This window comes from Pipistrellus kuhlii, unplaced genomic scaffold, assembly GCF_014108245.1.
Source record: "Pipistrellus kuhlii isolate mPipKuh1 unplaced genomic scaffold, mPipKuh1.p scaffold_m20_p_16, whole genome shotgun sequence".
Lineage (NCBI taxonomy): Eukaryota > Metazoa > Chordata > Mammalia > Chiroptera > Vespertilionidae > Pipistrellus > Pipistrellus kuhlii.
This window is the reverse complement of record NW_023425471.1, coordinates 3,408,618-3,480,706: the sequence shown is the minus strand read 5'-3', so window position 1 is coordinate 3,480,706 and position 72,089 is coordinate 3,408,618. Positions and strand designations below refer to the sequence as shown.

Below are 72,089 nucleotides of genomic sequence, written 5' to 3'. Positions count from 1 at the left end.
TGGAGGGAGCACGGAGGATGCCTCACACGCAGAGCTTCCTCTCCAATTAGGATTCAACATATTTTTACATTTTCCTACTTTTGTTGAACATAAAAGCCTGGCTTACAATTTAATTTCCTGCATGTGTTACTCTTGTAATTAAATAAAGATTCATGAACCCTTTTTCCATCTTTCCTTATGAATATTTTTCTTTTTAAAAATCTCTTCAGCTTTCATTTCTTTCAGAACATCTTTTGCAACTTGATTCCTTTGTTGAACTGAAAATCAATTTATGCTTCTGGAGCCCAAAGAGAATTGAGTATTTTTACATCTAATATTATCATTTTATGATTGAGAAAACTGAGGCCGAGAAAAGCTAAGTGAACTGCCCAATATCACACAGCTGGTGGCAGAGCTGTGATTGGAGTCCGTGTTTCCTCATTCCAGATTGAAATACCTTTATACTTGAATCAACCAATTAACAAGATATTACTCAATACCTTTATTTTGTATCTTATCAATTTTGGGGTAGGACTTTTTGTGGAGTTATAAGATATAATAAAGGAGCCCTAACCGATTTGGCTCAGTGGATAGAGCATCAGTCTGTGGACTGAAGGGTCCGGGGTTTGATTCCAGTCAAGGGCATGTACCTTGGTTGTGGGCACATCCCCAGTAGGGATTGTGCAGGAGGCAGCTAATTGATGTTTCTCTCTCATTGATGTTTCTAACTCTCTAGCCCTCTCCCTTTCTCTCTGTAAAAATCAATAAAATATATTTTAAAAAAGATATAATAAAGGAAATTATATATATTTTTAACCAAAAGTTCTATGATAAGCCCCCCAATCCATGGGACTGAGATCTCACAGAAACATCTCCCACTGTGGTAGTTATGGGTATTCAGTATTCAAATGTGCAAAGTTCTATTATGGTTCTTCAATCAGATTTAAATATATCTTCTTACTAGTTAAGCTTGCTTCTAGCCCATCCTCTTTTCAGGACAGCCCAGTCTCCCCACTCCCAAATATACCATGCCTTATCCCCTTTGCATCTTTGTTCATGCTGTTCTCTCCTCTTCTCTCCACCTGCCAGAGTCATCTGTGGTACATCTCAGGAATGTCTTTCCCTTGGGGCATTTACCTTTGCTTGGCGTGCTCATAGCAGGCAGAGTGTTCTTTTATCCTTGCCTTATACTGCTCTCTAATGGTATATGAATAAAACCCAGTATCTAACTGGATAAGAGGCTCTTTAAGGGCAACAATGATGGTAATAGCTTCTTTTGTGACTCTCACACCTTCTGGCACAGAAAACTGAATTTGGTAATAATTAGAATGGAAGGAGACTTGACTTGGGGTGGTGAACACACAATACAACATACAAATGATGTATTATAGAATTGTACACCTGAAACCTATATAATTTTATTAACCAGTGTCACTGTGATAAATTTATTTATTTATTTTAAAAATATATTTTATTGATTTTTTAGAGAGGAAGGGAGAGAGATAGTTAGAAACATCAATGAGAGTCATCCATCAGCTGCTTCTTGCACGGCCCCTACTGGGGATGTGCCCTGCAACCAAGGTACATGCCCTTGGCCAGAATTGAACCTGGGACCTTTGAGTCCTCAGGCTGACACTCTATCCACTGAGCCAAACTGGTTTCGGCATAAATTTATTTTAAAAAAAGAAAGATTCCTGTAAGAGCAGCACTACAGCAGAAATTACAGAGTGAACTTGCCCAGTGGTAAAAGACAGACTAACTAAGAAATTAGCCCAGCCGGCGTGGCTCAGTGGTTGAGCATCGACCTATGAACCAGGAGGTCACAATTTGATTCCTGGTCAGGGCACATGCCCAGGTATTGGGCTCGATCCCCAGTGTGTGGCAGGCAGGAAGCAGCTGATCAATGATTCTCTCTCATCATTGATGTTGCTATCTCTCTCCCTCCCCCTTCCTCTCTGAAATCAATAAAATATATTTTAAAAATGTGGTGGAACATATATGCAATATAATATTTACTCAGCCATAAAAAGACTGAAGTCATACTATTTGTGATAGCATGGATGTACCTGGAGAGTATTAGGGTCAGCGAAATAAATCAGTCAGAGAAAGACAAATAACCATATTATTTTTACTTATATGTAGAATCTTAAGAACAAAATAAACAAAACAGAAACAGATATATAGATAAAGAGAACAGACTGATGGTTGCCAGAGGGAAGAAGGCTGGAGGACTGAATGAAAAAGGTAAAAGGATTAAGAAGTACAAATTGGTAATTACAAAATAGTCACAAGGATATAAAGTACAGTGTGGAGGATATCCTATCTAATAAAGATGGAATATGCTAATTGACCATCTTGCCCTCACAAAGATGGCAGCCCCCACAGCCAATAAAGAGGAAATATGCTAATTCACTGCCATGCCCTCAAAGATGGCGGCACCCACAGCCACAAGATGGTGGATCCCAGTCCCTTCAGCCCTGCCGGAGTGGCAGGTGCAGCACAGCCAGGCCTACCCCCAGGCAGGTCCAGCTTCTCTGCATGCCTGCCTCTGGAGTTCCCCAGTCCTCTCAGCCCCCCAGCCCCCCAGGGCTGTCCTGAGGTGCAGGCAAGCCACATATGGCAGCTACCCAACTGCTCAGAGAAGACCCAAGGCACAGGAAAGCCTCAGATGTCAGCTGCTCAGCTGCCCAGGGCAGGTCTGAGGCTCAGATAACCAGGGCCAGCTGAGGCTGGCGCTGCCGGCAGTGGCAGTAGCAGAGGTGTGATGAGGGTGTCACCTCCCCCTGATTGCCAGGTCACCTCCCACCCCTGAGGGCTCCCGGACTGTGAGAGGGGGCAGGCCGGGCTGAGGAACCCCCTTCCAGTGCAGGAATTTTCATGCACCGGGCCTCTAGTAGTCAATAATAGTATAATAATTATGTATGGTGCCAAGTGGGTACTGGAAATATCAAGGGAACACTTTGTAAAGTATGTGATTGTCTAACCACTCTGCTATAAACCTGAAACTAATGCAAAATAATATTGAATATAAACTGTAATTCTGAAAAAATTGAATGAAGTTTTTGCTCCTATTTGGACATAACACAGTAGAAACTATTTCTTAAATTGTGAAGCACTGCCAAAGCTGGTTTGGCTCAGTTGATAGAGCATCAGCCTGTGGACTGAAGGGTCCTGGGTTCGATTCCGGTCAAGGGCATGTACCTTGGTTGCGGGCACATCCCCAGGAGGGGGTGTGCAAGAGGCAGCTGGTCGATGATTCTCTCTCATCAGTGTTTCTAACTCTCTATCCCTCTCTCTTCCTCTCTGTAAAAAATCAATAAAATATATTTTAATAAATAAATAAATTGTGTGAAGCACTGATTATAAAAGAAGAGCATTCTGCCTCAGGCCACACTAAGGAAACACACACACACATACACACGCACACACACCATGACACATGTAAACCTGGATGATCATTAAATCATGCCACTGCAAACCAGACTTTCTGGCCAGGATGCTTGAGTATGTTACCATTTTCTTGTAGATTTGGCATCTCAGTATTATGGTTACAGCTCATAAGCACAGTTTATAATATAATTTTCTCCAAATTTAAGTTGGTGAAACCAAATGACCAGAAATATATGATTTAATTTGGGGGGGCTATAATCTGATATTGGAATGTTAATGGCATTTAAGAGCTTCTAATCCTTCCAAATGAAGTCATGACATATCAAACCTAATAGGCCATCTTGAAAAGATCCCAAGAACCAGACAGCAACCATTCAGGGTATTTTCTGTCTCAACTTAGGAAACAAATTAAAATTTTCTGTTTTGGAAAAAAAAAAAAAAAGATAACACAGCATTCTGAAGGTTATTTATTTTTAAGGGGCTAATTCTTATTTTAGTTCTCAAATGTCTATTACTAGAGGCCCGGTGCACAAAATTCGTGCATGGGTAGGGTTCTAGGGACAATCTGTGGGGTGACTGGTGGGGCAATCAGGGGGTCCCCCACTGGCACCTGCCTTGGCTGGCCTGAAGCCTGTGGGCTGGGGGCAGCTCCTGTGTTGAGCTTCTGCCCCCTGGTGGTCAGTGTGCGTCATAGTGACCAGTCATTCCACCATTTGGTCGATTTATATATTAGACTTTTATTATGTAGGATAATCTTTGCTGTTTTGTTTTTTTTTAATATTGAAGTATAACATACATTCAATAAAGTACACTATTCATAAGTATACAACTTGATGACTTTTTCTAACTCAGGTCAAATTATAGAACATTTCCAGCACCATGATGGCTGCCTTGTGCCCCTTCCTAATCAATACACTTTCCCCAGAGATAACCAGTGTTCTGACCAGCTATCATTGCATGAGTTTTGCCTGTGCATGAAACTCATATAAAGGAAATTATGTAGTATGTACTATTTTGTGTCTGGTGTCTTCCACTTGTCATTAAGTCTATGACAGCCATCAGTGTCACTACATGTTGTTGTAGTTCATTCTCTTTTTATTGTCTTGTAGTATTCTATTATATGAATATATCACAATTTATTTATCTTTATCTTTTGGAGAAGTATTCGAGTTCTATTTTTCAGTTTGGACTTTGTGAATTAGGCTACTATGAACAAGTTTTCACATGTCTTTGGAGCACATGCACTCAGTTTTCTTGGTTCTATACCTAGGAGTTGACTTACTGGATCACATAGTAGATGCATGCTTAGCTTAGATAATGTCAGTGTGTAAAAGTGGTTTTAACAATTTGCACTGCCACCAATAATGCATATGAAAGTTCAATTACTCCACCTCCTTGCCAGCACTTGGTATTATCAATATTATTAATTTTGGCTATTCTATTTAGTATATATTTTAGTACTATCTCATTGTGGTTTAAGTTTGCCTTTTCCTGAAGATTAAAGCAATTGTGCACCTTTTCATGTATAATGGGCCATTACAATATTCTCTTTGTAAGATGCTTGTTTAAATTTTTTGCCCATTTAAAAATTTAGTCAATTGTATATTTCATATTGACTTGCAGGAGTCTTTTATATACTCTGAACATGAGTCATTTTTTTCTATGCATACTTTTTTTCTCTCTGTGCCTTTCCCTTTCAGTGTCTTAAAGGTGTCTTTTGAAAAGCAAATGTTCTTAATTTTACTGAAGTCCAATATATCAATCTTTTTTGTGTGGTTACTGTTTTATAAACTATTAAAAATGCATCTTTTCTATTTCACTCACAAAATATAAGCATTGAAAAATATAAAAGTATAAGCAATATAATATGGAATCTAATGAATAAAATAAGCTAACAAACAAAATAGAAACAGACTCATAGATATAGAGAACAGACTGACAGCTGTCAGAGGGGAGAGGCTTTGGGGGCTGTTTGAAAAAGATGAAGGGATTAAACACAAAAAAAAACAAACAAACAAAAAACTAATTGACACAGATAACAGTATGGTGATTGCCAGAGGGAGAAGGGGTGGAGAGGTAAAAGAGGGAAAAGGGGGAATAAATGGTGAGAGAAGGAGACTTGACTTCGGGTGGTGAACACACAATACAATATTCAGATGATGTGTTATGGAACTGTACACCCGAAAACTATGTAATTTTATTAACCAATGTCACCCAATACATTCAATAAAAACTTTAAAAAAGAACTGAATTCAACATTCTTATTGATGTGGACAATGAGAAAACTTTAAAGTACTAGGAACCCTGCTAAAAGATGACTAAAAATTAAAAAGACGAAACATAAAATGTTGGTGAGGATGTGGAGCAGCCAGGAGTCTCATTGCTAGTGGGAGTATAAACAGTACACTCATTTTGGAAATCCATTTGTCAGTTTCTTATAAAGTTAAACACTCTCCCACTCTATGACCACAAATTTCTACCTCTGGTTTACTTAAGAGAAATGAAAACATGTCCGCAAAAAGCCTTGTTTAAAAATGTTTATAACAACTTTACCTATAATAGCTCTAAGTTAGAAATATCTCAATATTGGTCAATAGACCAGATAAACAAATTAAGTTAAATTCATACAATCTACCCAGCAATAAAAATATAATAAACTACTGATACAAACAATAAAATAAATGGGCCTCACAAGCATTTTGGTAAGTGAAAGAGATCAGACACAAATAACACATATTACATTGCAAAATTTCATTTATATGAAGCCATAGAAGTTGCAAATTAATATAAGGCACTAGAAATCAGAACCAGTTGTCAACTTTCAGTTCTGACAGATATTTTTCATGCAGGGAAAACACTATAGTGCAGGGAGAAAAATTGTATTGTCTGGAACATAAACCCAAATTCTATCAGCAGACAGCTTCAGTTTCTATTTGAGACTATCAAGATGGCAACTCTTATTAGTATCATCCCAGAAAACATAAATCATGTATGTCTGTATCAGATGCTTTAATTTCTAGCACAGAAAGGCATTTGGAAACTTATGGCTCATAGGACACAGTCTGTGTGGCATCTGAGAGTAAAAGGGTCTGAGCAAGGGGTGACAGTCAAGATAAAAAGGCTGAAGAGGAGGCTGAGGCCAAGGTAAAAGGAAGGTTGAAGGTCCCCTCTACTATGCAATGGAGAGGCAAGTTATAAAGGGCCTCCAAAGCCAGATGTGTATTCTGAGACCCATCCTAAGCAGTCTTCTGCATTTTCCAATACCACACTTAGCTACCATCGCTGCTATGACACAGATTCGTCTGCACCCCCCTTACTGATCATTGTCAATATGAGCCATTGGGTGAACTTTGACCTGTTGCATTTTATTTTATTTTTATTTATTTAAAATATTTTATTGACTTTTTACAGAGAGGAAGGGAGAGGAATAGAGAGTTAGAAACATCGATGAGAGAGAATCATCAATCGAGCTGCCTCTTGCACACACCCTACTGGGGATGTGCCCGCAATCAAGGTATGTGCCCTTGACCAGAATCGAACCCGGGACCCTTCAGTCCACAGGCTGATGCTATATCCACTGAGCCAAACCAGTTTTGGCTGACCTTTTGCATTTTAGGTTTCAGCTTACATTGATGTGAGTTTTGATTAATTAATCTCTTTTCATTAGACCATAGGCCTGGGCACATCACCTTTTGGGTTGTTCCAGGTACAGTACAGGTGGAATTATTTCCATGTTATGAGGACATGGAGAACTAAGGAAAGGAAAACATTGTATCTGTGTTTTCCACTGCAATGTAGAAAGATCTTTGGAAGGCCTAAGCCCACTGTTAGCATCTTTGAGATATTTTGTCTTTCCCTATGAGGTCTACATGCAGGAGAGGTGTGTATGGGGACTTTTTCGACTTATTCATCCAAGAGGTGAAACTAAAAAATATTGGATTAAGGGAAAGAAAACTACAAAACCCCTAATGGCCAGAAGTTGGCTTAGAAATAACTATCAGCTAATTCTTGGTGCTTCTAGGAGCGAGCCTGGTACTCACAGTGGGTCCACTGTGCTCTCCTGTTGAACATAAGCAATCTCACAAAACCCCAACACCAGACAAGCCCACTCTGAGATCCTCATGCACCAAGAAAAAACCAAGACCATCTTGTAATCATGTCGGAACACAGATAAAAACATGAACATTGTTCAAACCACAAAAATGCCCAAATGTGTCCTTATCCTGGTAATATAAGTGACTGCTGCTGCTTTGTCAATTACAGCTTTGGCATCATGCTAGTCTTCCCTCCTCTAGATAAAATTTATTAAGATACCAAGTCATAGAATTATCCCCATTTACTGACAGCTTCTAATCCTGAATAAATTCCTACTTCCCGAGCTTTCCCCTAAATCACCTAAGATAAGTCCAAATACTATAAGTCATTTCTAACACTCCATTATTGAGATGCCCTATGGTTCTCCTTCATGTACATTCAGTCCCATTGTAATAAGTCAATAAATCCAACTTTGACTATAATTGTATTTCTGGTGATCATTAGCTGGAGGCATTAAGAGAAGTATAAAGAAATTGAGTGAAATTGCTATGAATACCAAGAAAAATTACACCTAGAGTATAATTTGCATATAGGTCATTACCAAAAATCAATTCTGTGCCACTTAATGAGACTTCTTGTATCTCAATCATTTTTTAGCCTGATCTCTTTGCTACTAGAAGCAAAAGCAAACAAACCAAACTTGTCTATCCCACATAGAAACCTTGTGCAGACTGTGTGTCTGTTTTAGATAAAGATGCCCAGTGGAGAAGGGTGAGGTGCCAATTTTCAGTGGGTCTGAGAGCATAGACCTCTTTGTAAGAAGCTGGAGGACAACTAAAGCACCCCTGTGGTGATCACCATAATGGAAGAAAGTGTACCAGACAGCCAGAATGAGATTGAGTCCTGGAACCCATCCTGATTGTTGACACAAGAAGGAAATGTCATCTGTGCCTGAACCCTTGCCCAGACATACAAAGTCAGTTTTCTACAGACTCTTGGTGAACAGCAATGTTCCCAATGCTCTAAGTCAGTGGTTCTTAACCTTCCTAATGCTGCGACCCTTTAATATAATTCCTCCTGTTGTGGTGACCCCCAACCATAAAATTATTTTGGTTGCTACTTCATTACTGTAATTTTGCTACTGTTATGAATTGTAATGTAAATATCTGTGTTTTCCAATGATCTTAGGCTCTACAGCAGGGGTTCTCAAGGTTATTATGATTCATAACAGTAGCAAAATTACAGTTATGAAGTAGCAACAAAAATAATTTTATGGTTGGGGGTCACCACAACATGAGGAACTGTATTAAAGGGTCCCGGCATTAAAAAGGTTGAGAACCACTGCTCTAAATAGTTTTGCTAAGACATTGTCCTTTTGACAGGACATTTATAGTTAAAACAGCTATGTGATAGTTAAAAATCAGGTTGTGGAGTCAGAAACACCTAGTTTTAAATCCTAGTTCCATCACTTACAAGTTGATATTGGGAAAGTTCCTTAATATTTTGTGCTTTAGTTTCTACATCTGAGTAACTGAGACAATATAACTGTACCTTCTTTATAAGGTTTTGTATTAAAAGGGTTTGCATTGTGCTTGGTACATGGTAAGCTTTCAATGAATGGTAGTCATTGTTTATATTATTAGTCTATATTTGGAAACACAATGCTGTTACCTATTCTTAGTATTTGAATTTTTTGGGGGGGAGAGTTTTATATAGATGTCATATATACTTATATAGTTACATGTGTACATACTATCGCAAATGCATATGTGTCCATATCTAGCCATAGATAAACACTGGCCTGCATGGGAGTTTTCATGGATACTATACTTAGCTGGGTAAATGCTATTAAATTACAGGGCCCAGGTTAGCTCAGGGATGAATAGAAACCTGTGAATTTCTAAAAGTGACTTTGTAAATTTCCAAATTTAGTGATGATAAATTTTATTTGGATTTTCCCAAGATTTTTCTTAAGTTTAGGTAGTTGCTTCCTTAAAGGATTTGACAGCCTCTCTTGTTATTTTGCATTTCCCACTATTTCCTGGATCAGAAGTAATCATGGCTGCCAATACCAGCCCTCCCCAACAGTGCCCTGGCCATAGGGACACCAAAGAGCCATAATGAATAGTTATTTAACTATTGTTAATTATTGCCTCTTTAAGAGGGGCTATTTTAAAGAAATCCCAATAGACCATAACTTGGAAGTCCAAAAAGTAATAATGTTTTTCACTGAAAATCGCTTAGATGCCCTAGCTAGTGTTACTGTAAGCATTTGTCTCTCAGCGTAACCATTATGGCTTGTCTCAGTTTCGGTTCTTACAAGGATATTTCTTGGATCACATGATCTCACACATTTAAATGAGCATTGTCCTGTCGACCAAAAGGTCGCCAATTCAATTCTCAGTCAGGGCACAAGCTGAGGTTGCAGGTTCAATCCCCAAGGGGCAACCAATCTATATTTCTCTCCCTCTCCCTTCCTCTCTTTCTAAAATCAATTTTAAAAATAGCTTAGACCTTCGTTAGATTATCATGCTTTTTCAAAGGGAAAAAGCCAAGGGAAAAGTGTGATGGATGATGTCAGAGTCCAAAAAGACAGTGACTTTAAACAATTGTGGTTAAAATAAATTGCACGTGTGAATTTGACAAAAGTATATGACTATATGAATCATTGCTAGGGGCCCTTCCAGGGCCTTGGAAGGAACCATTGCAAGAATGGGACCCAAAAGCTTAAGCTTCTTTTGTCATGCCATCTCTGACCGCCAATTCCTAAGCATGAGAGAGTTTCAGTTGTTGTCAATTGTTGATCCAAAGGAATGATTCTCTAGTGACACAGGTTGGGGAGAGAACACTGTTAGGATACCTTTGCTAGGTCTTAGACATGGTCAATGTCTGTCTTATTAGCACTGAATCCCCAGGGCCAGCATGATGCTTTTCACAGAAGAGGTGCTCCGTAAACTTGTGTGGCAATAAGGAAGGAAACTATGAATTCCACTTCCAGGAAGACAAGGATGGTTAATTACAACGACTTATTGACTAAGGAATAAATGATACTGGAAATGGGCATAGCACTAACATTAACAAAGACCTTTTTGTATATAACAGGTTTGCAAACCACAGCATGTGGGGAGGTGGGTCAAATCTAGCTTGCCACTTAATTTTTCTATTGTAAATGAAGTTTTATTGGGATACAGCCATGCTCAATTCTTTACCTATTGTCTAGATTAGACTGTTTTCTTGCTACAACAGCAGAAGTGAATAGTTATAATAAAGACCATGGTCCAACCTGGCTGGTATGACTCAGTGATTGAGCATCAACCTATGAACCAGGAGGTCATGGGTTCGATTCCCGATAAGGGCACATGCCTAGGTTGTGGGCTCGATCCCCAGAGTGGGGTGTGCAAGAGGCAGGTGATCAACAATTCTCTCATCACTGATGTTTCTATCTCTCTCTGCCTCTCCCTTCCCCTCTGAAACCAATTAAAAAAAGATCCTGGCCCATAAAACTTAAGGTGTCTACCATCTGACCTTTTATAAGAAAAGTTTGAGTAGTGACATATATTTTGATTTTAAGATTCCTTTAATTGCTGTGAGGGAAGTCAACTCAGGTATCATTATTTGCACTTGACAGATGAAAGAAAATCCGAGATTTGGCAAGCTTAAATATCATTGTCTGGTTGGTGTATATTATAGCAAGTAAAGCTGAACCTAATTTTTTTTTAATTTTATTGATAATGGTATCACATAATTGTCTTCATACCCCCATTCCCATCCCAAACCCCTCCCCACGTATGCCCCCACCCCCCTGTTGACCATGGCCACTGGCTAGGCCCATATGCATGCACACAAGTCCTTTGGTTGATCTCTCCCCCTTACCCCCACCCTCCCCTACTTTCCCTCTGAGGTTTGAGAGTCTGATTACTGCTTCTCTTTCTCTGGGTCTGTTTTTGTTCATCAGTTTATGTTGTTCATTATTTCCTCTAGATGTGTGAGATCATGTGATCCAAGAAATATCCTTGTAAGAACCTAAACTGAGACAAGCCATAATGGTTACGCTGAGAGGCAAATGAATCAGTCTGTAGTGAGTTCCTTTTTGGGCCAACTGAACCTAATTGTTGGTACCAATTCAGGCACACCACAGATAAAGGCTGCTACACTACTTGTAAACAAGGCCTTGTTATGAAACTTTAGACATGGAAAGTTTCTCTCAGATAAGCTCAGTAAATGGAACAAGCCTCAATGTCTCCACTAAGACTGCGGGGCAGGTGGCGTAGTAGCTCCATACATCCCTTAGGCCTTACTACTTAATCTACTCAGCTAACTTCCAACTGCCAGGATCTCCACTTGAAGGGTGTTGTCACTCTGCTTACATTTAGTACAGGCTGGGATTTCCAGGAAAGAATACCTGCCAGGGGCAGCCAATGATTGATTGATAAGAGTTAGTGTGTAAATACTCCAGCTCCCCTGACCCTTTGTTTAAATAGCATGAGGTATGAGTTTTATACCGATTCTTAGAGTCATCCTGTTGTCATATGCTCTAGTTGCCCACAATGGAAGCTGGCTTGATAATCCACCTTGGCTGCCTTCTCTTCCTTTTCACATTTCCCTACTCTTACCAGCATTATCTATATTTCCCAAATAAACTACCACTTGCTCTTCTATCTTCCTCTAAGATTCTGCTTCTGGGGAAACCCAAGCAGAAACAGGTTTGGTTAAATGGGAGCAAATATTTGGTCTCATACAGATATCTGACTGTGCTGTTTCAAAGGGAGAAGATCAGGCATTAGGATGGGTTTAATCTCTTGTGGTTCATTCTGTTAACTCAACCCCTAGTTTACTGATGTAGGGCTCACTTTCCTTGAAGTCACTGGGCCTGGTATAACCCCACCTGCCAAGTGGGGAGGGATGTGTGCGTCAGCCAACACATACACGGCTGCTGTTGAAGTGGAAAATAGCGTAATATCATCAATCAATGTCTCACACATGCTCTCAGCCGAAGGGCAATTAGTGTTACTCAGGATAAAAACTAATATAAGGCTGCGGATGAATGGGTTATTGAAGAGACTATCAAATCAGCCTGGCTGCAAGAAGTGACCAGAGGCAGTGGGAGTGCCCAGCAACAGCTAGTGTAGGGCAGTCTTAGGCTTGGAAGGGGTCATCCCACAGTTGGGAAGATTAGTCACTTTTACTACTTCCTGTTTTCTGGATTATCTCCCCAACAGACTCAGGAAATAAGGTTGTGACCATGTTCTCTTTTAAAAGCAAGAAAATTGAATCCTTTCAATGTAATCATAATATTTTTAGCAAGCTTGTTCCTTTTATGTCTGCCTTTGTCTCTCTCACACTGTCCATGTTTCTCTCTTCTTCCTTTTATGGACTCTTTCTCCCCTAAACCCTGCATCCCTATTTCTGCTTCTATCTCTCATACTTTCCTCACCTTCCTCCCTTCCCATGCCTATCTCTCTACCTTGGTTTTCTATCTGCTTCTCTCCTAGATTCATAATTATTCTTTCTCCCTCTCCCTCTCCCTCTCCCTCTCCTCACTCTCCCTCTCCCTCTCCCTCTCCCTCTCCCTCTCCCTCTCCCTCTACCTCTCCCTCTCCCTCTCCCTCTTCCTCTCCCTCTTCCTCTCCCTCTCCGTTCTTCCTCCCTCTCCCTCTTCCTCTCCCTTCTTTCTCTCCCTCTCCCTCTCCCTTTTTCTCTCTCTTTCTCCCTCTCCCTCCCCCCCCTCTCCCTCTCCTTTTTCCTCATTCCTCTCTTCCTCCCCCTCTTTTTCCCCCTCCCTCCCCCCCCTCTCTCCCTCTCCCTCTCTCTCTTCCTGTTTAAAAGCCTGACACCTGAAGTTCCCCATCTGGATAAATGGTCTAATTCTCTGTCTTTATCAAAGTTCCGGTGTACATGCTAAACATTACTCAGGCAATGGGGTAGCACAAAGTTCAGCCATCTTTTTGAAATAGGTGCCTAGAGAGGCAGGAATAAAAATAGCAAAGGGTGAAAGCAGCTGTCAAAAGCTGCTGTTCACTGCCACCTGGGGCTGTGGTTTATTGGCTGTGGTTCATAGGTGGGTCTGGTCTGTGTGGAGAGAGAGGACATAGCCATCACACCAGAAGGGAGCCAAGAAGTACACAGGATGGATCTCTGATATCATCACAAGACTGAGACTCAGAAACTCCAAATAACCCCATTCCGTATCATCAGCCGGAAAAGAGAAGTACTAAAAACCTGTTGAAAAGCAGGATGAGGAGAAAAAGAGAATTCCCTTTTATAGTCTCCAAATAATCTTGCAAACTAAAATCCCAAAGAAAGTGAATAAATTGTGCGCTAAGAAAGACAGTTGACAAAAATAATCAATCAAAACAGGAGCTCACTCAAGATGAAATTGAGTTAATAGAACAGCTTAAAAAAGACTTGGTCATAAGTATGCCTAAGATAATAGGTTAAAAAATACATTTTCATAAAGTGAACAGGAAATTATCAAACAAAACAGACTTAAAAAGAATAAGAGTAGGTAGATATAAAAGGAACCAAATAGAAAACTTAGAATGAAAAATATAGTTACTGGAATTAAAGGTAAGATCCTCCATAGATAGCATAAAATGAAATCTAGGCACATTTGAATAGAGAATTTGTGAATTAGAAAACAGTCTTGAATAATTCATCCAGAATATAGCACATAGATACTGATACCAACTACAAAAGAACAGTTGTCATGGAGAAAGATTGAGAAATATATAGACATAATGAAAGTCCCATGAGAGAAAAAAAGAGGGTGAAGCTGAAAAAAGCAATATTTAAGGAAATATTGATTTAAAAAACTTCCATAACTGGAGAAAATTCACTTTGAGGCTGAGAAGAATAAATAAAATTATACCCACCTTAAGATACATTGTTGGAATGAATAACAGCAAGAATAACCAAATATAATGTAACAATTAGAAAGAGAAAACTTCTCATTAACAAAAACAGTTGCAAGCTTACAATGGGATAATATATTCCAGCTCAAAACACATGTGCATATAAATTCTCATTCAAGAATGAGGAAAAAATAAAAATATTTTCAGATTTATAGAGGCTGAATTTATGATTCCCAGACCCTTGCTGAAAGAAATATTAAAGCATATACTTTGGCAAGAAGAGACATGAACACAGAGGGTATGCTTAAGATATGTGAAGTAACAATGAACAAATAAATTGATAAAATATGTCAGTAAATCCAATTAATGACTGAAAAAAGTAATCATTTTTTATAAACAATAATGAAACTAAATCTCAAAGCAACAGTAAAATAATGGGGACTGTTCAATGCATAAAGCATGTAAAAATCTTTACCTTAGGGAGGATAATAAGTAAAATGGAATAACTTTGGCTTAGAAAATGTTATACTTAAATTTATAAAAGTTGATGGGTGACATATAGAGTATATTAAAGGATAAGTCCAAATAAAAAATAATATAAATAAATTTGAATGAGTTAAATTCACCCAGTAAAAGACATAGACTATTAGGTTGATTTAAAAACAAAAACCAAATCTGCTATTTTTAATTTATAAGAAAATCTCCTAAAACAAAACTACACTTAAAGGCATGAAATAAACTCGAAAATACATCAGATTAAGGTTAATCACTAAAGAATTGAGTAGTAATAGCAATATGTAAAGTAAAACTTAATGTTAAAGCATTGCTAAAAATAGAAACATTATACTAATGGTAAAAATCTACCAGAAATAATAGAAGGGAAAGATAAAGAAACTCCTTACTCTGATAAATAAAGATCTATTAAAAAATCTACAAAAACATCACATCTATTAACTTTTATTATTGTAAATGTGATTAATAAGATTGTGTATAAAATACACATATGAATTAAAAATATGTGCAAATCAAAGAATAGACTTTTTAAAAAATATGTTTTTATTGATTTCAGAGAGGAAGGAAGAGATAGATGAGAGAGAATCATTGATTGGCTGCCTCCTGCATGGCCCCTGCTTGAGGATTGAGTCCACAACTCAGGCATGTGCCCTGTCCAGGAATCAAGCCATGACCTCCTGGTTCATAGGTCGTTGCTCAACCATTGAGCCACACCAGCCAGGCAGTATCATGTATATTTTAAGTGCCTTGATTTTGTTTCATTGAGAAAAGGAACTCAGAGGCACAAGAAAGAAGTTCATTTAGGAGACAAACTTGAAATTCAGAGTATATTACTGAAATCAAGATAAATAAGAGGTTAGCATAAAATAAATAGCATTAATAGACATAGGCCTTTGTTAGAAAGTAATGAATTATTTCACACATGGAGAAGCAGCGTTTCCTTCAGGACTGATAGGAGTTATCAAATTGATCAGATACTTATTCTCTGCAAAGTGGTTAATACTCAAAATACCTTTATTAAATCTTATTTTAGGTTTCACAGACTTTGTAAGGTATTTAGGTTTTTAACTTATTTTTTTCTTTGTATTAATAGGTAGTTCCCCATTCTCTGGAATCCATTGGTATAAACTGAGTGACCAGATTATTATGATCGCTCAACATATAATAATCTGGCCACTCAGTGTATATCCTATATAATAAAAGGCTAATATGCTAATTTCCCCCTCTACCAGGAATTTGACCAGCAGGCAGGCTGGCCAACCGCCCATGTCCCCTCCCCCAGGCCAGGCTGGCCGGACCCCACTCATGCACGAATTCATGCACTGGGCCTCTAATACACACACACACACACACACACACACACACACACTGAGTGGCCAGATTATTATGTGTTCAGAGATCATAATAATCTGGCCACTCAGTGTATATGTTCCATGGGGGTCAGGGTTTTTTGTTTTGTTTTGATTTGAATGTTTTGTTTTCTAATGTTTCCCCATTATCTAAAATAGAAATCAATAATATTTTTCTCAAAAAGTCCTAAAGTATTATCTTTAATATATCTTCTGACTGTTTATTGTTTATTTATATGAGAGGTATTATTTTCTGTATATTGATTTTATAAGTGTGTTAAAATTCCCTATTATTTGCCAAAACCGGTTTGGCTCAGTGGTAGAGCGTCGGTCTGCAGACTGAAAGGTCCCAGGTTCGATTCTGGTCAGTGGCATGTGCGTTGGTTGCGGGCACATCCCCGGTGGGGGATATTTATCTCTCATCGATGTTTCTAGCTCTCTATCTCTCTCCCTTCCTTTCTGTAAAAATCAATAAAATATATTTTTTTAAAAATTACCTATTATTTGTAAGTTTTTTAGTCATTCTGTTGGATTTTCTTTTTTCTTTTAATTGGGGTGACATTGGTTCTATTGCGTTTTCTAGGAAAAATATCATTTTATCTATGAGTAATAACTTTGCCTCCTCCTTCCCAATCTTTATGCCTTTTGATTTATTTCTCTAGTTTAATTATTTTTGTTTAAAAAAATAAAAAATATGAATATAATAAAGCTATCCTTGTCTTGTCCTTGTTTTAATGGGAATGCTTCTAGCATTTTCTCATAAATCATAACACTGACTTTTTTGTTATGTCCTATCATGATAAGGAAACAAATCAATCAATTCCTATTTTATTAACAGCTCATTTAAAATCACGATTAGATGTTGGGTTTACCAAATACCTTCCCTGATTTTATAGAAAGCATTATCTGTCCTTTGATTTTGTTAAACGTCCAATTTCCAGCTTGCTTGGTCTTCCAAATAAGTTTTACAGTTCCATACTTATAAGGTGGAATCAGCCATAGTCTTTAAGGAATTAGCTTCCAGACCCACTGTTGTGATAATCATAGTTTTAGCAAACCCCTAAACATGCTGCCCATGGCCTCTTGTATCGATATTTCCCGTAATTCCTTTTCCTGTGTGCTTCCAGGTTGGGGTTAGCCACAAGAGAAAGTTGCATGAAATTAAAAGTTTAGAACTTAAGCAGCAGCTCTGTTTAGCAGCCGTATGCGCAACTCAGTTATTGGAGTTCCAGGAAGGCTGTCCCTGACCCTCTGGCTCACCTTGTCAGCAGAGGGCAGTACCTGGACACAAAGCTCCTTCAATTGCTGACAGGTTCTCTCCTTAGAGTTCTGTGGCACCAGCGCCAGTGCAGTGCCATGGCAAAGCCAGCTTTTCCTGAAGATTACCCTTGGCATTGAGGCTGGAATATGAGACATGTGCAGGCTCTGGCGTGTGTTTGCTTTCATCATATGCCCAGCTCACCTCCAATTGCCTTAACGCTCAATATAGAATTAGTGACTTTTCCACTTTTATGGGGAACAAAAAGGACTGAAAATTGGGACATTTTCCCTTATACCTAACTAAGTTGCACTGTGTGCATGTCCCCAAAGACAGTGTATGTGTACAGCAATGAATAAAATGTGTACTACTTAAATACTAGTATTTCTGTGAAAAGTTTCTCTTAGCCCAGAGGCGGTGCCAGCTTGCTGTAGTGATTTCACTTTTACATTAGAGAGGCATCTACCAATTAGACTCTCTCCTCACAGCAATAGCATTGCATTTGGTTCATTTTGCAGCCCATATTTTCTGCCACCTATACTCCCTGAGGAATTCCTCCTCTCATGGTTAAAACCTTCTGGGTTCAGTTCCCAGCATGTCTTAAACTTCAGCACTATGCACACTTGGGGCCAATAATTCCTTGTTATGGGGAACTGTTTGGTAGCATCGAGTAGATCCCGCTAGCACTCCCCATCCTGAGTTGTGACAATGAAAACATTGCCAAATGTACCCTGGAAGGCGGGGGGGGGGGGGGGGGGGGGGGGGCATCAGCCTTGGTTGAGAACCACTGAGCATTGTGATTCAGACACACTTGGATATGGGTTTGGGGGAGAAGAAATATCACAAGTGGAGACTGTAAGTTACGGTGGGAACAATCTGAATACTATTGATAATTAACATTATTTGGGAAAGAGAATAAAGCAGCAATAAGGATTCCTTAGGGGCCCCTATGCCAAGTCATTGCTACTGAGAAAGGCAAAGATGGATTGGGGTGCCATCTTTTCTTAAGTACTAAATACATATGATTCTCTCTGTTTCTTTGTTTTGGCTTCCTCAGGGGAACAAATAAATTGAGGCTGAGGGTTACTAATTATGTTCACTGACTACATGATAGACTTTACAATAGAAAAGTAACCAGTTTCAAAGTAATTATGCAAAACCAATATTGCTTTTGGACTTTGGTTTCCAGAAATAGGACAAAGATTCCAGATTGACCCTCCTGTTGCAAACAACCTATGGAAAAGCCATCAATCTCAGTAAACAGGGAAATATAAACTACAACCCCAACGAGACATCACTACACATCAAATGAACTGGACAAAAATTAAAAAGCGGAAAAGTACCAAATGTTGGTGAAAGACATAGATCAACATTCTCTCACTGGGATGAAGATTAGTACCACCACTTGGGAAAGAATTAGATATCACCCAGTAAAGTTGAACATAGGGCCGAAACCGGTTTGACTCAGTGGATAAAGCGTTGGTCTGCGGACTGAAAGGTCCCGGGTTCAATTCCGGTTAAGGGCATGTACATTGGTTGCGGGCACATCCCCGGTGGCGGGTGTGCAAGCAGCAGCTGGTCGATGTTTCTCTCTCATCGACATTTCTAGCTCTCTATCCCTCTCCCTTCCTCACTGTAAAAAATAAAAAAAATATATTTTTTAAAAAAGTTGAACATAGGGCCCACTTTTGGGCTCCTGCTTATACATTAAAAGCTTCCTGGGAAATGTTATATTATTGCAAACTCAAGAAGTTTTCCTGCTGCACATCTTGCAGATAGGATTGCTGTCCCAGGAATGATGCCAGATGGGGAAGCTATAGTTCAAGGCAAGAGAAAAAGTTAACTCATCTCTTCCTTCTCTTCACCAACCAGGTGTAGCCTCGTACATAACTTTGGTTCTAACAGATTGATTTTTTCTACAGGACAGAGATGGAGACCACGATTTTGTGAGTTCCTCTCTTTTCAGGTGATCTGACATTGCACATGTAGGTGACAAGTATTGTCATCAAATATTTTTCTCTGTCTTCCTTTATACCACCATTTATTTTGATATTTTCACTGTTCTGGCTGTGTATTCCAAACAAATAGTTGGTGCAGAGCCCTCTTTTTATTGCCTGAGAAACATCCCAAGTAGTAAAAGGGCATATGAATTATGACACAGTGTCTGCGTCAGGCTGGGGTAGCGTGGGCTCTAAATGCGTACAGACCACAGCTTTAGTACTGGCTCTGCCACTCACCAGCCACGTGAACTCAGGCACATTAGCAGAGTCCATGACCTTAAGGTTCTTCATGGGTGAAGCAAGTTTGCTAGGTCCTGACTTTGAGGACTTGCGGGTGTGTGGAATGCATGTTGCAAATAGCACAGAGTCTGGCAGATATTGAGATTAAGAAAAAAAAAAAAAAGGTAGTTATTACCACCATTATTTTGACATCAGAAGATACCAGGTACCACACTGGAATTTTCTTTTTCTAATTGAGGGTGGGCCAGAGAACATGCAATGTTCTAAGACTAACCCCCCCCCCCCCCAATCAGCTGCTTAGTAAATAAAACTAATTAATATTCTCCATTATGATCAGCCATTTGATGTGGGCATGAGGTAGACTTCCCCAGTTAAATGCACTGTGAAGCTGCTAAAGGTATGCAAAGGACCAACCACCTTCTTCCCCCACAGCTGCCCCCCCCCTTTTTTAACGCATTTCCATTTTCATTCATTCCACCACCACCACCAAAGATCTAGACCTCGCTTAGAGTTTGCCATATCTCATAGAAGAGTGTCATACTTGGGTTCCCTTTTAATGGAATGGTCTAGGTCCCCCTCCCTCCCACCCCTTAAATCCAGGCCCGGACAAAATGGGCCAACCCAGTGACTGCTGAATATCACCCTTATTTTCAGAAACTCTGGACACAAAGTACACAAAACACACAGCGCACTGTGTCCATCTGCACGGGGAACAGAGCACAGGAGTCCTAATCCTGCCCTGAGTGAGTGAGGATTTCTCTTGGGTTCACCACGTCCCTGAAGAACCGTGAAGACCAGTTTTCTAGTACAGGCATCGTTTCTCCACTCAGACCCACCATCTGAGAGAACTGAGAGCATGGCCCTTCTCACCATTTTAACCATCTCATCTAACCTCTGCAGCCAAAGCTAAAATTCCCCCCATGGAGGACTGGCAGTTTTCTACCTTCCCAGCCTGCCTTGTATTGGGGCGTTGATGCTGGACTGCTCTTGTCTGGAGCCTCCTCCCTCCTCATCCCTTCTGCTCATTGTCCTTCAGGGCTGAGTGTGGATCACATCATGCTCCTTACATGGCAGCTCCCCCTGGGCTCTCCAATGTTATTGGCAGGGACTAAGCCTTCTTTGTCCACACATCCCCAGAACTAGCATGGTGCCTTCCAAAGAGCAGACACTCCATAAACGTTTGGGGAACAAAAGAGACAGTGCCCAAGATTTCTCATTTATGATGTTTTAATTTCTCCCACACTCTTGACTAAATTAAACAGTACAGGTATATGTCTCTTTTAATTTCACCAGAAGAATAAAAGAAATGAGGACAATGAATTAAACACCTTTTACTTCTATGTTTCACTATATCATGACCCCAGCTATGTAACGGCGGGGTTCTTTCACATTTTAAAGAAAATGCCTATCCAATGCTCAGTGTTCTGGTACTGGATCACAATAAAAGATGCCAGGATTTTTCAAAATACAAAACTATTACTCTCAAACAGCAATACATGTGTGAGCCATGTGATTCTAACCTTAGGTTAGGAATGCTCAATTAATATTTGACAAAGGAGGCACGAATATACAATGGAGTCAAGACAGTTTCTTCAATAAATGGTGTTGGGAAAATTGGACAGACACATGCAAAAGAATGAAACTAGATCACCAACTTACACCATTCACAAAAATAAACTCAAAATGGATACAGGAATCTAAATAAGCCCTTTTAAAGGGAACGCATTGGAAAAACAAGGGAAGGTAAATCCGTACGTTACTGAAGAAAACAGAACACAAAGGCCACACTGTGCTCTCTCGAGCTTTTCCTTTCCCCCGCTACTTAGGAGATTGACAGCCCTTTTCAACTTCAAGGTGAAGACTCTGCCTCGGACTTCATTAGCGCTGCTGGCAAGAGCCGCTGGGGGTGGCTCTGGAGTGGGCCTTCGCTGCTGCTTTGACTCGGACTCTCTCTTCATCTTCTCTCAAAGCCTCCTTATACTGGGCCTGGAAGGTGCTGGGGGTTGTATTATTGATTTTAGCCCAAAACTCTAAGACTTTCATCTTGCTGGTTTCTGCGTAGGCTTTGGAGCCCCACAGGAATTCGTAGCGTGGAGGATCACTGTGGGGCACCTGACGGTACTCCAGGAACTTCTGCTGCACCAAATCTACGGTGATGAGCTTCCAGGGCTCTCCGAAGATGAAGTGCCTCTTCCCAGCGTAGACCCCCATCGTATTCAGGAATTCCCACATCTCTTCTTCGGTGGCGCGATTGCCATTCAGGAAGATCACGCTCAGGAGAGGCATCAGGAGGCCATTCTTGGGGAGGCTCCTGCCACCATCACTCGGATTCTTGTCGTTGTGAAGATCCATTTGGCTGACGAGAATATAACGGTGACGGCTGGGGTCAACTTCTTTCAGGTCGAGGCCAAAGGTCAGCTCCATGCGCTCAGAGGCTCTCTGGAGGATCTCGGGAAAGTGAGCCTTATACTTCTTGTTGATGACCTTCAGCATTTCCTCCTTTGTGATGGGCTCTTTCACTTCATACTTGTACAGCAGCGCCTTCACTAACATGCCTACTTTACAGGCCATAAGATCTTCCCAATCACTCCCTGAGGAGGGCGGGGCCTGGGAGGAACTTGACCTTTCCTTCCTTTGGCTCTTGGCACCTTCACCGGAACTGGCACAGGAAACGGTTGCAGCCGGAGAATTGGAGGCCGGGGTGCTCTGAGACTGCTCAGGAGTGCCTGCAGCAGGGGAGCTGGGAGGACTATCCTCCGCCATAAGCGAGGGGGATGAGGGAGACTCTTCTTCCCCTGCTGCGGTGGTGTGAGCAATCCCAGCACCCTGGTCTTCACCCTGGGCCTGGCGGTGGCGTTTCTCACGGGCCCGATGCTTACTCTTCTTACCACGAGGCATGGCTGTGGTTAGGGACAGAAGGCAGGAGCGTGACAGAAAGATACGTCACACAGTCACCTGGAGGAGGAGGATAAGAGGGTGTGAGCACCTTCCACAGGGAGAAGCCCCGGTGGCTTTACGAATGCCCCTCTGGAATAGTCTGTGGAAAGGTGTGGTAAGGAACGGAAAGCTCTCTCTAGCGGGAACATAGTGAGTGAGGCAGAAAGTGCAGGAAGAGAAATGAGGCTGGAGGGGGGGTCACTGGGGACCAAACCAGGAGGGATTCTGGGTAAGTTCTATTAAAGAATTTTGAGTTTGCTCTAAGCGCTAAGGATACTTGAGAACCAGAAGAAATTGTGAGCAGGACATCCTATAAAGATTGGAGAATTAGGGAAATGAATCAGGTGACTGTCATTACAAACCTGGCAATGGACAGTTTTGTTTTTTTTTTTTTAACAATTACGTATTTTTTTATATATATTTTATTGATTTTTTACAGAGAGGAAGGGAGAGAGATAGAAAGTTAGAAACATCGATGAGAAAGAAACATTGATCAGCTGCCTCTTGCACACCCCCTACCGGGGATGTGCCCACAACCAAGGTACAAGCCCTTGACCGGAATCGAACCTGGGACCTTTCAGTCTGCAGGCCGACGCTCTATCCACTAAGCCAAACCCGTTTTGGCCAATGGACAGTTTTTGATCAGCAAAGTGGAGTGTCAGTGGCATTTCTCCTGGGAGGTAGGACTTTGAGATCATTAGGGGGAGGGGGAAACCCATTCACAATGACATTTGGGAAAACTGAGCAAATGATAGCATCATCTAAGAATTGAAAAGAGCAACAGAGAATTACCTAGGTGATGTGTATAATTTACAGAAAATTATGAAAACAGCAAAAGACCACTAATAATAATAATAATAATAATAATAATAATAATAATGGCCCTAGCTGGTTAGGCTTGGTGGATAGAGTGTTGGGCCTGTGGACTGAAGGGTTCTGGGTTGATTCTGGTCAAGGGCACAGGCCTGGTTGCAGGCTGATCCCCAGGAGGGGGTGTGCAGGAGTCAGCCAATCAATGATTCTCTTATTATTGATGTTTCTAACTCTCTCTGCTTCTCCCTTCCTCTCTGAAATCAATAAAAAATATATTTTTTTAAAAAAAGGAAGAATGTAAGGGGCAGACTTGTATGCATGCATATAAGCATAACCAATGGACAGAGACAGCAGGGGGGTGAGGGCATGTACGGGAGTGGGGTTAGAGGCATTGGGGGGATAGAGGCACATATGTAATACCTTAATCAATAAAAAAAAACGGGGGGGAGGGCATGTATGGGAATGGGGGGCAATGGAAAAATATGTACACATATAATACCTTAATTAAAAAAATAAAATTAAATTAAAAAACAAAAAAAGCAAAAAGAAAGAAAATGAACGTTGCAGGGGGCGGGGGCGAGTTAGGAGTCAATGGGGAAAAGGGAAAATCTATAACCCTTTCAACAATAAAGATACATTTTTAAAAGTTAAAAAAAAAGGAAGAATGTCCCCCTGTAGGTGTCCTGCTTGTCACTGTTGTAGGACCTCACAGGGTCCTGTTCTCCTGGCCAGCCTGTCTCCCGAGGACCACGGACGTGTCAGAGTGCACCTCAGGCTGGGAACTTACAGGCAGAAGTGGGATTTCTCAGAGCTGGAAAGAGGGGAGCCCTGGGTGGTTATGTGTCAGCCCGTATTCAGAGTCTCCCCCTTCATACTTGACTAGTCCTAGAGGTCCACCGTCAACGGACTGGATTTGGGCCCCACAGACCAAGATCGTCAAGTTCTGGGTGAGTCAGATCCTGGCCAAGACGGCCCAGGCCCTCCAATGGCTGCCTGCCGAGGCTGGATAGGATCTGAGGTTCTAGCAGCAGTGGCGGGACTGTTTGCATCCCCACTGACATGTATCAGAGCGTGGGACTCCTCCTTCTATTGGTCTGGGTTCGTCAGCCTCAAACCGAAACTCGTTTCTTTTAGGCACTCGAGAAGAAATACGGAAACACTACAGTCGGCCATCCCTGCCTGCTCCTCAACCCTGGCCACCCCTTCTTCTGGTGACCTTAACACTCATGGTCTCCTCACCTGGAGTCCAGGTTTCCTCCTTCAACGGAGCTACAGCCGCCCCCGTCTGACTAAAGGCCTCCCCTCCCCTCCATGATGCCGTCCCCTCGGAAGTAAGCGAAATACTCGTGTTGGGGCCTCCCACCGGTAATGGCCGGGCAGGGTTTGGGGGCGCTCACTTGGTGACGGGCAGGATGGTCACTAAGTTCACATTCAGGGTCCTTATCTTGATACTGACCAGTCCTTGAATACCACGCTCCACCAACCAGGGGTTACGTCTGTCAGAGAGAGCTCCCGGGCTTCGGGAAATTTCCAAGGCGGAAGTCAGCGAGCCACATCCGGGTCAAGGTTGCGAGGTGTCTCGAGGGGCGTCAGCGGGGGTCATTCTACGGAATCTCAAACGTACCAATCCAAGCCTGGGAGTCCTCTCTCCACTGACCAGAGTACACTGATCTCACACCCTCTCTCAGTCCCTAGAAGGGAAAGATAGGGCTCATCGTATCTGACTATTCCTCCATCAGCCTCCCATGCCTGATAGCAAACTCATTAATCAACAGAGCGGCAAATCGCGGCTCGCGAGCCGCATTTTGCCGACCACTGCAGCCGAGAGGTCTTCTCTTTAGTATTATCCGAGTCCTCACCTGAAAGCCAATTAGGGTTTGAACTCCTCCCTCTGCATAACTGGGTTGGTCTCTTTCTACTTAGACCCTCGACAACTAAGACCCTGCAGGCAGAAATGAGGGGCCCCTGAGCTGAGTACTCTGTCTGCCTTAGGCTAATCACAGAGCGCAGGGAATGTGTGAACCTCTCTGCTGGTGGAGTTCCTTCATGTCACTGGTTCTCCTCACTCTGAAGAATTGGGGCCCACATCCACTAGACCAAGGCTTTCCTCTCCCTGAAACCCTACTGGTGGAAATGAGGGGGCTTCTCAACCTGACAATTGTGCCGTGACCTCCCAGATCAAGAGGAGGGGGCAGAACTTTGTGGCGCCTGCTCTGTTTGATTATTGGTAATTTCTTCATTCTTCCCTAAAAATTCATCACCTTTTCACCTGACTGGTACCAGGATTCCACTCTCAGAGGACCTGAGGCTAAACTCTTCAGATCAATGACCTCACCCCCTGGGACTACAAAATGAAAAGTCTGTGTGAGCCGCATAGAGCCACAACTGTTCCATACATCCCTTGGTGGACAGCCCAGGCAGGACGTTATAGGACCCCATTGTTCTGGCTGGTTCCTTCCCCCATTCTTTTTTTTTCTTTTTTTTTTTTCTAAAACATATTTTGTTTTCTCACAATTCTGGAGACTAGAAGTCCAAGATCAGGGTGCCACTCTGGTTCTGTTCTGGTGAGAGCCTTCTCTGATGTCTCTCCCCCTTCTTACCTTTCTTATAAGGGCACTAATCCCATCATGAGGGCCCCACCCTCCTGATTTCATTATCTAAATCTAATCACCTCCCAAAATGCTCCATCCAGCTCCACTGGGATTAGGGTTTAGGGAAAAACATTCATTCCAGAACACCATTTAAACAGGTTATGATCTGGATGACATTTCTCCCTCTTGACCTTAAGGCTGTGAGAGTCTTCATTAAGGTTAACTTTGGTTCTAATAGATTGATTTTCTACCGGGTAAGAGTGGAGACCCATGATTTTTTGAGTCCCTATATTTTTAGGTGATTTGACATTGCATATGTAGGTGATCACATGGTTTCCAAATATTACTATTTTTCTTTATTCATACTCCTGATTTATATTGATATTCATGTTGCTCTATGTATTCCAATCTAGTAATTAATATCCAGTTTTTCTTCTTACTGCTTGAGATACATTTTAGAATATGGAGAAGAAAAATGAATTAAGAGATACAAGGCTGGGATGAGTGGGATAGGGTAAGAGTAAACCATTTTGGGAACTGTGCATGAGGAAGTTTACTTTGTGCCTGCATGTCTATTTTTTTTTTAAAACAAAACCTTTATTGTTGAGATTATTACAAATGTGTCTCTCTCCGCCCCCTCCCCCCCCCCCAATTGCCTTCTTCCACCTGGTTTCCACCCTTCACCACCCTATTGTCTGTGTCCTTAGGTAATGCATATATGCATATAAGATTTTTGTTTAATCTCTTCCCACCCCCCTACCCCGTTCTTTCTGAGAATTGTCAGTCTGTTTCATTTCCATGCCTCTGATTCTATTTTATTCACCAGTTTATTCTGTTCATTAGACTTCTTATTCATTTATTTTGATTTTTAGATCCAATTGTTCATGAGTATGTATTTGTTGCCATTCTGTTGTTCATAATTTTTTTCTTTATCTTTTCCTTCTTCCTCTTCTTAAAGAATACCCTTCATACATATGTAATACTAGTTTGGTGGTTATGAACTCCTTTAGCTTTTTCTTATCTGTGAAACTCTTTATCTGACCTTCAATTCTAAATGATAGCTTTTCTGGGTAGAGTAATCTTGGTTGTAGGCCTTTGATATTCATCACTTTGGATATTTCTTGCCACTCCCTTCTGACTTGTATAGTTTCTGTTGAGAAATCAGCTGACAGTCATATGGGCATTCTCTTATAAGTAATTAACTGCTTTTCTCTTGCTGCTTTTAAGATTCTTTCTTTGTCTTTTTCCCATGATGTGTCTTGGTATGGTCTTCTTTGGGTTCCTCTTGTTTGGGACTCTGTGCTTCCTAGACTTGTAAGTCTATTTCTTTCACCAGGTAGGGGAAGTTTTCTTTGCTATTTCTTCAAATAGGTTTTTAATATCTTGCTCTCTCTCTTCTGGTACCCCCCTAAAGGAATGTTGGTATGCTTAAAGTTTTCCTGGCTCCTTACATTATCTTTATATTTTTGGATTCTTTTTTTCTTTTTTCTTTTCCTGTTGAGTGTTTTTTGCTTTCTCATATTTCAAATCTTTGATTTGATTCTCACAATCCTCTGCTCTACTGTTGAATCCCTGTATATTATTCTTTATTTCAGTCAGTGTATGCTTAATTTCTGATGGTTCCTTTTACATGTGTTTGGCATTCTCACTAAGATCCTTGAAAATCTCACTAAATCCCTTGGAGGGTTCTAGAAGATTCTTGAGTATCCTTATAACTGTGTTTCGAACTCTATATCCAGTAGTTTGCTTTCTTTCATTCCTTTCATTTGTAACATGTTTTTTTTTCTCTCTCTCTCTGCATTTTGGTTGCTTCCTTGTGTTTGTTTATATGTATTGGGTAGAGCTACTATGTCTCTTTGAGTTGATAGAGTGGCCTTGTGTAGTAGGTGTCCTATAGGGCCCTGTGGCTCAGCCTTCCCAGTCACCTGATCTGGGAACTTTAGGTGCACCGCTTTGTGGGCTGTGAGCACAGTTTTGTTGTAGTTGGGACTTGATTGCTGTTGGTGTCACTGGGAGGAATTGACCTTCAGGCCAATTGGCTATGAGGATCAGCCGTGACTACTGTGGGAGACTTGCTATGCAAGAGACACCCCTATGGAGCAAGACTTGCTTCAGTGATACTTTAGTGCTCACTGATTCTGTCACTTGAGTGTGTCACTTATGGATGTGTAGAGTTGTAATCTGGTATGGTCTGACACTTACCATTGGGTACACTGGTTCTTGGGTTTCCAGGGAGGTGCAAAGTCAGCCACTACCTGGAGCCACCCAGCAGGAGCTACAGAGAGATTTGAAGATTCCTCCTCTTTGTGTTGGGTTTGGAAGTGCCCAGATGAGGCCCAGCTGTGAAGCAAGGCAGGCTGGTGCTAGGTCTTGGGCCTTTTATTGATAGGTTTTGGGCTTCCTGACCCAGCTGCAGCTTGTTTGAGATTTTTAAGGACAGGCCATTCATATGCAAAATCCACTGCAGGCAGCCTGGTTGGGGTTGCAAATTGGATGAGGCAAGGTCTCTGGAAATCACCAGGGCAGAGCAGACAGAAATGGCTGCCGATCATCCCTGCAACCAGGGAGGACTCAGCAAGAAACAATGATCACTGGGAGATATCTACATCTGAGAGAAAGCTGTCTCCAAGTTTCTGCCCTGATGCCAGACAAATGTGTCCTCAAGAGCCTCGACCTTGTGCTGGAGCTTAGAGGAAGCAGGACCTTGTAAGTTCAGTTTGTGTGCTGGCCTTTTAAGAGGAACAGCTGGGTCTCCAGCAGCCTCTGTTTCCCTGAGCTCCTATCTGCACTCATTTTTACAGCCCATAGATACAGAAACTTCTTTTCTAAGCTCTGAAACCCTGGGCTGGAGTCTAGTATGGGGCTAGGACCCCTTCTTCCTCTGGGTAGCCCCCACAGAGATGATCTCCCTCCTGATTAAAAAAGCAGCACATGCGGGTGCCAGACCAGCCTGTTCCATGCCTCTGCATCTCCTGCCAATCTCTGCATGCTTTCTTCTTTACTTCTCTAGTTGTAGGACTTCATTCAGCCAGCTTTCTAGCAGTTCTGGATGGTGGTTGTTCTGTATTTTAGTTGTAATTTTGATGTGGTTGTTGGAGGCGATGAGTATAGGCCAGTGGTCAGCAAATTCATTAGTCAGCAGAGCGGTTTGCCGACCACTGGTATAGGCTTTTACCTATACCACCATCTTCCATGCCTGCATGTCTTTTAAAAAATGTTTTTATTAATTTTTAGAGAGATAAGAACAATGATGAGAAAGATACATAATTGATCCACTGCCTTCTGCATGCCCACCACTGAAGATCAACCCCAAAACCTGGGCATGTGCCCCAACCAGGAATCAAACTATGGTTTCTGGGTCAATGCTCAACCACTGAGCCATACTGGCTGGGCTCTGCATGTCATTTGCCAGCATATTCCCTAATTAAAACGAATCCTTATGCCACAGACTGAATGTTTGTCCTCTCCCTCCCTTATTCATATGTTGAAATCCTAGCTCCCAAGGTGATGGTATTAGGTGGTGGGGCTTTTGGGAGATAATTAGTTCATGAGGGTGGGAGTCCTCATGAATGGGATTAATGTCCTTATAAAAACAGCCCCAAAAAGCTTCCTTGCCCTTTCTACTCTGTGAGACAGAGTGAGAAGGTGCCATCTCTGAACCAGGAAGTGGTCTCTTACCAGATACCAAATCTGCCTGTATCTTTTTTTTCTTTAAATAAATTTCTTTATTGATTAAGGTGTTACATATGTGTCCTTATTCCCCCATTCCCTCCCTATCCCCCCACTCATGCCCTCACACCCCCGCCCTCCATTGTCTGTGTCCATTCATTAGGCCCATATGCATGCATACAAGTCATTTGATTGATCTCTCCCCTTTACCCCCACCCTCCCCTACCTTTCCACCGAGGTTTGATGGTCTGATTGTCTATATCTTAATCTTGGACTTATCAGCATCCAGAAATGTGAGAAATATTTTTGTTTATAAACTACCCAGTTGATGATATTTATGTTTTACTAGCCTCAACAGACTAAGACACCTTACATGAAGTTTGATCACCCACAGTAATGGATGTACATTAAGGAGGTCTCAGAAGGCCTGTGATTATAGGTCAGGAAGCCATGTCTTTCATTCATGTCTGGAGGAGACATACTTTTAAAATAATGGTAAAATATGTAAACATTAGCCGGTGCTGCTAGTCAGGGTGAGAAAGCAGTTTGGGTTTGCAAATTGGACAGCTGCCTCTTACAGAAACTCACCTCTATTCAGATGCTTGCACCTTATAAACCTTCCCAAGATGCTCACCATCCCACATCATTGTAGAAGGGAATGCATTTCCAGTTGGAAAATTAATGCTGGCACAGAATGCATTTTCATTGTTGGTGAGTGACCCTGTGTACTACAAATAGAAATTGTTTGACAATTCTATTCAGAATGACAAGTACAGTAAATATTAATAGATGCCTAAAAGGCAGAATTGATAACTTGTCACTGAATACCTTTCTATGATTTCAGTTTTGAACCATGAGAATGGCTTACTTATTCAAAAGTTAAATACATATTTTTAAAGTTTAATTAAACAAAACCAGTGTTCTAAGGAATCACCCGAGGTGCTTGTTTTAAAATGCAGATTTTTAGGCCACACCCTCCAGATGTTCCAAGCCAATAAGAATTGGGAAATCTGCATTTTTTAAATAAGCAGCCTGTGTGATTCTGATGTAAATGGTTCCAGAACCAAGGAACTGTAGGGCAAATGACCACAGACTACATTTATGCAACAGATATATCTTTATTGAACACTGAATTCATGCATCTGTCCATTTCATAAATTATGTTTTATTATATTAAAATATAAAACACGTTTCTCATCTTCTGTGACTTGAATATTCAGCTTACTACACTGGATTTGACTTAATGTCGACCAACCATGTACAATGTGATAGAAACATTGGAAACATTTCTTGAAAACTAAGCATACAATTTGTGAGCACACTTCACAGATAGAATTTTAGATGGCCACAGAGTTAAGTTTGCACATTTAAAAGGATCTGAATCATTCATATTAATATTTTGAATTTCTTATAAATTATTCATTAGTGTAAGTTGTCTAGGCAAAGCCAAGCCATGACATTATTTATACTAAGTACCACACCTGGAACTTGTTCTGAGTTATTTAACACAGAGCACATTTTTAATGCAATAAATATTTATAGTTAGTAGTAACAAGTACAATGATAATTTACAAAATATGAGTCTAATATTTAAAACAGAACATGACATTAAACAACTTTGTACCACATATTTTTTACAACTCAATGAACTGATAATTTCAACAAATTTTATTACCTATAACCCTGCTGACTTGGGTGCAAGAAAGGTCATGCTTGAAATCAGTTAAGTGAGGTTACAGAAAAAAATTTTTTAAAAAAGAAAATTAGTTTTGCCGAAACCGGTTTGGCTCAGTGGGTAGAGCGTCGGTCTGTGGACTGAAAGGTCCCAGGTTCGATTCCGGTCAAGGGCATGTACATTGGTTGCGGGCACATCCCCAATGGGAGATGTGCAGGAGGCAGCTGGTCGATATATCTCTCTCATCGATGTTTCTATCTATCCATTTCCCTTCCTCTCTGTGAAAAATCAATAAAATATTTTAAAAAAGAAAATTAGTTTTATCTTCTTAATGTTGCACATTACCAATATCGTTATATCAATATCAATAACTAAAACTGCAGCAAAGTAATGAAAATATTTGGATTCACATGTCCAAATTATATAATGTACCACGAACACTGAAATCCTGAGTTATACCAACATTTTCAAGCTTGTCTGGGAATTAATGAGGTGTTGAATATGTGAAGTTTTACTGTCCATTAAAATGATCATTGTAAAAGACCATAAAATTATGTGTGTCCTTCCATGTCATTATATGGCTCTGGGAATTAAAAACAAAAGTGGAAAAAAGGAAAATAATCTTATCTTCTAGAATCTAGAGCATGAATATAGAGAGGGCAGAGAGATGATGGCGTCTGGGTTTATCATGGGGCACTTTGGGCTAGGCACTCAAACCTGAGCTCATGATTTGGCCCCTTAGACCAGGAAAGGTTTTTCTGTTAGAAGCTATTCAGGTAGTTTGGGTCTCTGTCATTCACTGTCATATCTTACTCTTTGGGGGTGAGGGTGGGGGAGGGGGAGTAGGGGTAAATGCCTCTACCTCTTCTTGACCTCTTTTCTCCAACTAATCCTGATTCAAAGGACTGACTGTTCTCACTTGGGTCCTCCCTCTGCCCAAGATTTTTTTTTTTCCCCTCTTAGGTTAGTCATAAAGGGGGAAAATTTTCTCAGGGCTTCTGGTTGCCACTAAATTGTGTCTCTGGAGGCAACTGAGCTAAGGGATTTCCTTGCCCACCTACTTCTTGCCTCATTTCAGCCTCTGCCTTCAGTGACTGCTTAACTTAGATGCTTAGAGACATCTTTTATGCCCTTTGTATATATTCTTTGACTTTATCACCAGTTCAAGCCTTATGACAAAATCTAGAGTAGGAAATGGGACTGTTAGGTATTGTGAACTTAATTGCTCACACGGGCTAGATTTGGGAAGCAATGCTGAGTAACGGAATGGACTTAATGTCCACAGTAATGCTCTGCTATTCAGCTATGCCTTGAGATCATGAAGTGACCTCCCTGAGCTTCATCATCTGAATACTCTTCAAGGTACTTGGGAGGACGAATAGCAATGTGCTTAGTACTGCGTTTGGCTTGTCATTGGTGCTTGGCGAAACTGAGCTCCTTTCTTTTAGCATCTCTAGAGCCACAGAACTCCATTCGGGTTTCAGACCAATGCCATATGTTTTGAAGCTTGTGTTTTTGCTTCCAAGGACTCCGCCCTTCTTATCTTACCCTTCTACTTCATTGTGACGCAGAATGCTGTTCCAACTAATATGCCTCTCTTGGGGCAACCAACAAGGACACCGTTCACCCCTTTGTGCCAAGTTAAACAGGCTTGCTTTGGGGATGACAGACTATCCTATAGCTGGGAAAAGCAATGATTAGTTCTGTTCTTCACTATCACAGAAGGAGCTATGAGAATGAATGCAATCAGATTAAGTTCAATCATATGAAATCACCTTTCTGTAGGTCACATGTAGCTCAATATCTGCAGTTTCACGTGTTTCAGCCTTATAATTTGATAGGACTTTTAATCTAATAGTAGATGGTCACTAGTAAATGTCATTTGCCAATTTCCATGATCAATGATGTAAAGCAGCTCTTGGATCAGCAGGGCAGGCCTGGATTACATGAGGCAATGAGTAGAAAAGTGCTGTACAGGCCTCGAACACTAGTTAAATGCAAAGTATTTCTTGGATTAATTGTGGACATGTACTATTTTAACCCAGGAGTTGTTAAACTTTTTAAAAACTTAGATAAATTCCAGTAACTGCATTTTTAACATGAAATTTCACAAGAGAAAAGTCTCTTCTTGATGTGCTAGTTGTTGATTACTCTAGATATGTTCAACTGGAATACTACCCTGTTTCCCCGAAAATAAGACAGTGTCTTATATTAATTTTTTTCTCCCAAAGTTGCGCTAAGTCTTATTTTCAGGGGATGTCTTATCTTTCCTTGCGCTAGGTCTTATTTTCAGAGGATGTCTTATTTTCGGGGAAACACGGTAGTATGCCCAGAGGAATATACATCCAAGTGAGGGCTGAGAGGAATGACCATCCAGATACAGAATAAAGTAGAGCTTCCTAGGGCTTGGTTTCATTGAATAGCTCATACAAAGCCTGGCCCCAGGAGAGTAAATAATTCCCTTGTCAGCTGTTAATCCATTTAGCAAAAAATTAGACAAATGTGCAAACTCTGTTCAGTTCCTCCCAGGAACCCAGGGTTAATTCTAAGCTACTCTCTAACAGTGGCTAACTCCTGGTATGGATGTGAAGGGCCCAAATGACAAGCAAGTTTGCATCCTTTCCAACTCATCACAACACAAATGCATACTATTCATTCTACTCTCAGATAGTCAGGTTCTTAGGGTGATCATCTCTATCTGGCTTCTGGGAAAGGTGACTTAGCCATTTTTTAATCCACAAATTGAGGATGTCATTCAACACGCAGTCCCCAAACAAAGCTAATCCCTATTACGGAAGCCATTTGGTGCATGAATCGACTTTGGAACCAATAACTGACTGCTAGTTTTGGCATAAACAAAAAACTTTATAACTTAAGTGTGCCCGTGCCCCGTGGACAAGTTCATTTATTTTTGTTCAATGTGCACTTTCATAACAAGCTGACTTGGCTCATGTGAGCAGCCTCTAAATTGTTTATTTACCTACGTATTCTTCATTCTTCAGGATGACACCAAATTGTTTATAGGGTAAAGCGGGAAATCCAGGACTTGTTAATGAGGCAGAAGGCCAGGTTCAGTGGGGGATTGAGCGCAGCCAGAACAACAGGGTTTAGTCATCCCCATTTATGGGGAATCATCAAATCAACAACAGGGAGGAGCCTTGTCTTCACCTAGCTGGGAGGATCATCTTGCTGAGGAATATCACTCCTGCCAGCCACTGTGCCTTCCTTGCCAGCAGCAGCCATTGGTGGGAAGACTGCTTTGTTTATTGCTTAATCTATCACTATTGAGCTGCCTGCCTTAGGGAGGCTCAATTTAAGATAGATTGAAAGGTAGTGTCTGTCAATTGAATAAACACAGATGGTTTTCCACAGCAAAAATTGATTTTTTTCCTTGCCAACGACATAAGCGCTAAATGTGATTATCTTTGGAAGCCAGGCGTGAAATGTCTTAGTTCCAAGCCTCTGCCACACTCCACCCTAGAAGAGAGGTGATACTACATGAGAGTGTAGGTCTATCTCACTGTGATTGTAGGTTCTTGAAGTGAAATAAAAAATTTGACTTCCCTGGAGAAGGGTCTGATTGAGTCCATCCCAATTAGCTTTGAGTCAATCTATCAGTTGATTCATACAATAGTTTTTCCGGTTTTAGGTCACTGGCTGGCAAAGGTCTCCTCCAACGCTTTAAGTCTCAAAGACATTATAGGATTGCCTAAAGACACACAACTAAACATAGACTCCATTCTCTTCACTGGCCAAAAGCTGGGAGGAGTCCAGGCACAATCCATGCCATGAGAGAAACTAAGGGAGACATTAAGATGAATCCTACTTCCAAAATGTCTTTGGGAGCAGGTAGATCAGAGACACTTAAACAAGTTATGCTAGGCACCCAGAATGCCTCCTTAACAACTACCTAGGAATGAAGTCACGTACACTCAAGAGTTTTGAAGAAAGCCAAGGGTAAAATTGTGGAACAGTGGTTCAAGGTAGCAGGTGCATGGAGATTGAAGGCTGAACAGGAAGAGTGCCCTTTGTATAATGAGGAGATTGAGCAATTTGTTTTCTTATATCTCATCCAGCTCTCATTAATGGGACATCATTCATACAAACAATCCCAAGGAGTCCCTGAAAGTCATAAAACAGTGAGTCTCCTTTCATTTCATGAACGTGAACATGAATGTGGAGTGGCAGTTCAAGGATTTTCCAAGGGTAGCAGAAGTGTGGAAATTGTGAGCATGTGGGTTCCATAAATACTTTCGACACAGAACTAGAAACAATGAGACTCAGAGACTTTTAGCAATAGAATGGAAGTTAACACTGTCCTCTCATTCTAGAGATGAAAAAATGAGTCTAGAGAAGAGATATTGATAGCTAAGGTCATTTAACTAGAGACAAAATTGGAATGTCAAGCTAAAAATGTTGGTTCTTTCTGCTACACTACCTGTCTTGATTTTGAAATTGTTCAGTGTAATTGTGGACTACCAGGAAAGCAGGCATGTCCAGTGTAAAAAGTTCATGCAGCAAACAGAAGTGAAGCAGTTTTATTCCAGCTAATATAACTGTAAACACACATCTTTACAACTGTCTTGGTCCTAGCCTCTATAGGTCTGCAGACAGTGAGTGCTTCCTTATATCAAGAGACAAAACTCTTTTAATACGTGACATGTGCAAAAGAGAGCTGATTGTTCTATCTCACCTGGGTGGAGAAAATTAGAACTAAAATGATCTTGGGATGTAAGGGATATACATTAGGGCACATTTGCAGAATTTGGATTTATCATTAGCATGTTTGCAATCTGTCAAATTGGTCTGTCTTTGAATAAAAAAAAACGATTTAGATTTCTAGAGTAAGATGGTCAAATCATTTTACTCACTTAGAAAAAGAGAAATATTTAAAGCCACTGTTTTTATGCACATGGGCTGTTTTGTGAATACTCTTACGTAGAAACAATGTATATAATGTAGCTGTTTTTAATCAGTTCTTAAAGCTAGGTCCTCTGTAACTTTGTTGTACATATTCTAGTAGAAATAAATATTACTGAACGTGTATTGATTTGTCTCCACAGACTACAGGTGAATCACTTGTTAAATGTAAACATGTTTCTACTTTCACTCCGATATGATCCCTTTTTCTCCTATGAAGCTACTGCTTCTATATAATCTAAGTAAGTACATTTGACTGAAAATCCTATATACCAAAAATAAACACTATAGTTTATGCACTTATAATGTTTGATGAATTGACAGATGATTAATTCCTCTCACCCCAAAAGGATTTCTCTTCTATGGTGGAACTGATTACAATTAGACAACAAAAAAAACTTCCATCAATTTAGAATTCAGAATGTGAGATATTACTCCACAGCCACACATGGATCTTTACATGTTTCTATGTGTTTGGTTGTGTGTTTGCCTTAAGTGTTTCTCCTATGTCCTCAGTAATGTCCAATGCTTAAATTTGTATGAACCGGTTCCTAGTGTTATCAATTTGGGAACTGTTATTCATATATGGAACTCTTTCATAGGGCCAACTTTTCATATTTTTTTCTTGCTTTGTGGTTATAATTATTCCTGAAATATGTCTCAAATCATATTTTTAAAGCTCTAGCTCCTGCTTAAAGAAATGACAAGGTGAAGTCTTCCACGAAGTGGACAGTCAATGTATAATTTCTCTGCTATATAAATTTGGTTCTTCATATAATTTCTATGACTTAATTAGCCACACCTGTATATCAGGGTTTGATGCTTAAAATAATAATTTTCTATTTGGTATCTTTTCTCAAAAAAAGGAAAGTTTGCTCTACAGCAGAAGAAGTATTCACAAATTGAAATGGAAACGGTATGCCTTGATGGGCCTTTCAAACATAACAGCGACCCATTTAGGCCTCTCCCCAACCTGCCTGTATCACTCCTGAGCCTTACAAAGGGTCTTTAGAGGGTACAGCGATAACAACAGATGTGAGGGTTCCTTACCAGTGACAGAGCAAAACCAGGGGGCCCCAGCCGGTCGGGGTCAAGGGTCAGTCTAGACATACCCCTCATGACAGATGTTTCCATTGATAAGGCTGAAGGTGGCTGCAGAGGGATTGGCACTCTTGAGGGAGGTCATGCAGGTGGTACTTCTGCCGGTGCTGTGAGATCGGGTTAATAGGCCAGGCTGGCAACAGAGGAGCTGGGTGTTGAACTGCTTTCTGAAACTCTTGCTCAGCAGGTAGAGGGCAAAAGGGTTGACACAGGAGTTGGTGAAGGCCAGGAGGCGGGCGCAGATACTGGTGACAAAGTGGAGCATGGAGGTGTCCACCTTGGAGTAGTGGTAGGAGCGGTACAGGTAGATGACATGGTTGGGGAGCCAGCAGAAGGCAAAGAGGGCCACAAACACTAGCACTGTCTTGGCAAGGCGCTTCCGGGATTCAATCTGAGGAGAGAGTCACACACAGAGAGGACAGAGGGACCAAGGAACAGTGTGGGAGGATTGTAGAGAAACAGAGATTCAGAGAAAAAAAGACAGGGAAATAAAATTAGGGAAAGAAGCAAGCTCGTGAGGTCACGGAAAAAGAGTTTAATAGGAGAAAGGGGACAAGAGAGAATCAGATAAATCAGAGAAAAGCCACAGAAACAGACAGAAAAAGAAAAACAGTCAGAAACACAGAAATGAAAATGTCAGGAAGCAGAAATCCATGAAGTAGTATACAGTTAGATCATGCCACTAAGAACAGATTTTTAACCAAAGTTGATTATATGCTTGGATGGATTACATACTGAAATTTTAGTAAATGCTCTGCTTTTTCTCAGGAGGGCATTGGTACAGTTTATCAGTCATATGACTTCATGTCTTTCTTCACAGTTAAAAATTTCTTATTCCCTTTGATGCTCAAAGAAACAATTAGCTTTGTTCTTCCTCAATGGCCAAACCAAGATAACTAGCCATCATTATTATTATTATTATTATTATTATTATTATTATTATTACTAGAGGCCCGGTACGGGGGGTGGAAAGGGTGTCCCTCAGCCCAGCCTACACTCTCTCCAATCTGCGACCCCTCGAGGGATGTCAGACTACCTATTAGGATCGGGCCTAAACAGGCAGTCGGACATCCCTCTCACAATCCAGGACTGCTGGCTCCCAACTACTTGCCTGCCTGCCTTCCTGATTGCCCCTAACCACTTCTGCCTGCCAGCTTGATCACCCCATAACCACTTTCCTGCCAGCTTGATTGATGCCTAAACTGCTATCCTGCCAGACTGTTTGCCTCTAACTTCTCTCCCCTGCAGGCCTGGTCACCCCTAACTGCCCTCTTCTGCAGGCCTGGTCCCCCCAACTTCTCTCCCCTGCAGGCCTGGGTCCCCCCAAACTGCCCTTCCCTGCAGGCCTGGTCACTCCCAACTTTCTTCCTCTGACGGCCTAGTCACCCCTAACTGCCCTCCCCTACAGGCCTGATCGCCCCCAACTGCCCTTCCCTGTAGGTCTGGTCCCTCCCAACTGCCCTCCCCTGCTGGCCTGATCACCCACAACTGCCCTCCCTTGCAGACCTGATTCCTCCCAACTGCTCTCCCCTGCTGGCCATCTCATGGCAGCGATCTTGTGTCCACATGGGGGGAGCTATCTTTGACCACATGGGGGCAGCCATCTTGTGTGTTGGAGTGATGTAAATTTGCATATTACTCTTTTATTAGATAGGATTATCATTATTATTATCATCATCATCATCAAGTTATTTATGGACTATACTAAGGGTCTACACTTTGGCTCCCTACTCCCTCTGCTACTGCAAGGGGAAGCATCTTTCTCATTAAAGAATTTGGGATACAATATACGTTTGCTATTGAGAGGTCTTTCAAGTAGGGGGACAGTTTCACTAAGAACTGTCACCCTCCTCTTACAATTAAGGCCTTCCCCTCCTCCAGAAAAAAACTATAAAGGGTGAAGCCTCCAACTAAGTCAGCTATACAATGAAATGCATGGGGCATCTTTATGTTTCTCCATCATTAGTACATCATCTACATTTGGAGTGGGAGGCAAGAACGGACAAAGAGGAGAAAGCGAGAGCCCCTGATTTCTACAACTCTTGCCTCAAGGATGAAATTATAAGGGTTTACACAGATGGGCAAGGGAATCTAACATATATAGAGGGCACCCTGCATTTTGAGCAGTCCAGGGTGTACATACGCTCTTTTGCAATCCTCCAACAGCCTTACAATATAGGGGTTATTACTCTATGCCATGCATAAAGGAATTGAGGCTCAGAGAGAGTAAGTCATAAAACCTGGATTTGAACTTCAATCAGTGTGAGCCAGTCTTAATCAAACTACTTCTTTTTCTTCAACAAGCCTCATCTTCCTGCCTCCTCTGCTTTCCCCCATGTGGAAATCCTCTTCCTATCCAAACAATGTGATTGGAATTTAAAGAAGTCACATCCTTGGGAGCCGGAATATTTTATTTTTTTAAACAATAAAACAATACTTTTTTCAGATATTTCTCAAAAAGAAACCCACACTACAAATCCTTCAGGTTCTCAACACTTCCTTAACTTATAATAAGAGAACAAGATTATAAAGGGCACCCAAATTTTTGGGGCTTCTGTGGCTAGGAGTTTCCATTTACCATCTGAAAACTTGATCACCCATCTCCTCTAATTACAGAATCAGGTGACATGACCATGACAATATTGTACTGCGGAGTCCAAAAGAAATGCAAGGGATCAGACCTCCAAGGAGGAAATTAATCATTCCTAAGCACCTACCTGTTTCTTGACATGTATATTCCCTTCCACAGGCAGATTGTAAGCACTCTGGATCAGATTTTTGGCAATGAAGTAGTAGTAGACAGAAATAATCGACAGTGGGATGATGTAGAAGATCAGAAAGGAAGCCATGGAGTGGATTTTGGGGTGCAGCTCATTGGAGTGTGGGTATGGGGCACAGCTGATGAAGGTCTGATTGGTGCTCTCCTCATGGAAAGGATGTAGATCAGAAAACACCGCTTCTGGAATGGCCAGGAGCATGGAGATGATCCAGATCAATGCGGCTTTGAGGCAGATCTTCATCAGGGCATGAGAGGCCTGGATATCCATCGGCCGGACAATGGCTTTGTACCTGGGGCAGGAAAGAGGAAATGTTCTGTGTAAGTTGCCTAATATGATGGAGATTAGGGCCAGGACTAGGGTGAGGCAAATGAGGTACTTGGGTGCAATATGCAAGGAGGTGCTCACTCTCAGGTTCATGCAAGTGCCCCCTCGGTACACAACCCTACAGTGAGTGGCACCCCAAGTACCTCACTCACTTTATTATTTAAAAATTTTTTTAAAATATTTTATTGAATTAATTAATTAATTATTTTTATTATTATTATTTTTTTTGCAGAGAGGAATGGAGAGGGATAGAGAGCTAGAAACATCGATGAGAGAGAAACATCGATCTGCTGCCTCCTGCACACCTTCTACTGGGGATGTGTCTGTAACCAAGGTACATGCCCTTGACCAGAATCGAACCTGGGACCTTTCAGTCTGCAGGCCGAAGCTCTATCTACTGAGCCAAACCGGTTTCAGCTGCCTTATTCTAGTCCGGGCCCTGAAGGATGCCTTACCCTTTCTCCAGCAGTAACATTCTGCCCACATTCTCTCTTGATTTTAAGATTAATTCTAAGGAAAGATAAAGCTTCTTTCATTTTTCTTCTTAAATCATAGGAGTTAATAACAAAGCATGTTTAAAGGACACAGGGACAAGAAGGTTGACTTTTTTAATTTTTTTACAAAGCCTTCAATTTGAGTATTCAAATGCAGTGTAGGGAACCTTGAGTTATTGAGTATTTACATATATATATATATATATATATATATATATATATATATATATATATATATATATTCCTTTTCAAAGTATATGGAATGAATAGTCTGCTGAAAACATTATACACAGGAGCATCGCTATAATTATCAAAGTCATCTTTCCCCAGCCCTCCTACTTTAAGCCTCATCTTCTCTTGTAGTATTTTTTTAAATGACTATTGAGTAAGGTATCACATATTTGTCATCATCTCCCCATTCCCATCCCAAACCCCTTCCTACACATGCCCACACCCCCCTGGTGTCCATTCCTGTGCCACAGGTATCCCTGTCTTAGATCAAGTGTTTTGGAAGCAGACACTAAGATGAAGTCAGGAGGACAGAGTTTTCTGAAGAGTAATACCTGTGAAAGGAAAAAGGGAAGGGAACAGGATTGGGCAGTGGGAGCTGTCAGACCCCGATATAGACCTGACAAGGTCTACACCAGTCAAGGTGACCAAACATCTTCACTTGCCTGAAAATTTCCCAGTTTTAGCATTGAAAGTCCTACATCCTGGAAAATCTCTGAGTCCCCTACATCCTGGGAAATCTCTGAGTCACCTAACACCAGTTCAGTGGGAAGCTCAGGAATAAAGATTGTCTAATGGAGGAGTCCTATCTTTGATAGAATTGCCAGGCCCTTGTATCACCACCTTGCTTAGTTGAGGTCACACTCTTTTGGCCACCCAAGAGTGTGGTTCAGTCTTATGTGGTTCAGTCACTGGGCACAAACTATCCAAGAACATGACTATAGCTTGAAAGCTGAAGTGGGCCTGGTTTAATTTCTTTTAACCAGTCTATGTCCTGTTTCTAAATTCTCCATCCCTTTCCTGTCCCCCTCCTTTCTTCATGCTCAGTCCCAGAGTTTCCAGTCATCTGAATCCTACCTTCCAAATTTCAGCTTATAAGTATCAACTTGATAAAGCTTTTGCCAGCCAATCTGGACCTCAGTAATTTCCATTCTTTCTCCTAACCTGTTTAATTTTATGACAGGATTATTGACTCTTCTTGTTTTATGCTTACTATGCACTACCTTGAATTGTTTTCCAGATTTCCATGGATATGTCTTTTTTACCTTTCTCATAAGTTTCCTGAAGTCATAAACTTGTATCTTCTCCTCTTCTCTTCTGTCTATAATTCTAAAAATATTCCAGGTCCCTTGTCCTACATACCACTTATTTCAAAGTAGAGATTCAGCAACTACTTACTAATTGATCAATAATATGTGACTTGCAGATGCGTCTCCTATTTCAACTCTTCACAAATGAGAGAGAACAGATCCACGTTTACATATTTAGTAAGCATCATTCTTCCACAGAGTGACAAATTCACTCCTGTGATAATTTGGGGCTCATGACAATTCTTTCCCACTTCTGAAAACATCTGTGCTTCATTTTTTAAATGCAAACATTGAAAAGGTCAAAAATGTTCTCTGCAACAAGATTAATGTTTGAAAGCTATTCTTGGTAAGTAGAAGTAGCTGGCTCCCACATCCACAGTTGGAAGGAAACCTTTGTCCACAGAAAGGTACGGTCTTTTATTCAAATATGGGCAGTTTGTTTATTTTTAAGGATCCAGTATTTCAGCCCTTATTTGTCCGTAATCACCTTCTGAAGTCTGTAGGAATTGTAGAACAACAATGTTTTTAAATGTCCATTACAATCCTAATGCTCACTACCTAGAGAAGACTGAGGCTAAGAGAAAACCAAATGAACTAAATGAATCTCTAGGGTAATTGACACATTGTCAGCATTTAAATTAGAATTTTAATACCTAATAACAATTGACGAGACTATTGAACATGGGCTTTATTTTCTCACCAATAATTTCTCTTAAGAAATGTGAGGCAATTATTAGCTGGCTTATAAAATGACTATAATCCAGAGCAACGGAATCTTTTTTTAAAAATATTTTTTTACTGGCTTTGGAGAAGAAGGGAAAGGGAGAGAGAGATAGAAACATCAATGATGAGGAGAAATCACTGATCAGCTGCCTCCCGTATGCCCCACATATAACTCACTTGTATTCATCAAAACAAGTCAACATCATCTAAAAAAAATTTAAACCTCACCTGAGGACATGCTTTCATTGAGTTTGATAGAGAGAGAGAAGAGAGAGAAATGCGCTAGAGAAACATCAATCGGTTGCCTCCCATAGGCACCCAGACCAGGGATGGAATCCACAACCTAGGATCCCACCAATTGAGCCACCAGGCCAGTGCAGTCAACATCATTAGTTTAGAAGAATGCAAGGGCGCTATTGTTTTACCTTAAAAAGATTAAAGAAATACCATGAGCAATCCTTTTGCCAATATGTACTTATATCAAATCATTATGTTGTATACCCTAAATTTATCCAATGTTACTGGGGGGAAAGAAAGATATAACAATCAAATGCAATACATATGCTTTGATTTGATCCTAGATTAAAAAAAAAGCTATAAAAGACATTTTCTGGGACAACGGGGGAAATTTGATTACAGTTGCCTATTAGATGGCATTAAGGAATTATTGTTAATTTCATTAGGTATGATAATGGCATTGGGATTATGTAGAAGAGTGCCCTTGTTCTTAGGAAATACATACTGAAATAAATACTTAGGGATGAAAGGTCAGAGTGCTCCTTACTTTCCACAGTTGAGCAAAACAAAAGAAACACACACACACACACACACACACACACACACACACACACACACAAGAATAAAATTCACCTTCTTGTAAATTGCAATTTCCCTTCCATTGTGTTCTCTCCCTGTAGGCACCCATTATCTCCCTGAGAGCAACCCTTGCTTTGGGAAGGTGAATGCATATCAGTCATTTGCTCTGTAGTATGGACTGAAGTCAATGCGATCCCCTTCCTGTATGTAAAGTCCTACTTCTAGTTACAATGAGATACATTTTGGGGTGCAAATTGTGCTCCCCTTCACTGATATTGGGATTAAGAAAGAAAACCAAGTAAATAATCAGGATGCATGTTTTGCACCTGCTTTGGCCATGGTGAAAGTAGTGTGTTTCTAGGCAAACACAAAATTCCTGTTCTTCCTTGAGTCTTTTATACTAAATCTCCTGCCTCTTTCATCCCCATATACGCACCCTGAAGTTCAAATGCAGCCTCAGGCTTAGAGTGAGGTCTGGACTCTTTCATATATTCAGAGGCCTCAGGGCCTAACGAGGCCATGAGTAAGACCTTAGAGCCAACGTGAAAAATGGCTTCTCGCAAGGGCTAGAAAGCAGAGGTTGAACGAGGCTAAAAAAAGAGCTAGTGACATGGGGAAGGTATCAGAAATGCAGGTACTGGCTCTGTAATATGAGAGCTATAGAAGCTGAGGTATAAAATGGGAAGAGAGATGCAAGCCATTGTTGGACATCTGGTGGTGCTTCGGCAGAAGAAGTTGGGCAACTATTGAACCTTGGGCCCAAAACGAGTCTCAGCAGGATGAGCTCATTCTGAAGCTCAGTGTTAATGCTGTAAGGGAGCCATCAGGAAGGGCCTCATCAGGATGAAAGATTACAGTTGCCAGTGGGTATATTTAAAATGACAAAGGAGAGCAGTCACCCAGTGAAATTTCAGTAGGTGTGCGGACAACCTGGCACAAGTTGTTCCTAGGCCATTCCTCAAAAATGTTATGAAGGGAAGAACATATATTTATAACTCGCTGGACATTTTTTTTTTTTTTAGCAATTTGTGAGCCAAAAAGTTTGAAGAATGTTTACAAATCCCATTTCCAAATTGTCGTTAGACATGGCCTGCGTTTATTCTATTGCATAGCATAAAAGATACACAGAATGGGGAAAAATCACTCATGCTCTTGGGTGGAAGGTGTAATAGCCTCTGAGTCATAAACTGTCTTCATAAATTGTCATTCATCCCCAAACAGATCCTGAGACAGGATTTGGGTGCAAGTAGTTTTTGGAGGCAAGGGAATCCCAGAAAGCCTAGCGAGAAAATAGAAGGCAATAAGGGTGACCAATCTGGCCAACTTGAACACAGGCCTGCTGGGCGCCTCCCTGAGAGACTGAGCTCATCCTGGAACTGTGCCATCAGGGGGCCAGGAGGCCAGGCTGTTTACCTATCAACTCCCATTGCTTTTGGCCCCAAACTTCCCTTGGCCAGATATCAACTCGGGTAAGAAAAACATAGGAAGCCCAGTTCCTCTAGTGTCCCCCAATGTGCAAGGGATATGCACAGACCACCAACAGCACCAGCTATGTAAATTATTCTCCCAGGCCAGGCAGTTAATCACACATATCTACAGAAAATGAAATATCAGAGATAATTTCAGTTTTTTAAAAAATTTCTTTATTGATTAAGGTATTACATATGTGCCCTTATCCCTTCATTACCCCCAACCCCCCACTTATGCCCTCACCCCCCTGTTGTCTGTGTCCATTGGTTAGGCTTATATGTATGCATACAAGTCCTTGGTTGATCTCTTCCCCTTACCCTCACCCTCCCCTTCTGAGGTTTGAGGGTCTGATTGATGTTTCTCTGTCTCTGGATCTATTTTTGTTCATCAGTTTATGTTGTTCATTATATTCCACAAGTGAGTGGGATCATGTGATATTTATTTTTCTCTGACTGGCTTATTTCACTTAGCATAATGCTCTCCAGTTCCAAAACTATTGCATAGTCAGTTTTTAAATGTACTTCAAATGATTGGGGATAAAAAAACAGAATTTCTGAATTATCTCAATGAAATGCATTTTCTTTCAAAATAAGAATCATTAAAGCTCAAACATGCCATTATGGCATATGAATCACATTGTGTAGTTACAAAAATTTAACAGAACTATATTTAAATAACCTTTTGTGAGAGGCTTAATACATGGTAAAATCATGACTCAACTTTGTAGCCTATTGGGTCCTCTAGCCCAGGAGGCTCATCCTGACAGTGTTGGGCGGGTATCACTGACTGGGATGGAGACTGGTAGCCATGCATCCTGCTCCCATTTCCATAATGAGCTATTTTTGCCTAATCGCGCTGTCTTGATTTCTTTTTATTTTATATTTAACAGAAACATATAGCACTTAACTAAGTGCTTAGTATAGTTCTCAACACTTTTCAAGAATTAATGTTTTGAATCCTTTAGAGCAATACTGTGAAGTAGGTACTACGGTTGTCACCCTCTTCTTACAGATGAAGAAATAGGCACAGTGAGGTTGCATAACTTTCTCACACAGCTATCAAGTGACAGAGCTAGGGTTTGAACAGAAGTAGCCCGGCTCCTGTGTCCAAATTAAACCACAAGACTTTCATGCCTTCATTTTCTTCATCTGTGAATCAGAACTATTGCTATTAACCTTACTTTCTATGAAGACCAGCTAAATGAGGTGTTTCAAAAGTTTTTCCAAAATTAGGAAACACTATTTAAATATAAGGTTATTATTGCTTTTCCTAAAAAGGAATGACTGTCCACTAGAATGTCCAGTGGTCAAGATTTCAACAGTACTCTCTCAATTCCTTATGAACATAAATAACAATTATGCCAATGGTGTACCCATTCTTTGATCAGGAATTCTAACATTTCATAAAGAATGTAACACACAAAGAAAGCCCACTGCATGGGAGAACATATTTGCTAATGCTATTTCAGATAAGAGTTTAATCTCCAACATTTACAGGGAACTCATACAACTAACAAAAGGAAGATAAACAATCCAATAAAAAACTGGGCAAAGGATCTAAATAGGCACTTTTTGAAAGAGGACATACAGAAGGCCGAGAGGCATATGAAAACATGCTCAAAGTCACTAATCATCTGAGAGATGCAAATCAAAACAACAATGAGTCACCATCTCACACCTGTCAGGATGGCTATCATCAATAAGTACTGGAGAAAAAGGAACCCTCGTGCACTGCTGGTGGGAATGCAGACTGGGGCAGCCACTGTGGAAAACAGTATGGACTTGCCTCAAAAAACTAAAAATGGAACTCCCATTTGACCCAGTGATCCCACTTCTAAGACTATATCCCAAGAAACCAGAAACACCAATCAGAAAGGATATATGCACCCCTAAGTTAACAGCAGCACAATTTGCAATAGCTAAGATTTGGAAACAGCCTAAGTGCCCATCAGCAGATGAGTTGGATTAAAAAACTGTGGTCATCTACACAATGGAATACTACACCTCTGTAAAAAAGAAGGAACTTTTACCATTTGCAACAGCATGGATAGAACTGGAGAGCATTATGCTAAGTGAAATAAGCCAGTCGGAGAAAGATAAATATCACATGATCTCACTCATATGTGGGATATAATGATCAACATAAACTGATGAACAAAAATAGATTCACAGACAAATGGAAGGGATGTGTGTGGGGGGGTTAAGAACTTGTATGCATGCATATTAGCATAACCAATGAACACAGACACTGACTGGGGTGATGGGGGCTTGTCCTCAGGGGTGGGAGTGGCCAGGGGGTGTCAATCAGGGAAAAAGGAGACATATGTAATACTTTAAACAATAAATAAAAAAATAAATGGGAAAAAAGTGATTAATGTCATTACTGGTATATTCTAAGAAATTAAAAATGATTTTCAAAATGCAAAAAAAGAATGTAACACATTATTTTATTTCAACATTACAAAACTTACAATAGCACTATGATATATTAAATGTAAATATACTTATTCCCATTTTACAGAGCAGAAAACTAATGCTTGAGGGTGATTTTCCCAAAGTCACACAGTTGATAATTAGAATAAGGCTAAAACTCAGATACCCCTTTAAATTGAAACCATTCAAATTTAATGCCTCATTATAAATAGTGCTCTATTAAATGTCACCTCCAAAAATTGGAGAAAGGAAGGAAGGAAGGAAGGAAGGAAGGAAGGAAGGAAGGAAGGAAGGAAGGAAGGAAGGAAGATAAGAAAGAAAGAAAGAAAGAAAGAAAGAAAGAAAGAAAGAAAGAAAGAAAGAAAGAGAAAGAGAAAGAAAGAAGTTATTGTTCAGATTGGGAAGATGAAAAATATTTTGGAGATGGATGTTGGGTAATTACTGTGCAACAATATGAATGTACTTAATCCCACTGAACTATAAACTTAAAAATATATAAACTTAAAATATAAACTTACCAGAATAAAATTAAGCAAGAGAGAGAGAGAGAGAGAGAGAGAGAGAGAGAGAGAGAGAGAGAGAGAGAAAGGAAGGAGGAAAGAAGGAAGGAATCGTTTGTAAATTTGTCACCATGCAACTCTGAGAGTATCTTAAGAATTAATTTAAAAAGCTTGTTTGTTTTAGTTTAAAACAACTGAAGCATAACATGGAGTAAATCTAATAAAAAATAATATTTACTAAAAATATTTCATAGTTCAAAAAAAAGTGCTAACAGCTCATTGTAAAACTGCAGACAGCAGAAAATTCTAAAAACAAACAAAAGAAGCAAATCATCCATGTCTTACATGTGATGCTTTGATATGTTTCTTTCCAACTTTCCTTTGTCGTTTGTATCCTTTTCATCTTCTGTATCTTTCTAATAGGACCTGTAATCCAAGCATTTTCATCTACACAGATGCCCATGACCTTCTAGCCAGCAGGGGGCGCTCTGCAGGTGCCAGCCAGCCTCTCCGGGCACCATCTCCATTCAGCTCCAAAGAGCCCCAGTGGTCACTAGAGGGCAACGTCCGTGCGTTTACAGATTCTTCCTAGGATTAGCTCCAGACAACACATGACGCCCACATGGAGCAAAACGCTCAAACTCCTCAAAAACTGGCACATCTAGCCACCAAAAGCATGCCTTAAGCACCTACTTTTGCATGATCCTGTACTGGGTACAAAAGTGGTCAAGGGGCATAAACCCTGGACACTCAGCAACCTTTCTTCTCATTCCATCCTGAAATGAAAAAGGTTCCTGCATCCTGGTTCACAGAACTCTGCGTTTCTTAAAAGTTGGGCCTATGGCTTATTCATTTTATGCCTATTTATTTATTGAACAAACATATAATTAAAAGTGAGAATCTAGAAATGTACACCCAATTTGGCCTGCAGCGTCTTACTCTCAGATAAGGAAAAGGGCTCAAGATGCTCAAGATAACCCATTCCTCCCTGCCGCCCTCCTAGCCAAATACTCCCCTCACACCTACCTACCCCGAATCACTCTGGACATCACTGTTGGGCCTTTCGCTAAGAGATGTCCCATGGCTTCAGCGCTTCCTATTTCTCTAACCATTTCAAGCCAGAATAATTCTTGGGGGTCCTGAGGAAATGATTCTCCCAGAGCACAATTCCCCTTTTTAATAATGTTAAGGTAAATTGCTTACATGAACCTAAGGTGAAAAGACCTTAGAAGAGGCAGCCTTATGGGTGATGGTGAAAGCTGGGGAGGAGGTAACGGGAAGTGCAGAGCCTGTTTGCATTTTATTGCCCCAAGAGCACCAGGAAGTCTGTTCCCATGCCCACCACCCATGGGAGCTGGAATCCAGCTAAGTCTTGATTTAAAACTCTCTCTCTCTCTCTTCATCTAAACAACTATTAATATCACAGAGGACACAGGGAATTCTGGAAGAGACATATTGCTTAAAGATGAGGGCTTGACTCTCAATTTTTGGATGATCCTAAAGCTAATGTGCATGATATGACAGTGCCTCGTATCCGAAAGGATCATACATCTGAATGGTTTGCATTGATCATGTCCCCTAGGTCTTTCCAGGCCAAGCATGTCAAACTCAAAGGTGAAAACAGGCCAGATAAACAAGGTTTAAGTTTATGTGGGCTGCAAAAAAACAAAAGCTTCCATTTTCATAGAAACATAGGTTTATTCTGATACAGACATGCTGAATGCAAAGGGCTGAAATAAATGAGTCATCGTTAACATTAAATAATAGAACACTTTAATAAAAATTAATATTTTTCTTGAGCATTAACTTACCAGACACTGAATAAGCATCATGCAAATAAACCTATTTTTCTTGTTCTCCGAAAGTGAAATATTTCCTGTTGCTCACACCAAATAAGTCAGTCCAAGACTAATGATATGGCCATTGGCTTTAAAATATTTGCTGCTGGTATTAGTGGGGAGAAATGGTGCACCTGCGCAGAAGGTGCAGAAGGGAAATGAATGCAATACGATTATAGTCATCAGTCATTAGCGAATGCTGCAGGTTCATTATTAATAATTATGTATAAAGGATATTGTAAAAATTAAGTTACAGAATTTTTATTAAATGTTTTTACATGCCATTGTATTGGCTGGGCTGCAAAAATATTCCTTGTTGGCTGTGGGCTGCGAGTTTGACATGCTTGCTCTAGGCCAGTGGCCGGCAAACTCAGAGCCAAATATTAATAGTACAACGATGGAAAAATTTTTTGAGAGCCAAATTTTTTAAACTTAATCTTATTATAACGCCACTTCTTCAAAATAGACTCGCCCAGGCTGTGGTATTTTGTGGAAGAGCCACACTCAAGGGGCCTAAGAGCTGCATGTGGCTCACGAACCTCAGTTTGCCAACCACGACTCTAGGCTAACTGTACAGGGCTCATGGATTTCCCTAGGCCCCACTTCATTAAAATAGGAAGCTCACTGCTAAATGACCATCTCAGCACATGTCTCTACATCAGGGTCAGCAAACTAAGGCCCACTGGCCAGGCCTGGCCCTCTGTCTGTTTTCATATGACCTATTAGCTAGGAATGGTTTTTACTTTAACTGGTTGTAGGGGAAATCAAAAGAATAATAATATTTTGTGACATGTAAAAATTATATGAAATTTTCACATTTCAGTGCCCATAAATAAGGTTTTATTGGAACACAGCCATTCCCATTTGCTTATATAAAGGCTATGGCTGCTTTCACCCTATAATGGTAGAAATAAGTGGCTGCAATAGAGACTTTATGGACTATGAAACCAAAAATATTTCCTACATGTCCTTTTAAAGAAAAAATGTATCAGCCTCAGACCTATGTGCACTGAATGTGTGAACATGGCTAACATTTCCATTATTCTCTGCCTGTCCACACCAAAGCTGTTGATTCCTCCTGTAAGTGGAGGAAAGTCCATCTGCCATTTCACACAGTTCCACCTGTTAGTCTTATTAATTTGTGATAATGAAGACACCAGGCCACTGACATCTGCCCCTGGACTTCCAGTATTTAACACTAATTGTTCAGGATCCTCAGCCAATTTGTCAGCACATTTAAGTACAGCACTAATTTAGTATCTCAGGCTTTGCTTGGCAGTATGGATATAAAAGACCCTGGCCATTAAGGATTTAAAATCTGATTGGGAGGTGAGATATACCCAGGTAAATCCCTTAAAGAACAATAAAATGATACTTATATATGTACTAGAAGCCTGATGCATGAAGATTCATGCCAGAATGGGCCTTCCTTTCCCTGGCTGCCAGTACTGCCTTGGTTCCGGGCCAGAGCCTCCTTTCTACTTTAGCCTGGACCTGCCTGTCTGCCTTCCTAAGCTGCTCAGGGGCCTGGAGCAGCTGGGGGCTGCTCACACCCATGTATGCAAATTAACCCACCATCATTGTTGGGCTAATTTGCATAGTTATTCCTGATTGGCTGGTGAGCACCACAAAGGTATGGTCAATTAGCATGCTACTCTTTTATTAGGTAGGTATTCCCCTTTGTGAGGTACTCTTAGAATAAATGATGCTAGACAAGTATGTGAGTGGTTGTTAGCATGGTAAAAACATATGAGCACATGTTTAATTACAAATCTACTTTATATAATAAGACTGGGAGACCTTCCAGATGTCCTTCTAGACAAAATCATGGTGGAAGGGCTGAGGCAGAGGCAGTTAGTGGCGATCAGGCAGGAGGGGAGGGTAGTTGGGGGTGATTAGGCCGGCGGGGGGGGGGGGGCAGTTGGGGGCAATCAGGCCAGAAGGGGGGGGCAGCTGGGGATGATCAGGCTGGCAGGCAGAGTGGTTAGGGGTGATCAGGCTGGCAGGCAGGTGAGCGGTTAGGAGCCAGAGGTCCCGAATTGTGAGAGCGATGTCTGACTGCTGGTTTAGGCCTGATCCCACAGGACATTCCCCGAGGAGTCCCAGATTGGAGAGAGTGCAGGCTGGGATGAGGGACACCCTTCCTCCATGCACAAATTTCGTGCACCAGGGCACTAGTGGAATATAAAACTTAAAAGTCATTAAGTCCCATTTCTTTAACTTAAAGAAGGGGAAACTGGTGCCCATAGAGGTTCCACAGATGGTTAGCTGAGAACCAAGACCAGAACCTAGGTCCCCACCTCAGTTATATTTGACTATCACTTCGGATTCTCAGGTGTTTTAAAAGAACAAGTAAATCATGCTTAAAACTAAATATTTACCACATTTAAGCGGTATCTTGAACCTCCCATTTCACCTCTGTTGGCAGTCTAGTAAAGAAAAGATGCCAACTTCTGATTGTCCTGCTCTTCTGTGATGTTTCCAATCATTTAAAGTGGAAGCTTAACATAATGAAAATCTTAAAAATCTATTTTGATCACCATTTATTTAAAAATAAATAAGCATTTCCCATATGTTCTCATGGAGAAACTACTGTAATTTTGTTTTTACATTTTACATTGTTCTTAAATTCTGTTTAAAGTATTTCTCATAACAAGAGGCCTGACCGTGGTATGAAATTGCCTGACAATAAAACCACTACCAAAGGGAAAAAAGAAACCTTGAAGAGCTTAAAGTTGCCTGTAGTTATTCTACTTATATATAGACAGCATAAAGAAATAAGTGAGTCACAGGGACATATTATTATCCTAGCAAATTCTTGTCAAACGGAAAGTACATTTTTTTTATGCGTTGCATTTCTCATTTCCCCTTGTTGCTTTCCTGTGTAACTTTTAACTATCACCGCTGGTCAATTGGTTCAGACCAACTGGCAATACAATACTAAAAGAGTCATAAAGTAGTCAAGTCTTAGGAATATTTTAGCTCTTCCCTTCCCATGAAATGTCAGCTGTTATCAATCACTGCATAACTAAATGTCGGCTCTAGCTCCTGCTTATTGAGGCTAGGAGACCTGGCCTAGTTGAAAGATCCCAGAGCTTTGATGTACCTGTAACACTTGGCAGTGTCCACTACCACAGGCCTCAGCTGAGATTCCTGACTTCCTCACTTTGAGGTTAGCCAGAGCTCCATTCTCTGAATCTAAATCGCTGAGATAATTTGAGGCTTTGAAGGCTGATCGCACAGGTCTGACCAGGTAGTTCTGTGCTCCTCTTTGAAGGAGCTGTGATGTGGATAGCTTTGAGGGTCAGGCCTATAAGAGAGACGGTGTAGGATTTCCCAGTTCTCATCATGGCAAACTGGCCTGTTGCTGATCAACTCTCCTGAAATGAAAAGCTCAAACACCTCTTTGAAAACATCAGAGAAATACCAAGGCAGTAAGGATGTGAGGGGCCAAAATCCCGGAGAGAAGGGAAATGCAAAGAGGTGAAGCTGTTATTTAGCATCATTTTCCCCTGGAGGCATTTCCTAAATTTCATCCAGCAGCCGGAAACTAAGAGCTGAGCACAGCTTCTAGCAGTTTTAGGAAAAAGGAGGACAATAAATGCAGGTCAGAGCCCACCAAGGAGAGGAGCCAGGTCAATGATCCAGGCTTTCAGCTGAAATGCACAAAGAGGTACATCAGGTAGTAGAAGTGCAGAAACAGAGCCATTCTCACAAAGACCCACGCCCCGCCTCCAATCTGCTCCAGCCCTGATTGGTTTAGATATATAGTCATCTCCCAACTGCCTAAAAGAAGCAAAAGCTAGTCTTTTCTAGAAGATAGTACCATCCAGAGCCTCCAATTATGTACAGTTCTTTATATTCCAAACCAGGCAGTCAAACAAAAATTGCCTCTGATACCAGGAGACAAAACTAAATGACCAAAACACAAGGGAAGAAAATATATAATAGAAACAGACTTAGAGAGGTTTTCTATTAAAGTTACCAGAGAGGAATTTCACAGCATATTGGAACTAATTCAAGAAATTAGACGACCAGATGGAACCAAATGGAAATTCTAGAATTGCAGTATACTATAACTGAAATTAAGAAGTAACTGGAAACTTCAGAAGCAGACTAGATACAGCTAAAGAGAAGATTAGGGATCTGAAAATGGCCAGACTGAATACAGTAAGAAAAAAGAATGGAACATACAGAAAAGGGAGTAGGAAATTTGTAGGCTACAGTGAAATGGTGAAACGAAATTGTGCTTAAAATAGTTTTCTGTAACAGAGGCCTGACCTTAGTATGAAATTTCCTGCCTCCATAAAGCAAAACAGCCACATGGGGGAAAAGCTTGAAAAGCTGAAAGTTAACCTATTTATATGTAGACATAATAAAGAAGGAGAGGAAAAAAAGAATGGGGCGGAAGCAATATTTGAAGTTGTATGGTTGAGAACTTTCCAAAATTGACTAAATCTTCAAACCACAGATTTAATAAAAGCCATGAATCTCAAGCAGGAAAATACAAAGAAAACCACACCTAAATGCATTATAGTGATGCTGAAGAAAGCCAAAAATAAAAGAGAAAAAAAATGTTAAGTCAGTCAAAGAGAAAAAAAATCAATAATTTCAAAGGAGCAACAATAAAACTGATATCTGACTTCACAGCGGAAATCAGAGAACAATACTTTAAAGTGTCAAAGATAAGAATGCCAGCTTAGAGTTCTATGCTCAGTGAAAGTATCTTCCCCTAAATTACATGAAATAAAGACATTTTCAGACAAAAACAGAAAATGTATCTCCCTTAAATGTACACTAAATGAAATACCGAAGGGCATTCTTTGGGCAGAAGTAAAATGATCTCAGATGGAGCCAGAGAAGCAGGAAGTAATGGAAAACAACAGAAAAGGTAAATAAAGGAATAAGTCTACATCTAAATGTAAATATGTAAATGTAAAGTATATGAAAACAATAAAGATAATATCCTGTGGGTTTTAAAATATAGAGATAATTAAAATATAGAATAACAATAACCAAAAGGGCAGAAGAGAATGAAAATGAAGTTAAAGTGTTCGATTATCCTTACACGAGAAGTCCGGCACACGAAATTAAAGCGTGGATACGGTCCCTAAGCCTGGCCTGCGATTAGGGCCATCTTCCTTGGCTCCCCACAGCTGGCTCTGCCCCCTGCTCCCTCCCACCACCAGTTCCCGTTCCCCATTAGGCCATCAGAGCCTGATTGCCATGGTAAGACCAAGAGATCAGCTGTTCTCTGGCCCTGCCCCCACTCCGGGTCGCCCTCTGGGTGTAGGGTGACTGGTGGGGTGGGGGCCTTGGCCTAGTGCCACTCATGTCCCCTGCCACCCACCCTTGGGTCCCCATTCGCCATTAGGCGATCAGAGCCTGCCGGCCAGAGAAAGGAACCTAGAGGTGGTCAGTGTACCTCATTGTGACTGGTCAAGTGGTCGTTCTGCCATTAGGGCCAATTTGCATATTACCCTTTTATTATATAGGATTGTCTGGGAAGTAGGAGAGTTCCAATTTATAGTAAATTCCAATTATCCAAGGATACATGTTGTAAATTCCAGGGTAGCCCCTAAAAGAATACTAACAAGAACTTGTATAATTAACAATCTCATGAAGGGATAGAGAATAAAATAATTAAAATATTTAATTAATTTAAAAGAAGGGAGAGGAAAAGGAGTATGAAATAGGTGATAACAATAAAAACCAAATAAAAAGATGGTAGATTTAAATCCAAATATATCAGCAAAATTGAGTTTATTATGTCTGTTACAGGCCAAGAACCTTTAGCCAAATTACAAATGGCAAATACATTTGTGTAAAGTCACTCATGTTTTGTATACCTGCAAAAATACTAACATCAATAAAGATAACTTCAAACTCAATGTGGTGACATTCATGACATATAGGTTAATGAGCATTATCAATTAAATGAGTAAGATTACTCAAGGCACAGGAAAACTTGAAATGCTGTGAAATTTTACAGCTCATATAAGAAAGAAACTTGAGCCCTGGCAGGCATGGCTCAGTGGTTAGAATGTCGATCCATGCCCAAAGGGTCTCAGGTTCGACTTCTCGTCAAGGGCACAAATCTGGGTTGCAGGTTCCATCCCTGGCCCCAGTGGAGGAAACCAATCGATGTGTCTGTCTCACATTGATGTTTCTCTCTTTATGTCTCTCCCTTTTTCTCTCTCTCCCCCGCTTCCTCCCTTCCACTTTCTTTAAATATCAATGGGAAAAATATCCTTGGATGAGGATTAACATAAAAACACACCAAAAAACAAAAAAGAAAGAAACTTGATAATGACTTTCTAAAATAATTCTAAACATTTGATAATAATCTTAAACATTTATATGACATTACTAATAATGAGTGAAATTTTCCTAACCTGTCATTAATAAGCTAATCTTAATCAAGCATGATAAAAACTGGCTTATCTTTCTAATTTCTCTATAGAAAAGGATATTTCCAAATCATTGTCATTTTAAGAGGAGATAAATAAGTATGAAGCAAAAAATGTTTAAGAAAACAAGTATGATAAATATATATATCAGGCAGTTAATGGATATCATGTTATTTTTCTGGATTTTGTGATGTTTGTGAAATTTATCAACTTATTTAAATTTGTGATTTATTATGATTTATAAATCTAATATATGATTTCTAAATATTTTAATACATTCACTTCTCTACCTAACTTTGTATTCATAATTTTGTTTTTTTCTGAAAATTATTTATTTATTTATTGTCTTTTTAAAAAAATAAGTCTTATGGTTGAAAGTATTACATATGTCCCTTTTTACCCCCATTGCTCTCTCCCCCTCTCCCCCCCAAGCCTTCATCACCATATTGCCTGTGTCTTTGGGTTATGCATATATGCATATGAGTTCATTGGTTGATCTGTTCCCACCTCCACCTTCCCCTGCCTTCTCTCTGAGGTTTAACAGTCTGTTCTGTTTCTATGTCTCCGTTCATCAGTGTATGTTGGTCATTAGATTCCACATATGAGTGAGATCAAGTGATACTTGTCTTTCTCTGACTGGCTTATTTCACTTAGCATAATGCTCTCTAGGTCCATCCATGCTGTTTCCAAAAAAAGCACCCCCAAACAGTCCTCATGAAAACTGGTTAAGATCTTATCATCAAGAGTTGAAATCATTGTTCTTACTATAGTCACTCTGTTAACCATTAAAGGAAATAAATATGATTTACAGCCCTTAACCCAATATTATAGGTGCATAATAAAGCCTACCAGAATTCATTCATGTTTTTTAATTCCTTCTTCCATGTACCCATCCATTTGAGGCAGAATAGTGAGAAGTCCAGAAAATTCCTTGGCAAGTGATGGTGAAACTGAGACAGACAGCTGATTCAGACTGGCCTCATCCAGCACCCTGACTCGCCTGCCTCCTTCTCCCTCACTTGTCAACTCGCTTAAGCATAAAGCCCGCAGGACAATGAGCTTCTGATAAGCATCAAATAATCTTAGGAACAAAGCCTCAGGTCTATTGACCACAGAGACAGAGTTTTGGTCAAACTAGAAATAATATGTAGGCTTTAGTTGTGTTTCAGCTCCAGGCCCAGAAAAGCAGCGAAACCAGATGAAGCAATGCCATGTTGGCATCAGGACCAGATACAATGATCAATAACCCCCTACCCTAGCACTCACCAATTAGTAGAGATCACAAACCTCACCCTATATGATCATTTTGATGAATCAACATATTAAAGGAAACACCTGGAAAGCCAATAATTATTCTATTGAGATCCTCCCCTAAAATTCTTGTCTTTAGAAAACAGATAAGAACCCTAAGACAAAGGACCCAGCACACACACTCTCTGGAGCATATCCAGGCCTTCTTTCCTCTGGCCTGTATCTTTGTTTTCTTTCTCCTAATCTCTAAAGGTCCCCATGAGGCTTGCAACCAGGGGAACAGCAGACAGAGGCAACTGGTCCTGGATAACCCCCTGAATCTGTCTCCAAGGGGCCTTCTTCTGATTCCCGAGTCCACACAGCCCAGCTGGCTTACTTCTTCCACCTCTGTTACTTTCCTTCTAAAAGGCTAACAGCTCTCTGAACAGCGCACCGGATTATTCTCTTCTTTTACTTTGCATGCTAAATAAACTTCCTCACGCTAGAATTTGTGGCTCTGAATTCTTTCTTTGCCAAACTCAAGAACCAAGGATCCACATCACTGGTAACACATTCATGTATTCCATGAACACTAACCAAGCACCTACTACAGGTTAGAAACTGTTCTAGTGCCAGAGAAGTGATAATTAATGACCTACCCTCTTATTTGTGGTGGAAAACAGACAGTAAACAAGTGAACAAACAAATGAACAAAATAATTATCAGTAAAATAATACTGGATGTTTACCTAGAGAAATAAAGATAAACATACATATAAAGTTGTATGTGAATGTTCATGACAGCTTTATTAATAATCATCCAAAAACTGAAACAAACCCTAACACCCATTAACTGATGAATATGTAGATAAACTGTAGTGTAGCCATGTGATGGAATATTACTCCATATTTTAAAAAAAAGAACTACTTATATGTGCAACAATATGAGTTGAAAGAAGCCAAACTCAACTAACTACATACTATATGATATTATTCATATAATATTCTAGAAATTATTAGAAGCGGGGGTAGAGGAAGGGGGCAGACAATCAAAGACATGAGCAAATATGTCCTTGTTTGGGGGATAATGAAAATGTTCTGTATCTTGATTGTGGTGGTAGTGGTTTTATGACTGTATAAGTTTATCAAAGTTCATAGAAATGAAGACCTGAAATTTACTGAATGTAAATTATACTCCAATCAACCTGCAAAAAAGAAATTGGGTGATAAAATGGTGTTGGTCATTCTTTTGGTTTGAGTAGCCAATAAAGACTTCCTAAAGAAGGTGACCTTTAATGTGTAAAATGAACCAGCAGCTTCTAAGCCATTTTAAAGAAAATCAAATCATTTTAAGTAGCAGCAAGAATTTAAAAGATGACTGTAATAAAAAAAATATCTTGGGAGGTAGAAAAAGAGTAATGGAGAATTTTTTCTCTCTTATTCCACAAAACACGTGTTAAGAGAGAATTTCTGCAAACCCCACATACCAGGAGGATTTACAAGTGCAAATATGCAAATGTAGTCTATTCTCAAAGGATGTTATTGACAAGCACAGTTCAGAAAAACCACTAGGAAGCCCTTTCAAGCTATGATCTACGTCTCATGATCAAGTTGGTGTTTTTTTGTTTGCTCCCATGCATATGAAGTTACCAGAAATGGTCATTAATCACATCAAAGTCTCACACTTCGCAAGATAATATATGAGAAACAAGGTCAAAGTTCTCTGCTGCCCTCTCCGCAGCAAGATTGAAAAGGCTCCAATGAAAAGAGGCTTTCTGGGAAACCTCACTTCCATTGCACCTGCCCTCTGAGCACTCGCAGAGTCTGCCAGCAGCTGTGACAGATCCATCACTACGGGGAGACAGGAGTTGAATTTCCTTCCAGAGTGGCAACATATGCTCCAGAGAAATCATAATATAGACAAAGTATGAGCTGGTAGCTCATGTAATCTCGCCAACAGAGGAAGAACTTAAATGGTCTTCTCTCCCATCTGACTGTTTCTGAGTTATATCCTTTTATAATAAACTGCTAATGTAGTAAATAACATGTTTCTCTGGGTTCCATGAGCCATTCCAGCTAATTAATGGAACCCAAAGAGCGAGGATTCTGGGACCCTTGGATTTATAGCCAGTTGCTCAGAAGTATAGGTAACAACCTGGATTTGTGACTGGTGTCTGGTGTCAGGGGGAGAGGGTGGGTGGGTGTTACAGCCTTATAGGATTGAGCCTTCAAACTATTGTATCTGATGCTATCTCTTGCCACATAGTGTCAGAATTAAGTCAAATTCTCAGATAACCAGCTGGTGGTTTTAAAGAATATATTTTTATTGATTTCAGAGATGAAGGGAGAGGGAAAAAGAGATAGAAATATCAATGATGAGAGAGAATTATTGATTGTCTCCTGCACGACCACCATTGGGGATTGAGCTTGTGCCCTGACTGGGAATCAAGCCATGACCATTTGGTTCATAGGTCCACGCTCAACCACTGAGTCACACTGGCCAGGAAACCAGCTGGCGTTTTGAGCATTGCTTGTTGATGTGAGGACTGCCCCCGCCTTCCCCCAATTGGAAACTGAGTCTCAGAACAACATTTTCAAGGATTTGAACTTTATTTGTAGCCATTGGACTTTATCATTTAGTTACTAGTCAAACATAAACCAAGCTGCATTTATTATCCTCTTACTAGATGTAAAGTGGGTCTGGGTGTCGTAGAAGACAGAGATCCCATGGAGCTTCCCATATGATTAAGGAAGAAGAAAACACATCTATAAAAAGGGACCTAGTAATACAAGATAAGATCGTTTGGCATTTAACGAACAGGTAAAAACATCTTGGGAAAGGGGAAAAATCAGTAAAAGAAAAGATCCAGAGAATGGTTCATAGAAGAGAAGGGATTGGGAGTGAACCTTGAAGGATTGCTAGGATTTGGATAGATGGAGGAAATAAAGCCTGGCCATCAGGGAGGGGAAAATGAAGTCAGAGAGGGAAGAAGTCAGGTGGTACATATGCGAGACAATGAGAAGCAGACTTTAGCTAGAGCAGTGTTTGTTCTGGTGAGTCTTAGTATAGGAAGGTAGACAGACAGACTGGGAGGTGGAAGAGGACCTGGCCTAAGAGAATGGAAGGATCAGACAGAAGTTCATAATGCAGAGACAGAAAGTGATCTCCACAAGCATTATTCAAAAGGTCTCAAAACCTCACCAATGGAATGTCTAAATTCTCCAAACCTGTGGCTGGTGATTGTATCGGGCAGCCTGTTTCTTCTCTCTTCATTTTTGGGTATCTTCCAATAGAAAATATAAATATATTTTTTATTGATTTTTTACAGAGAGGAAGGAAGAGAGATAGAGAGCCAGAAACGTCGATGAGAGAGAAACATCGACCAGCCGCCTCTCACACCCCCTACCAGGGATGTGCCCGCAACCAATGTACATGCCCTTGACTGGAATCGAACCTGGGACCCTTCAGTCCGCAGACTGACGCTCTACCACTGAGCCAAACCAGTTTTGGCAGAAAATATTTTTTAAGACCGGAAGAGCCTGTATATCTGGGAGGCATTTGATATTTGCTTATTTGAGGAATTCCTGATATCCTCAATGAGTAAGAGTAGCTAACATGGATCTTAAGAGATTTGGACCCAAAGGCATGTAGCAAACTCTCTTCTGTAGTGTCCAGTAGAACTTTCTGCAGTGATAGACATGCTCTGTATCTGTACTGTCCAGCAGAGTCACATAGTGCTACTGAGCACTTGACATGTGCTTTGTGTGACTAGAGAATGAATTTGTTTTATTTAAGCTAAATTTAAATAACTACAGCCCTAGTTGGTTTAGCTCAGTAAATAGAGCATTAGCCTGTAGATTGAAGGGTCCCAGGTTAGATTCCGGTCAAGGTCACATCTCTGGGTTGCAGGCTTGATCCCCAATAGGGAGCATGCAAGAGGCAGCTGGTCAATGATTCTCTCTCATCATTGATGTCTCCCTCTCTCCCTCTCCCTCCCCCTCCCCCTCCTTCTCCCCCTCCCTCTCCCTCCCTCTCCCTCTCCATTCCTCTCTGAAATCAATAAAAAATATATTAAAAAAAATAACCACATGTGGTTAGTGGCCAGCATGTTGGGCCATCCAGCCTTAGGTGTCAGGAAAGGCTGAAAACTACATTACCTCATAAGTCCCTGGCAATAAATTCAAAGAATATGTACTTCAAGAAGTCTGCATAAATGTAACATTTTCTGATTTCTTTGCACATTCCAAATCACAGCAGAGGGGGAGCTTATGAACAGTCTTCCGTGGGACTGAACAAGGACCACATCCCAATGGAACTGCTACATCTGTATGTCCTTAGGATTCATTCTGCCAGCTCCATTCTAGCAGAAATAACACTGCATAATAATACCGAAGCAGGCACAACCTAACTTGGGCATTACTAGTATAGGCTGCCAACCTTAAATCCAGCTTTAACCTTTATGCTTCCTGGAAAAGAAAACACAAACTCTACTTACCCTTTTCCTGCTTAGGGTCCAATTCAGGTCTAAAATTCCATCACACAATACTGAGGCACCTAGTACAGAGATGGGTATCTAGTAGGAAAGATCATTAAGTAAAAAATACACCCATCTATCCATCCAACCATTCAACTATCTATCCAGCCATCTGTCCACCATCTGCCCATCCACTTATCCACTCATCCATCATCCATCTTCTCCCCATCTACTTCTCATTCCATCTATCCAATTATCTATTTATTCCCAGAATCTATTCACTGACTCGCAAAGAATAGCTTTTCTCTCATTTACCCAAATAATGAGAGCTTAATAGAGAGGAACAAATAAGAAGCAGGTGACTGCATGATACATATTTAAAAGCATGCTTTCAGATAAATTCCAAAAAATGGAGAATAATAAGAATGAGAAGAAAAAGTATGCATTAATGAACCACAATTTTAATTGATAAATATTGACCACCCACTTAGTACAAGGAACTGTGTGAGGCGCTGTGGAAGATACAAAATATATTGTATAAGAAATCCCTGTCCTCAACATTCTTAATAATCTACTTGAAAAGTTAAAGCAGTGAATATATAAGAGGCTAAAAAAGACAAATTAGTGAAATATTTCAAAACAGAAAGGTGAAAGACATCACAAGATAATTTATGTCTCAGATAATAAGTCTCACATTTAGAAGAGGGTTAGGAAAATCTGGGCTAGAATTGTCCAATTTAGGGCTTAAAGTAGGGGTGTCGAACTCAATCAGAGAAGGGGCCAAAATCTAAAATCCAGCCTAAATCGCGGGCCGAATGGTTTACTGAACAGTCATAAACTGTCATTGCGATGGAAACGCAGCGGAGTGTAGTGATGACAGCGCGGTGCGGGCCACATTGCGAGGCTTGGCGGGACGGATTTGGCCCGAGGGCCTTGTGTTTGACACATGTGGCTTAAAGGAAGAGGCTTAAGCCAGATTCCAACTGATAGGCAAAATGAAAGATTAAAAAACCTCATAAGATTTTAAAATTTGGAGGGATCTTTGAAGTAATCTAGCTAGACTCTACTATTTTATGGATAATTCAACTAAGGTCAGAGAGTTAAATGACTTGGTCTGACTCCCTCCTAGAGGAAAGAATGGCAGAAAAAGGCCTAAAGTGCAGTGCTACCAATGCCCATTCCAAGCATACATTGCATGGGATGGGGAGTGGAATCTTCTATTTAGGAGAGGAAAACACGTTCTTGAGAGTGCGTGAGACACAGCATAAGCAAGGAAGCAGAGCCAGGAGTTCAGTATAACCCCCGTGTATGAGGACATCAGTGTGTATGTAAAGAAAAGAAAGCAAGGAAGGTGAGAGAGGGCAGGGACTAATATAGAATTTGAGTGCAAATCTGCAATTGGTTGGCCATACGAAAACCAGAATTCTGGTTTCTGGGACTGCTTTGAAGTCTCCCTTTGACACAGTGGCAGCAGTAGAGACTTTTCTAGAAAAATGTTACTCTTTTCATGTTAACAAAGACTCAAGTTCATCTGGAGGGCTGCAGAAGGGAGGTTGGGATAAAAGTAACGACATTGCTGGTCAACCTACAGGGAGCAGGGATGGATGATTATTAGTGTCTGTTCACACCTCAGAAGGCCTGATTCAGTAGATGTAGGGTGGGGGGTAAGAATCTGTACATTTTTAAGCTCCCCAATGACTGTGATGATCATAAGGTTTGGGGGGGTCTTCTGGTTCACCCATTTTACTAATCTATTCACTGCAGACTAGAAATTTAGAAAACTCTTTGACAATATTTACTAAGTATATGACTCTTATGATCTAGCTATTCCACTCCTAGGTATATACCCAAGGGAAATAAACACTTATATCCCTCAGAAGGCATGAAGAAGAATATCCAGAGCAGGTTATTACCAGCTCTAAACTGGAAACAACCCAATGTCCATCAACATTAGAATGGATAAATAAGTTGAGATATATTCAATACAATGGAATACTACATGATGATTAAAAATCACAAACCACTGCTCTGTGCACCAAGATTGATGACTATCACAAACATAATGATAAGCATAAGAAGTGTGATTCCACCGAAACCGGTTTGGCTCAATGGATAGAGCGTCGGCTTGGGGACTGAAAGGTCCCGGGTTCGATTCCGGTCAAGGGCATGTACCTTGGTTGCGGGCATATCCCCAGTAGGGGGTGTGCAAGAGGCAGCTGATCAGTGACTCTCTCTCATTGATGTTTCTAATTATCTCTCTCCCTTCCTCTCTGTACAAAATCAATAAAAATATATTAAAAAAAAGAAGTGTGATTCCATTTACATCAGATTAAAGAACTGGCAAAAATAATCTATGATAATTAAACTCAGAATAGTGATTGTCTCTTTATAGAGGTGGGTATTTTTTTTATAGAGGTGGGTATTACATGGAAAGGAGCATAGAAGAAACTCCGAGGTGCTGGGACTGCTCCATACCTTCATCTGGGTTGTGGTTATGTTGTTGTATAGACATGTGTACAAATATATCGAACTGTACACTTGTTCAGTTTACTGTATGTAAATTATACCTTTCTGAGAAAAAATAGATATTGTGTATGTGTGGAGATATATATTTGCCCTGCTAACCTCATGAGGTTGTTATAAAGCTCCAACATCTTTTAAAAATGAAACCAATAGCCCTAGCCAGTTTGGCTCAGTGGGTAGAACATTGGCTTTCAGACCGAAGGGTCCCAGGTTCGATTCCGGTCAAGGGCATGTACCTGGGTTGCGGGCACATCCCCAATGGAAGGTGGGCAGGAGGCAGCTGATGGATGATTCTCTCTCATCGATGTTTCTAACTATCTATCCCTCTCCTTTCCTCTCTGTAAAAAATCAATAAAATATATATTTTTTAAAATGAAATCATTAGGTAAGTACACTCATGTTATTTAAGTAGCTCAATCCCTATGCTTGTTGAACTAGGGTAGATGCACTACCTGTGATTCAGATGATCCATCAGCCTTTTTAAGCCGCAGCAAAACACAAAAAGTTAGTTGTAGGAAAGCTCAGAGTAATGACTTGGGAAGGATGCACAGTAACGAACTCTAAACTCACTGAAAATACAACAGAGCTGACAAAGCGTGCAACCCAGCTTTGAAAGCGCTCTTTTGCTGATAGTGAATTTGGTCTGCTTTGAAACTCTGGGGAGGGATTCTGTGCAGCTACATCTTCACATCCCACGCCCTCACTTTCCACCCTACCCACCAACCACCTCCACCCCAAAGAGACAGTAAACGTCATCTGTACCACTGCACTCACAACTCAGAAACAAAAATCTCATCTTCCCATCAAGAAAATCCCCTCCTCTTGAGGTGTCCTCGGCTGTTGGTAACGAGCCCAGACCCTCTGCCGGCTCCAAAGTTTGCCTGCCCTGGATCAATACTTGAAACTACCTGTGGCCATTAGTACCTTGTGGGCAAACGTTCAGGGTCATGGAAGGCTGGAGGTGAGGAGCGGGAATGGAGGGACCCATCCAGCCGGTACGATGTGCAAACCTCATTTCTGGGCTGTTAGTTTTCAATCTTTGAAAACGTGGTGTGTGCCGAGCAGTGTACTCCAGGCGGCTGAGTATAAACACATGTCTACAAACACTGATAGCATTATCTTATTTGCCCATTACTCAAAGCCAGATCACCTGAGGACTATTTGTTCCTCTGCAAAATGAGAAGCCAGCGCCACATGTATTACAATGTGGGGCATTTTCCTTGGAGCACACATTTTCAAGAGCTGCTTCTGTACCTTTCCCGGTACACGTTCAAATCCTTAGGTACCTTTAACACCATCACAGACAGCGGATTTGAAAATAAAAAGTTCTAGTCTTTGGTTCACTCTGCCAATTTTTCTTAATCTGACCATCTGGTCTACGAGGCGTCTGGAATCTATTCATTAACTTGTCCAGTTTCTCGAGCTCAGAAACACATGACATGCACTCAGCAATTTATGTGAGCACCCTGCAGGTATTTCCTGACCGGTTAATTCAAACAGGTCTTCAAAGAGGGAGTTCATTCAAACAGTTCATTCAAACAGGCATTCAAAACTTTTAAGAATGAATACATAGACGTTGTTAAGCAGTAGGTTCACACAAGCAATGCAGTTCACAAATATGCATATTTCCCAGAATAATTGGAAAAGATTTTTGTACTGACTCCCCACCCCAAACATTTCACTCGAAATGAAATGTATATGGAAGGACATCATCAAAGATATTAAAATTCAAACTCAGACTTGAATGGAGCTTCCTCAAGAAAAAAAAAATCCAAGAATGCTTCATTTCACTAGTTAGAAAAAAACAAAAGCAAAACCAGCACGCAAACTGTTCAGTTACAGAAAGCCAAATACAAACTCAGCTGTGAGAAAAGTTCAACTGAGGAAAATGAATTGTAAGGGAACGTCCCTCATTTCCCCCGGTTGGTCATTTCTGAAAGATTTTGAATTCGAAATGCAGTGGGGCTTTTCTGAAGATTTCCAATGGCTTCTAAGAAGCATTTGCCTGGGGTTGAGACCCTATTCGTTGTGATTGGTTTTTCTTAGAGGACAATTAATTTTGCCCGGGGCAGGGGGGGGGGGAGAAGTTAGGGAAAAGCCACGCTCAATGGGTTTGTGTCCAGAAAGTGCACCTCCATCTTAAGCTAATTATTTTTCTTTATCCCCCCTCCCTTTTTTTTTTTTTTTTTTGCCATCCATTCCCTTTTCTTTCTTAAACCAACAGGTAAAACTCCAGAAGTAATCCCCAGCACAAAAAAAGCATGCCCGGTAGGGAATCTGAGTTTGAGCAAAACTTCCTTTGCTGCAAACAGCTCTGCCTGTCCCAGCCGTGGTAGCTGGTTCACTGAGGCAGCCACCCCCCTCGGAGAGCATGCAACTGTTCCCCCCCCCCCCCCCCCCCGGACTTACCTGTCTGCGGAGAGAGCCGTGAGGGTGAAGACAGACACCCCCACCGAGGTGAGCTGTATAAAGGGGATCAGCTTGCAGCCGACCCTACCAAACAGCCATCTGTCGGCCAGGTACCGGCTGGCATCCACGGGAGCGCAGGTCACCAGCAGGAGCAGGTCTCCCAAAGCCAGGCTGGAGATGAAGAGGTTCGGCACGTTGCGCATGGATTTCACGGTGCAGAAGATCTTGATCAGGGTGATGTTCCCCACGAGGCCTATCAGGATGATGACCCCGTAGATGGCAGGGATGACATAGAGGACCCCCGGGTGGAACCAGTCCTCGCTCACGGGGAGCTCCAGACTGTGATTGGAGAAGTTGCAGGACACGCTCTGGAGCCAGCAATCGCTGAGAGCCATCCTAGGTGCTTGCCCACCGGACAGGTGTCCTCAGCTGCCGCTCCTTAACTTTGGATGTAGCAGGTGGGGGAAGCTGAGGACAAAATCTCTGCTAGGCTCCTTCTCTTCTTTACTAAAAACACTCTGAGTGCATGCAGACCATGGCATCCAAACCCTGTCACTATGTTGATGCCGGTACTGCTCTGATCTTCACATGAATTCAGTCATAAATTCAGTCCAAACAGGGCTCAGCATGAAACTCTCTCTGCATCAACTCTTTCTACCCCCCTTCCAGGCTGAGCCTCCCTCGCTGCGGTTAACTGAGAACTTTTGGGCTGCTGTTTTCACTCGGCATTTCCTGCCTTCCCTGATACTTGGACCCTGAAGGTTTGAAGTGGGTAGAAAAAAACGGCACTGAGCAAGCCTCCCATCCCATAGGCAGGATGCTTCGCTCGTCACTGGCTTCCCCAGCGAACAGCAGCTCTGCTGAGCCGAGGCTCTGAAGAGGAACCGGGGCTACTTATAGACAGAGAATGCCAGCCCCCTGCTGGACACTTCCATCACTGCCCAGCGCCTGGCTCCTCCGGCAGCCCGGCTCACCGCTCAGAGGGCTTTCACAGACACCTCTGGCTTCTCCCTTAAGAGGCAGGTAGTTCATGGGTGGAGGTACTGCATATCTTCCTGGTGCTATGCTCACGGATCCACATGGAACTCACATCTATTTTGTCATCTTTTCCAATACATTCAAATAACATGTTAAGGTTGCTCTAAAAGGGGGTCTGTCTCTGAATGAGATGCACCCGGAGGCGCAGGGTGTCTGGGTGTAAGCTGTCCCACTGAGCCTTCCCACTGCCTTTTTGAATAGGGACACCAGTGAGGATAAATAGGCACCGGACTCATGCCTCAAACCTTCAGTAACTGCCCCTGGGAAAAACCAGAAGCACAACACACACGTGCTTTCCTGTGGCTTTGCCAGGCCACCCTCATTCCCTCTACCGGGAGAAATTAAATCAGGAGCCAGATGTATTCTTAACTCAGCTCTTTTCCAGAAAAATGGATCTTTTCTCACTGGACCTCAACATGACACGAGTTGCCATTTTGATGCAATTATTTACTGAATGCTCGCCACGTGTTACAGCAAATTTTCCTCTTAGGTCCTGAGTGAGAAATGTGCTGTCAAAATACGGAGGAATTAAGGTGTGGAAAAAATCACAGAGTGGACAGGGTGCCAGGAAAGGCTCTATTGAGGAGGTACTATTAATTGGAGCTTAGATCGTTAGCCAACAATTTATAAATACATTACAAGGTGTAGCTTCAAGACTTCTGTGGAACCAGCTCCTTCGCAGGGACATCACAGGAAGTGGTCGCCAGCAGATGCTGCCATTGAAGGTTTGTTTTTCTCAGGGTCCATAGGAATAAAAGAACTTGCACTATCACCATGCCGGGGGCTCAGCAAGAAAGCCTCCAACTGCGTTGTCATGGAAATTTCCAGTGGGAGGTTACAATATTGAAATAGTCGATAGGCTCCTTCCGTAAGGTCCAAAGGACCTGTGCTCCTCTCAGCCAGCCGTGGAGAGGTTGAAGAGCTTCTCAGTGGAGATCAGCATCACCAGTAATGAGTCAATAACCATGGTGTTGACTAGTTGGTGTTGATTAGTTGACAACAGTATACACTTAGTGGTCAGATTATTATGATCTCTGAACGCATAATAATCTGGCCACTCAGTATATATATATAAAGGCCAGGTGCATGAATTCGAGCATGGGTGGGGTCCGGCCAGCCTGGCCAGAGGGAGGGGACATGGGCAGTTGGCCGGCCTGCCTGCTGGTAGAACTCCTGGTCAAGGGGACAATTTGCATATTAGCCTTTTACTAGTGACCCGCTGCATGAAATTTGTGTACATTAAAAGGGGATTAATTAGAGGAAATAATTTAATATTGCTATTTGCCCTTTCTCTATAATAGAAGTGTCAGAGATAAAAGAAAATTAGTAAAATGCATATGAAAACCTTCCTCCGATCAGAGTCTGGGGCACACCATGAGACCCAGAGTCACCCACATGCACCTCAAAATCACATGAGACCCAGACCCGGCCAGCTCACCCCCATTGGGCTAGATCCAGATCCGGCCAGTCTCACCCTGGCCTAAGTTCCTCCAACCCAGCACTGGGGGTGCACCTTGAAGTCCCCTGTCAAGTCCCACGGGGTAGGGGGCATGGCCTCAGGTCCCCTGGCCTGGCTCTGGGGTGGGGAGTGAGGCCTGAGGTCCCCCAGCCTGACACCAGGGTGGGGGGCGTGGCCTGAGGTCCCCTGTCAAGCCCTTGTGGGTTGGGGGCACAGCCTGAGGTCCCCCATGAAGACCCATTGGGGCAGAGAAGGGCGTAGCCTCAGGTTCCTTCTGATTGCTCGTTAAGGCTCCTTATGGGACTTGGCTTCAACTGTGGGTGCAGCATCTTTGTGATGGAGTGACGGTCAGTTTGCATATTCTCTCTTTATTAGATAGCATTATATAGGATATACACTGAGTGGCCAGATTATGCGTTCAGAGATCATCATAATCTGGCCACTCACTGTATATTAATGCAGTATATGGACTCTATGATTAAATCCTGGCTTTCTCATTTATTACCTTGGCAAGTTATTTGGTGTCTTAAGCTTCAAGCTCTTTGTCTGTAAAGTGGGAATAATTTGTGAAGTTAAACAAAATTATTCATGTTAAGACTTCATAATATTTGGCACATAGTAAGTGCTCAATTAGTATTAGCTGGTATTGCTATAACTATTATTGTTGTGACTGAGAGAAATTTTAATTTAATTTTATTTTTACTGTGATTTTACTTTATGAAAGCCCAATAAAGTCAGAAGGGCAATTGACCTTGGATCAATAGGCAAAAGGGTCTACTCACACAAGTGCATCAGCAACTCATACATTTACTGGAAACACATTTATCAAACATCTACCAGTTTTCAGGCACTGCAAAGGCTTGAGAAAAATAACCTGAAGATACATTTTATTATAAGATCCATCATGATCCCAACTACTCAGCTCCTAGTTAGAGGACTTGGTCTCAAAAAATAACACAAAAAAGGTTTTCACATAGATTCTGCAAATAATTCTGTTTGTTCTATACTGGATTAATAATTTTGCTTCTCAAAATTGCTGTGGTGGCTTTTTTCTCTGATAATTTACCTCTCTTCCTCTCAATGACTATGATTGCTTCTGGCATTGTTTTTTTGTGGTCATTACTGGAGGGATAGGTTATATGAATCGTGCCAAAACTCAAAGGAGTTCACCACTCTTGAACTAGAAAAATTAGCGAAGCGTTGAACTGCCCAGGATCATCTTGAGAATTTTGAAACAGAGGCAGCAACAGCAAGCACCTGGCTATGATATTATATTAAACCTGATATCCTTGAGCCTTTTAACCTTCTGAAAGTTCCTTGAGTATTACTTATTTATTTATTTAATTAAAAAATATATATATATATTTTATTGATTTTTTACAGAGAGGAAGAGAGAGGGATAGAGAGTTAGAAACATCGATGAGAGAGAATCATTGATCAGTTGCCTCTTGCACACCCCCTACTGGGGATGTGCCCGCAACCAAGGTACATGCCCTTGACTGGAATCGAACCTGGGACCCTTCAGTCCGCAGGCTGACGCTCTATCCACTGAGCCAAACCGGTTTCGGCTCCTTGAGTATTATTTAAATAAAAATAAACTGGGGCTTCTTTAAATAAAAGTCACGACTTAGACCCCATTTCCTCTCTAGGACAAAGCAACTACCTTTTCTCCAGAGAAGATGACATTTGATCTCAAAGGTTAAGTGTTTGGCAGAACCTTTTGAGCAGAGAAAATAGAATGTTCCTGGGGCACAAGCATAAAGGAAAGAGCATGGCATTGGGCAGGGGACAGCTACCAAGTCCAGAAAGGCCGTCTAGATTGGAAGAGAGGGAGTGGGGAAAGAGCAATGTGAAGTGCAGCTAGAGGCAGGTTTGGGGGAGATTGTGATGGATCTTGTTTTTGTGGTAAGAAGTTTGGTCCAGAGCTTTGCTTCACAAAGAGGACTTCTGGATGTGGTTTCTGTTATTTCTTTAGATATGCCTCTATGTTGAGTCGGTCTCGCTTCTTAAATCCAACTCGGCCATGGGTGTTTCTTCCCATGTAAGTTAAACTGATACTGGTAGATATTTGTCAGGGCTGGTGTTAGCCTTATGTGTTCACAGCCCTAGAGACTTGTTCTAATGATATTTTAGGAGTGGAGATATATTGAGGTTCAACACCTAATATTTTCTGGGAGCAAGCTGTTTCAAAAAACCAATTAGAGAATTTTTATGTCATTTCAACTAATTGGCTGTAATGTCTCTTTCCCTCCACACTCTTAGTGTCACCTTCCAGCAGATCACAAAAAAATATTTAGACATTTACTTAGCTTTTTATTTAATGGTGAGCATGAGATGCCTTTGACTTATGAAAATAACATAGAACAAATATAATACAAAGTCCTTGTCCTCAGGGATTCCATTTTCCGAAGAGAATTGGAGTGTGACTCAAAGTCCTTTCGTATGTGTCAGGAAAGGAGTGTCACTTCTCGTTCTATTTCAGTCCAGCAAGTCACATTTTCCATTCTTCCAGAAAGTGGACTTTCTGTG

The 72,089-nt window shown here is 41.0% G+C and overlaps 2 protein-coding genes across 2 annotated transcripts; both read right to left on the bottom strand.

Moving 5' to 3' along the window:
* Positions 1–21,493: 21,493 nt before the first annotated feature.
* On the bottom strand, positions 21,494–22,534 carry MAGEB17 (MAGE family member B17). The gene has a single exon (XM_036440062.1). It carries the CDS (start codon positions 22,511–22,513, stop codon positions 21,494–21,496), a length of 1,020 nt encoding a protein of 339 aa, XP_036295955.1. The 5' UTR covers positions 22,514–22,534.
* Positions 22,535–33,627: 11,093 nt separating this feature from the next.
* On the bottom strand, positions 33,628–67,790 carry GRPR (gastrin releasing peptide receptor). The gene is made up of 3 exons (XM_036440028.2): positions 67,064–67,790; positions 40,039–40,390; positions 33,628–37,712 (listed from the first exon to the last, which is right to left on the bottom strand). Exons 1-3 carry the CDS (start codon positions 67,456–67,458, stop codon positions 37,323–37,325), a joined length of 1,137 nt encoding a protein of 378 aa, XP_036295921.1. The 5' UTR covers positions 67,459–67,790; the 3' UTR covers positions 33,628–37,322.
* Between the last annotated feature and the right edge of the window lie 4,299 nt (positions 67,791–72,089).

What these genes read in the sequence shown, in the direction of transcription:
- MAGEB17 (XM_036440062.1), bottom strand. Translation starts at nt 22,513, where the DNA reads ATGCCTCGTGGTAAGAAGAGTAAGCATCGGGCCCGTGAGAAACGCCAC.
- GRPR (XM_036440028.2), bottom strand. Translation starts at nt 67,458, where the DNA reads ATGGCTCTCAGCGATTGCTGGCTCCAGAGCGTGTCCTGCAACTTCTCC. An exon ending in ACGGCTCTCTCCGCAGACAG is followed by an intron (nt 40,391 to 67,063) that starts GTAAGTCCGGGG and finishes TTCCTGCCCCAG; the next exon opens with GTACAAAGCCATTGTCCGGC. An exon ending in ATATACATGTCAAGAAACAG is followed by an intron (nt 37,713 to 40,038) that starts GTAGGTGCTTAG and finishes CTCTCTCCTCAG; the next exon opens with ATTGAATCCCGGAAGCGCCT.